Source organism: Benincasa hispida, chromosome 4, assembly GCF_009727055.1.
Source record: "Benincasa hispida cultivar B227 chromosome 4, ASM972705v1, whole genome shotgun sequence".
Lineage (NCBI taxonomy): Eukaryota > Viridiplantae > Streptophyta > Magnoliopsida > Cucurbitales > Cucurbitaceae > Benincasa > Benincasa hispida.
In genome coordinates this window covers 51,245,239-51,317,327 of record NC_052352.1, presented here as the reverse complement: position 1 = coordinate 51,317,327, position 72,089 = coordinate 51,245,239, and the positions used below count along the sequence as shown (strand labels likewise).

Sequence of the window (72,089 nt, the reverse complement as noted above, 5' to 3'; positions counted from 1 at the left end):
TATTAAATACCACAAATAATTGAGAGAATTAAAAACTATAGGTTATTGTATTTTATACAATATAAAAACTATAGGTTATTGTATTTTATACAATATAAAAACTATAGATTATTTGTTATATTTGATATAACATAAACTTATATATATAATATATGATAATGTATTTATTATATATATATATATATATATATATATATATAAATCAAATAATTTAATATATTATTTAATTTTTTAATTTAATATTGGGACCTCCCTCTTTATTTTCTCATTTTCAATTGTGGAAGAGAGAAGTGGGTGTGATTTTTCTTAAAAGAACTGTCCTACGCAAATCTTTCTTTCAAAATTTCCTCCTTTTTCCCAAAAGATTAACAGAGCCCACAACTCCTGTTAATTCTCAACCCTTATAGAGAATATAGGAGGCTCTCTTGTGATGGCATCAAAATTGGTTTGCTATAGTTCTTTGGGTGTTTGTTTATGAAGATTTTCTGACCATTTGGAGAGGAAATACATGAAAAATCGGTTCTTTAAGGGTATGTAATTTCTAGCCCTAATTATTTTCATTTGCATGCTGTAAAATTAGTTTGAATTGCATAATTTTTTCTCTGTAATTTTGTATTTTGTGAGAATTGGTAATTGGGAATGATCCGCGATTCCACAATAGACCTCACGGTTCCTTCAATATAAGAAAGATGTATTTGAATGAGACTTAAATATTAATAAATTGGATTCATAAAGACATATATGCATATAAATATGTGATATTTGTATGCTAACTAACTAATTAACTTTGTATCAAATTTGATTTAATATATAGTTATTTAATTTGTAATTTGTATGTTAATTAATTAAATAATAGTTAATTAATTAATAAGCTAAAAGAAGGAAAGTAGAAAAGCTCGGAGAAGTGGTTACCCTCTCTCCCTATAAATATGCTATCATAACCCTTTTTAAGGCAAAGGTTTGTTTTTATTAAAAATGACCTAGCCTCCACCCTTCCTCTCTAATCTCTCTTCTCCAAAAAGAATTTCTCTCTAAAAGGTCTTGGAGCTAACACTTCCAATCCCTTTTTTTATTCCAAGAAAATAACAAAATAACCTTAGAGGTGGTGTTCTTATTCTTTGAGAAGCTCGAGATTGTTCGTGCCTATTGGAGGGGAAATGTGAAAAAGGAAAAGAATCCACAAGGGTAATCACACGCTTCGAATTCCATTTAATCCTTTTTTTTTATTCCAAGAGAATAACAAGGTAGCCTTAGTGGTGGTGTTCTTATTCATTAAGAAGCTTGAGATTGTTCGTAACTTTTAGAGGGGAAAATGTGAAGAAAGAAAAGAATCTACAAGGGTGAGTTCATTTCTTCCCTTCTTCTTCATTAGAAGAATGCTTAGGTTCTTTTGTATATTTGATAGCAGAATGCAAGCATACGTATCAAAGTTATAAAATTCCAACTGGGGTATAGTCCTCAAGGATTGGGTTTGACGAATTTTTAGTTAGCTATTGTTAAACTCAAGCCTATTTTATTTGGACCCTCGAAAAGAGACGTTCCTTGTTGAAGCTTAATTAAACAGGAAAACAAGACTACCAATTCAGTGAGATGATGTTTCCAGTGTGTTATTTCGCTATAAAATTCGAATCAATTGTTTAGATCGAATGAGCCTAGAAGTCTATGATTAGGATATTCTTTTTCATGCTTAACCTATTCTAGCCTAATTACAACATATTGAATTTATTCCTCAATATTAAAACGATGCCGCATTATCGTTCCTTCATGTTTAGCTCTTATTATCCTCTAATCATTCTCATGCATTATCAAATAACAGTTTAATTGCTTAGCTTCAATGGAACCTCTCTTTCACAAGCAAAAACTTCAGCCCAAAATGTATTCGTTCAATGGCCAGTCAAACAAAAAGATTCATATGGAGAAATTAAAATTCAACCATCAGACAATCGATTCAAATCTCAAATAACTAACCAATTGAGTCTATACAACACCCTATAATTGATAGATTTAACTACTCATGTTCACAAAAAGTAAAGATCTAATACAAAAAATTGCCATAGAGAACAAGGAAAACAGATAGAAAGGTAACACGATCTCCCTTCACCATCGTTATGTCATGATCTCGATCTTTTGAACTTTCATTGTTGGGTTTCTGATTGATCTCAGTGATAGCTTCATTCTCTAAAGGGTATTTCTCAATTTAAGTCTTCAAATCTCACCAAATTCACCTCCCTTTCAAATGACAATAGAAGATATGTTTTATGAGCAGCAACTATAGCGTTGTAACGCCTTCCGCAACGTTGCGACACTTGTATAAGTAATAGCCACCTTCAGTTCATAGCGTCGCAACAATATCAACAGTGTTGTGACGCTACCCTGTATTTTTTTCCTCTCAGGTCTTCAGTGTTGCGGAGCAGTGTTGCAACGTTATGCACGACGCTACCTTTTTTTTCTTCCTTAATGATTTTCCTAACTTGCTCTTTCACTTCTCCTTGCTAGGATGGTCCTGAAGCCCTTATTTTTAGAAATTTGCACCAATTTTCGTCCAAATAAGCCTGGTTTTCCCTGATGTTTCAGTTTTCTTAAATTTAACTCAATCAACTACACTAAATCACATTGACTAGCAATAATAACTCTAAATTTTAAGGCAATTAAAGTACTTTTAAGGTGCTTTTCACCACCCTAAACTTAATTTTGCTAGTCCCAAGCAAAGGAAAAAGAAAGGAAAAGATAGCAAAGAAGAATATCATAGATACTGAATAAACAAGATCCTAAATATGCATGCCCCCACTCTAGCCTCATCAACTTCTCAATACATGCAACACCTATCCATAGAAAAATTCATACACATCCTAAACATTGATAGTTTCTAAAGCCAAAACTTTTTTATCCTCTGGTATGTTGTGACCTCTCCTTTAATTCAGAACTCATTAACTGACTTAAGATTTAATTAAGTTTCATCAGTTCTCCCCCTACTCTAGCTCATGCACCAATAATCAAGCATCGACACACTCAAGATAGTAATATATCTACCAAGGCGCCTACAATACACACTCTAAAAGGATCCGTAAACTTGCATCCTTTTACCTAGGGGACTAGCTTTCACACAATCACTATAGGGACTCATTCCTAGTCAATTCCCAAACATCCTAACTGATCATAGGAAAGACAACTCTTTTTACCCCCATTTATGCATACACATACAAGTTTTTTTTCCTCAATTTTTTTTTTTCAAAATGATGTTCTTCTAAGCTCATCCTTTTTTTCTGTGCACAAAATTTTTCAGGCAAATGCAATCTTTTTTTCCTTCCTCGGTATAATATTACTATTCATCATGCAAAGCACTCTCAAACCAATGAGGCCTTTCGAGGTGACAATCAAATTGACTTAAATTAACTCCTTTTTAAGGTAAAAGTTCTAAATTAAAGTGAAAACGTGCCCAATATAAGCAGAGGATCCAAAGAGGGATTTAGAACAAAGAGAACTCAAGTTATGAATATATTGTCTAGTTTTCATTTCAAAGCATGACACATATTAAGAGTGACTCATCAACTGTCATTTTTAGAACATGCAAACTAAAATCCCTATTTATTCAGCCTTCTTGTTCTTCCTTAACAAAATCAATTAATTTTCAAAAAAAAAAAATCAACTTCAAAATCAACAACTTAACATGCATAAATCATTCAACTTAAATTAACATGTATATAAGTTAAAAAGATAGCACAAGTACCAAGTACATAGTACAATCCCCACTTTCAAATTAAAATTATGCATTGTCCCCAATGCATGAAAAATAATACAAACTACATAATAGATGAGTGATACAAGCATGGACATAAGCAGGGATTCACAAATCTAAATGGTGGACTAGTATCTTGAAAGTACTTAGGAATCATCACAATTTAGGGAACCATAAAAGAAAACATGAGATAATTCTCCATCCTAAAAAAGCAGGAAAACTAAAAACACATGGGTTGCCTCCCAAGAAGCACTCAGTTTAACTCCTTCAGCTAGACAGGGCTCCCAAGTTAAACAGGATTCTAAGGGGGCTTCACTATTCCTTGCATTGAAGCACTTGGAATCAACAATTCTCGCCCTCATACATAAAAAAAATAGTCATATTACAATCGCCAGTAAATAAATAATTCGGTTTCTCCTTATCAATTAACTCAACATCACTTTTATAATCAAAAAAATTCATTGTACTTTCTTTGGAAAATATCTCAGGACTGACCATATTTTCCTTTGCATGTTTCTTATCAAAATTTGCTTCTAATTTTTCACGCCCTATTATAACATTAAATCACGATCCACTCCATCTATCTTACGACAAGAATTCTCAGGCTCAACAAATTTTAGAGACTAGAAGATGCTAAACTTTACCTCGTCATCATTTACTTCTAATGTGAGCTTACCTTCTTGAACATCTATCAAGACCCTACCTATGATAAAAAATGGTTGTCCCAAGATGGTTCGAACATCTGTGTCCTCCTCCATATCCAATAGAACAAAGTCCATTGGGAAAATGAGCTTATTAACTTTAACTAACACATCTGTTATTATACCTCGAGGGTAATTAAGAGAATGATCTGCTAGTTAAAGTGATATAGTTATCAGTTGCACCTCCCTTATAACCAATTTCCTGTACACAGATAATACATTAGATTTATTGGATCTCCTATATCACACAGAGCTTTACTTACCGTTACATTTTCAATGGTACAAGGGATCATGAAACTTCTAAGGTCCTTCAATTTTTTAGGTAGCTTCTTCTACAAAATGGCACTACACTCCTCTATCAAACTCACCATCTCAAATTTTTCAAATTTCTTCTCATTTGACAACATGTCCTTCATGAACTTCACATAATTAGGCATCTGTTCGAAAACATCAACAAACAAAATATTAATGTGAAATTTTTTTAAATTCTCTAAAAATTTAGAAAATTGCTCATTCAATTTCTTTTTCTTAAAGCATTGGGGATAAGAGATTTTATTAAGAATAGTAGGTGAAGGATCATAACTACTCCCTAAATTAAGTGATATAGGCACATCACCCTCTTTCCTACCAGTGTTTTTTCCAACTTTTTCTTTTCTTTCATCTATCTCAGGTTCTATAGTAACCTGGTCTTCTTCCTCATCTACCATTGGACTCACAACATTCTTCCCACTTCTCAAAATTATTGCTTTACATTCCTCCCTGGGGTTCTTCTCAGTACACTAGGGAAAATGTACTTTTGCAAAGTATTTATTCCAGTAGTTATCTAACTAAGCTCAACTTCTATACTCTGGATGGTCTTCCCGTGACTCGTCACAATGCTCTCCAAGAAATTTGTCCTACTCCTTGATTCCTTTATAAATTCCCCAAGTAGATCCTCCATAGATTGTTTCTTCTCAGCATGTGATTGAGAAGCAGAAAAACCTAGGGGGCCTGCAAAATATTTTTGGTATTAGCATACGAAAAGTTCTCATGATTACACACACCGGGATGATAATGGGTAGATTGATTCATCTTACAGGGAAACTATGAAAACTAATGTGATCCTTGAAATGGATTGGCTCTGTGCACAAAACTAGCATGCTTAGGGTCAAACATCTCCCATGATGGATTCGTACTACACATCGCCATCATCGCATTCAATGGTTGGTTTCCTGTAGACAAATGATTGATTACATTAGTTAAGGAAGCCAACTGTGTTTTTAACGAATTTACCTCATCAAGCTCATAAATCCTTTCCACTCTGGAAGTGGACCATTCTGTTGGCCAATTATAACTTGTTGCAGCCATATCCTCCAACCGTGATTAAGCAGCATCGGTAGTCTTAGAAAAGATTGAACCACCAACTACAGCGTCCAACATAGATTCTGTCATACTTGTTAAACCATTACAAAATAACTGGATTTGAAGCCAATCAGTGTATCCATGTTGGGGACACGTTCACAACAACTCCTTATATCTCTCCCAAGCCTCGAACAGTTGTTCATCATCTCTTTGCCTAAATGTGCCATTTTCAATTCTCAACCTGCTCGTTTTTTAAGGTGGAAAGAATTTGTTGAGGAAAGCTTGAGCCAATTCTTCCCAATTAGTTATGCTTCCTAGTGCAAGAGACTCCAACCGATTTTTTGCCTTATCTGCAAATAAAATGGGAATAATCTTTAATGAATAATGTCATTAGAGATCCAAATCTCTTAAAATCACAAATGTGTTTATGCAGATCCTCATTTGGTGCACCTCTGAATGCTTCATCTCACATCATTTTAATCAAACCACACTTTAATTCAAACTTGTTTGCATTAGTCAGAGTTTCAGCGATTTTAGGTTGTGACATAAGAACAATCAGCTGGAAATATTCCCTAATGGTCCTCGCATTAATTTGGTCTCCCATTGTTGCAAATTCAATCCCCAAATTCCTTCCCAAATCTTCTTAATATCCATTCGATTTCTAGATCCAAAGGCAAAATGTCAAATCGACAATTTTGTCGCATACACAAAATATTTCAAACAAAAAATGAAAATAAAATAAAATACAATCCAAATTAAGACTAGCTTCATTTTCACAATGTTAACGAGAAATCATATTGTCAATCCCTGCCAATGGCGCTAAAAACTTGACAGCACCCCGCAAACGTACATATCAAAGTTATAAAATTCCAACTAAGGAATCATCCTCGGGGATTGGGTTTGAGGAATTTTTAGTTAGATATCGTTAAACTCATGCCAATTTTATTTTGACATTCGAAAAGATAAGTTCGTTGGTGAAGCTTAATTAAACAGGAAAACAAGACTACCAATTCAATGAGATAATGTTTCTAGAGTTTTGCATCGTTATGAAATTCAAATAAGTTATTAACATATGGATCAATTATTTAGATGGAATGAGCCTAGAAGTCTATGATTAGGGTATTCTTTTTCAAACTCAACCTATTCTAGTATAATTACAACAAATTGAATTTCTTCCTCAATGTTACAACGATGTCACATTATCGTTCCTTCATTTTCAACCACTATTATCCTCTAATCATTCTCATGCATTATCAAATAACAACTTAATTGCTCATTTCCAACCAAACCTCTCTTTCTCAAGTAGAAAATTCAACCCAAAATATATTCTCTCAATAGCCAGTCAAACAAATAGATTCATGCAAAGAAATTAAAATTCAACCATTAGACAATCGATTCAAACATCAAATAACCAACCAATTGAATCCGTAATGAAGACAACACCTTAGAATTGAGAGATTTAGCTTCTCATGTTCACAAAAAGTAAAGATCTAACATCAAAATTTGCCATAGAGAACAAGGAAGAAAGATATAAAGGCACCACGATCTCCTTTGGTCGTCATTGTGCTAGGATCTCAATCTCTTAAACCTTCACAGGTTGAGTTTTGGATTCATCTAAGTGATAGCTTCGTTCTCTAGAGAGCTTATCTCAATTTAGATCTACAAATCTCACCAAATTTGCCTCTCTTTCAAATGATGGTAGAAGATATGTTTTATAAGCAACACCTATAGCGTCGCTACGCCCTCGCAGCATTGCGATGCTGGCATAAGTAATAGTCTCATTTAGTTTGTAGCATCGCGATGCTATCAGCAGCATTGCGATGCTGCCCTGTATTCTTTCTTTAGCTTTCGAGTTTTCAGCATCGGGGGGCAGCGTTGCAACGCTATATGCGATGCTGCCCTGCTTTTCTTCCTTAATGATTTGGCCAACTTGCTCTTTCACTTCTCCTTCTATTGGATGGTCCTGAAGCCTTTGTTTTTAGATATTTGTACCAATTTTCATCCAAATAATCCTGACTTTTCTTGATGATTCGGTTTTCTGAATTTGAACTCAATCAACCACATTAAATCAAATTAACTAGCAATACTAGCTCTAAATTTTAAGGCAACTAAAGTACTTTTCATATGCTTTTCAATGTTTATCCTTTGAATATTTCCATGAGTTCACTGCTTTTAGTTTCTCACAAAATCGTTTTTTAAAATTGTAAGGTGATCACATACTTCCTCTAGAATTGGATTCCTTTCACTTTTATGTTTTGAAGTTGTTCTTGAAGCAACTCATATATATTAAGTAGATTTTTTTTTCTCTCTTTTAGGGTTAACCCCTTTTTATATGAGAATTTATTTGTGCTGGAGCATTATTGAAAAAGAAAGCTATGTGAACCTTGTCATGAGGTTGTTGTCGTGAGTCACTAAGAATAGGCTAAAGAATGTTTAGTCAACTATATTTTTCAGTGAGTGAGTTTGAAACTTCTTTATATTTAAGGAGATCCTAAACTCATTTATATTGAGGAGGATCACATGGTTAGGGGAGCCTATATGAGTTTGTTTGAAAATATTCCAAACAAGAAGACTTTGAAGAAGCTTTATAGAGGAAGAGAGAGGATCTCAAACTTAGGAGGAGTCTAAGTTAAATACTAAGAAAGGGGTTGTACATAAGTCACTGTAAAAGGAGTTTAACAGATAAGTACTTTATTGTAATTGCTTGACTCTTATATTAGTAAAGTTTCTTTATTTCATTAGGCACACTACCCTCCATAATAAGTGATATTGCACCAACCAATCTTTGTGTCTATCTATCTCTGTTTATTATTCGATCTACATTCATATCATTCGTGTTAATACAACATTGTGTTTGACTTGTGTATATTCTATATTTGATTCAACTAATTTTCACTGGTAACAGTTGTTTCATTACTAAACAGCCTGTTAACTAGTCTAATAGAGATTTCAAATGTAATTAATGAAATTAGAAGGCTTGCGTGAGATTGAGGAGTGTCTCGTTCTCCTATTACCCAAGGTAAAGTATTTATGTTGCTTAGCATCTCACTTGTGAAACGTCTTCTAGTTTGAATTTGTTAGATATATTTAAATAATAATATGTTTAATTAAAGTATGGGCTATGTATGTGGATATAATTTATCACATTGGGTTATTTTATTAGATTGGGTCATATTATGTGATCTAATTAATTAAGGCCTTAGATTCCTAATTGAGTATGGACTTAATGGGTAGAAGCTCATTCCTAGTTAATTAGGGTTTAATGAGAAATCTAATTGAACTAGTATATAAAGAGACCTTAGGCTATGGTCCCCAATATACTGAAACAATAAGCATTCAATCTTTCTTGAATCCCACCTAGAGAAAGATCCCACTTAGATCATTCAGAATTTTAGTTGAGGAAAACAATAGCCATTTAGAACTATTATCAATTCGCAGTCAATTTGGAATCATTACCAATTTGTCAATAAAATCTAATACGTATATATTCTTGACAATTTGACATGAATGATTGTAGGGTTTATCTATTTAATATAGATATAAAGTAATTATGCTAACAAGTGGTATCAGAGCATGAATTTCATGTTGGATTGTTAATTTTATGCATTTTTCATTGGTATTGTTGATTAATTTTGGTTTCGGTAAAGAATTTAAAAAAGAAAATGGTCGGCTTACTATAGCAACGTTGTAAATCTCACCGGCGGTAGGTTGGAAATCTCTACAGTCATTTTTTTTCGTCGGCGATATGTGTTCTTGTACATGGATTATTAATGATGTGCTCGTGGTGGATTAAAGTGATTTATTTTGTTGATTATTTTGATTGAACGTAGTTTCCTAAAGTANAAAAAGAAAAAAAAAAGAAAAAGAAAAAGAAAAAGAAAAAGGAAACCTTAGTTCTATTATTGTCAAAATTGAGGATGTTCAGTTCAACATTCTTAACAAAAGTCCACCAATGTGATGAAATCCACTAGTAAAGGTTAAAGACCGATTGAAGGAGTTGGATCTTTTACCGCTACAAGTTTTGCCTATCAAGAATTTTGGTCAATGACCGACTGAAGTTGTCGTTGGACAAAGGTATCGGTCAATTACCGATTAAAGTCTTGTCGGCGGTTGTTAGTTTTAATTATCAATTCTTTTTTATTCTTTAATTCTTAACGGATGACTTTATGAATTCGATTTTAAATTTGATTAATAATAGAAAAGTTAATGTTGTCGCTGTTTTTTTTTTAACTGAAAAGTTATATTAATACTTTATTGATGAATATGAGTTTCTAAAACTCAATTGTGATTGATAATTTTGGACTTCAATGGTTTTTTTTAAGGTTTTAAGAAAACTAATTGAATTTCGTAAATTTATTTTTTAATAGTTTGATAATATTGAATTTGTCAACTATTTGGATTAATTGTTGATTGAATTTCTTGTCTGCGTTTCTAAGATTTCTTGATTAATAATTTGGTGAAATTCTTGAAAAAGTTTCTTAGTTCTTGATTGATAAGTTTGTGAATTAAAATCTACAATTTTATTGTTTTGGTGATATTGACATGTTTATATTGTTTTAATTATATTATGTGTATGCAATTATTAAGTGAATTTTGGTAAAGTCTATTTGGTGTTCTTCCTCCTTTATTTTTGTACAACAATATTATTATGTTATTATGTCTTATATTTTAAATTGAATTGGTCAAAAATAATATGTTACCAAAATAGCCTCTATTATCTAGATTGGTTTAATTATGAAATATAAGATGTGCATGTTCATTAATTTATGCAGATAATTATCGGCCTAAAGAAAGATAATTATTTGGCCAAATTGTGGGTATGCATGTGGCAATAAGTATGCAGCAATTATAAGGATTGCTCATGTGGAAAATAGTCGGTCCAAAGAAAGGCTATTTTTTTTTTTACAGAGTTTATTGTCAATACTTTGATTACTACGTTGAGAGTACCATTTACAGTTCATGTTTTGTCCAAAGGCTAAACATCAATGTTGTGCTAGGTATCTTGTTAAAGAGGCCCACCACATATCTGAAATTATTTTGTTATATTTTAATTATGAGCAAATGTTTTGTTGTTTATTGTTTCAATTGGTCTTACTCAAATATTTGGAAATCTGAGTTCAGTCCCTAAGTTGAATGGATCGAACTTCAAGATTTGAAAGGAAAGCCTAGAGATACTTCTCGGGTGTATGGATTTGGACCTTACATTGAGGACCGATAAACCTACTTTTACTAAAGAACAGTCGAATACGACTCATATAGAGAAGTGGGAATGGTCAAATCGCATGTGTCTGATGATCATTAGGCACTCCATTTTAGAGTCTTTTCGAGGCTCTATCACGGAAAGTGAAAATGCCAATAAGTTTCTAGCTCAAATTAAGAAATATTTTGCTAAAAATGAAAAAGGGGAAGCAAGTAGTGTTTTTACTTTCTGTAACTTCCATGAGGTATAAGGGCAATGGGAACATAAGGGAGTATATTATGGAATTTTCCAATCTCGTAGGTAAATTAAAGACATCTGATATCGAGATAAATTTAGGTGCCAACAGATGCTCAGACATCTTGGAACTAATACATACAGACATTTGTAGTCTATTTCCTATAGCTTCTTGGAATGAACAACAATATTTTATTACGTTCATAGACGACTATCCAAAATATGGGTAACAATCTTTGGACATTTTCAAATCTTTCAAAGCTGAAGTTGAACTTCAACTTGGAAAGAAAATTAAGGTTGTCAAATATGATTGTGGTGGTGAATACTACGATAAATATGATGGATCAGGTGAACAATGTCCAAGACCCTTTACCAAATACCTAGAGAAATATGGAATCATCCCACAATACACTATGTGGGGCAAACCCAGCAGAAATGGTGTGGTAGAAAGAGGAATTAGAACACTAAAGAATATGGTAAGAAGTATGATTAGCCATTCTTCTTTATCAAAATCTCTCTAGGGTGAGGCACTAAAGACTAAAGCATATATCCTCAATAGGGTACCTAGTAAAGCAATAGTTAAAACTCTTTACGAACCGTGGACACGAAAGAAGCGAGTATTAGGCATCTTCACATATGGGGTTGTCCAACTGAAGCTTGGCCTTATAGATCTAATGACAGAAAATTGGACTCAAGAACTATTAGCTGCTATTTTGTTGGGTATTCTGAGAACCTTCAGGGTTTCAAGTTTTATGATCCCACTTCTAGATCATTATTTGAGACAGGGAATGCTAGATTCCTTGAGGATGTTAAGTTTAGGGCGGGAAGATAACATAAGGAAAGTTGTTTTTGAAGAGGAATTAGTTTCTTTTCCTAATGTGGTTATAGATGATGTTCAAGCTCCAATTCCTGACATCACTATTAAACTAATGATAGATCAAGAAAACATTGAAGTCCCCATTGTTGAACCTAAGATTCAAACTAAACAACTTCAAGAAGTGTCACTGAGGAAATCTACTAGAAAGAAAAGAAGTGCAATTCCAGATGATTATATTGTATTTCTTCAAGAACATTAGGATGACTGAGCATAATGGAAGATGATCCAATCAACTTCCAACAAGCTCTACAAAGTTCTAACTCTCAAAAGTAGATAAATGCTATGGAAGTGGAAATAAAATCCATGAACGTGTGTGAACATGTTGAATTGCCATCAGGAGTGAAACTCATAGATTGTAAACAGATATTTAAAACCAAAAGGGATTCGCATGGAAACATTGAAGGATATAAGACTCGTCTTATTGCAAAGGGTTTTACTCAAAAGAAAGGCATTGACTACAAAGAGACCTTCTCTCTGGTTTCATCGAAAGACTCTTTAAGGGTAATCATGGAACTGATAGCTCATTTTGATTAAGAGTTATACCAAATGGATGTAAAAACTGCATTTCTCAATTGGGACATTGAGGAGACGAATATGGTGCAACAAGAAAACTTTGTGTCTGGTAATTCAAAGTCTATGGTATGCAAATTGAAGAAATCTATCTACGGTTTCAAACAAGCCTCTTGTCAGTGGTATCAAAAATTCCATAAAGTCATAACCTCCTATGGTTTTGAGGTGAATATAGTGGAAGATTGTGTATATCACAAGTTCAATGGGTGTAAATCAATCTTTCTGGTGTTATATGTTTATGACATACTCATAGCAAGTAATGGTGTAGGTTTATTGCATGACACTAAGAGATTTCTCAAAAGAAATTTTAAGATGAATGATCTTGCGGATGCTTATTTTGTACTAAGAATTGAAATACTACAAGATCGTTCTCAAGATATTTTGAGATTGTCACAAAAGTACTACATTGAAAAGATTTTGAGTAGATTTCGCATAAAAGATTGTGCACCAGGAGATACCCTGATCACTACAGTGATAAATTTCATTTAGGTCAATGCCTGAAGACCACACTCGAGACTAAGAAGATGTAGAAGGTTCCTTATGCATCGGTTGTTGGAAGTCTAATGTACGCTCAAGTGTGTATGCGTTCAGATATTGCGTTCATAGTTGGAGTGTTAGGCAGTATTTGAGCAACCCGGGGATGGATCATTGGAAAGCAGCCAAACGGGTTTTGTGGTATTTACAGAGAACCAAAGATTATATGCTCACTTATCAGAGATCAGAAGTTTTGGAGATCATTGGGTATTCTGATTTGGATTATGCAAGATACCAAGACACTTTGCGATCCACTTTAGGATATATCTTCATGTTGGCTAGAGGAGCTTCATCTTGGAAAAGTGTTAAACAAACACTTATGACTTCTTATATCATGGTTGCAGAGTTTATAGCATGTTATGAGGCAACCAATCATGGAATATGGTTGCGATATTTTATCACTAGGCTACGGATAATGGTTGGCATAGAAAGACCACTAAAATTATTTTGTGACAATAAGTCAGCAGTAATATATTTCAACAACAATAGAAGCAATACAAAGACAAAGCATGTAGATGTAAAGTTTCTGGTTGTTAAAGAAAGAGTTCAGAATGGTTAAATTTCAATAGAACATATAGAAACAAACTCTATGGTGGTAGATCCATTGACAAAAAGGTTTATCACCTAAAGTTTTTCATGAGCATGTTGTTCACATGGGTGTTAGTCACTATTCTGATTTCATGGTTTAGTGGGAGTTTGTTATTAAGGATGTTCTTTGACCTTAATTTGTTTATTTTCTATATGGAATAAAGTTTATGGTTTAAGTTTTATTATTTGAACTTGTTTATCATGCATGTGGTTTTGCAAATGCAGTTTAGCATAAAATTTTAAGAATGATCTCATTAAGGAATTTGGACCAATTGGAAACAGGCATGATCTAAATCACTTTGTATGTAGTTTCTATATTATCCATTCATACTTGATCTATGTCATTGAATGTATTGGAATTGGTGATGAAGGAAGGTTTAGTTACGAGGGTAGTGACAAAAGCCACCTTGATTCTGTGCTAATACCCAATGGACCAGATTGAACTAAAGGGGAATTCTATTATTGAAATAACCTTTTTATGTGAACTTAAGGTTTATGTGATCTAATTATATCAGGCACACAGACATAGCCCAAGTAGAAGATTGTTAGATATATTTAAATAATAATATGTTTAATTAAAGTATGGGCTATGTATGAGGATTAATAATTTATCACATTGTGTTAATTTATTAGATTGGACTATATTATGTGATCTAATGAATTAAGGCCCTAGATTGCTAATTGAGTGTAGACTTATTGGTAGAAGCTCATTCCTAGTTAATTAGGGTTTAATGAGAATCCTGATTGAACTAGTATATAAAACGACCTTAGGCTATGGTCCCCAACATACCAAAACAATAAGCAATCAATCTTTCTTTAATCCCATCTAGAGAAATATCCCACTTAGGGTATTCGGAGTTTTGGGTGCAGAAGACTAGCCATTTAGAACCATTATCAATTCAAAGTCAATTTGGAGTTATTATCAATTCGTCAATGGAACCTAGTATGTATATATTCTTTGACAATTTGGCATGAATGATCCTATGGTTTATCTATCCAATATAGATATAAAGTAATTATGCTAATGGAATTTGGTACGTATGTATAATTTTTCAACCCCTTTTTAATATATGTTTTAACGTTAAAAAAAAAAACAAAAAACAAAAAACTTGTGTCTTAAATATCTTTAAACTTGAAAAAGCATCTAGTAAAGTTATTAACTTTCAAATTTTTTGACTAAAAGATTTATGAACTCTTAGACTATCTTCTTTTCTTTTACTAAAAAAAAAAAAAAAACCTCCTAAAATATCTAATAAGTCTACAAATTGTCCATTTTATGTACTCGTCATTTGACATATGCAAGCGACCAAAAATTGTTTAGAATGCACTATATGGGGGGTCGACCTGCCTGCATGGGTGGGCCGTGGGGTACCCCTGTCGCCGAAAATTCTAAGTGTTAAATAATATATTAGATATCAGATTAAAAATTAAAAATGTCAAATTGATCAATGTTCAATTAATCAAAAATTTGAAATTTTAGAGGTTTATTGGGAATCGGGAACATAAAATTAAAAATTTTAAAATTTATCTTTCTTTCTTTATTTCTCCCTTTTTTTTTCACTTTAGAATCCAAATATACATAAAGCTATTGATTACTTTTTTAAAAAAAAAAATTCAACATCTAATATATTAAAACTTATAATTTAATTGAATAAAAATTTTATGTAAAATAATTGTGTATGATGACGTGATTTTTGTTTTTTTTAAAAAAAGCTATTAATTAATAGTAGCGTTTAATTTTGGGAATCACTGTGAAGTTTGCAATTAAGTAATCACCATGTGGTTGGTTGGACTTTTGTTACATTTTAATATTTTATATTATAGTCCAATTCATATTATAAAATATCTCATAAATATTCTAAATCATGTCACATTTATAATAAAATCTAATTCAAACTCGAAATTTTGTTACCTCAAAAAAGAAAGTTCGAAATTTGGTGTGACATAAAGAAGTTAGTATGACATTGGAAGCATTTATTCATGTTCTATTTGTTCACCAATAAATAATAATTAATTACTAACATGTATGTCAAATCTAAACACAATCTTAAATAAGACACTAATTATTATTTTAAAGATTGTGATTGAGATTTCGACCACCATCATCAAAATTATTGGAATTAGAAAATACATAGAAAAAAAAAATTGCCCACATATTCATATGATGTCTAGCTTCGTTTAGTTACATAGTAGCTTTGTGCATCAACTAATTGAATTGTTTAATTTTCTAATGTAATATAATTAATAATAATAACAACCAACATTTACATATAATTCAAATGGTTGGACATTAATGTCACTTTTTATAAATTATAAGTAGTAAAAAAAATCAATTCAAAAATTAAGGTCTCGTTTAATAATCATCTTGTTTTTTGTTTTTTGTTTTTAAAAATTAAACCTATTTTTCTTCAATTTCTTACCAAAGTTTCCATCTTTCTTGAGTAAAAGAGTTAAATTCTCAGTCTAAAAACAAAAACAAGTTTTTCAATTTTTTTTTGTTTAGTTTTCAAACATTAAAAAAAGATAATATAGATGTTTGTAAGCTTAGTTTTAAAAAACTATAAAAATTAAAAACCAAAAATTTAATAGTAACCAAACAAGGAAAAATNATATTCATGATTATTTAATTTTATAACTTTTTTTTTTAAGTGAGATGAGGGAATCTAATCTCTAACTTCAATTTTGATAACAAGCACTATGTCAATTAAACTATGTTCATCTTGACAAATTTAATTTATAACTTAATCTATTATTTTGTTTACCCATCAATATAATGACTCTTTCACTTCTAAATATCTAAAATAGTTTATGGTTAGGACTATTTTTAAATATAAAAAAATGAACCAAAATATTTACAAAATATAACAAAATTTTAGAACTATCAAATATAGATGCTGACTATTAGTGTCTCTCAGTGATATTGATAGACACTGATAGAAGTCTATCAGTGTCTGTCAATATCTATTATTGATAGATCTAAAATTTTACTACATCTTATAAATATGTTCAACAGTTTTACCATTTAAAATAATTTCTCTTACTGTTATCCAAAAAGTTTTATTCTAATTCTCCATACTCCACCCTTTATCAAAATAGTTTTATTATCCAAAAAAGTTTATTCTAATTCTTGAAACTCCAAACTTCATTCCCTTTCTCGATCCTTTTTTTTTCTAGGAAAGAAAACATATAAAAGTGAAAACATCTAATTTAAGAACATTTATCCAGCTAATGGTGATCAAATCAAGACCTTTTCTTCTTCATCTTGTTTTTCTTCTTTTTTTTTTTTTCCTTTTTCTTTTTTTATTTTTTATTTTTTTTAAGATGGAAGTTTATATTAAAAAGCAAAAGAAACTCAAATGGCTACAAATTATGACAATCTATTCGACAAATGAATATCAAACCAAATAATTGATATTGTACGAAAACCTTGATGAGCCAAAGTATAAGTTGTTTTATTCAACTCACGTGTGACATGAATGAAATAGACTTCTTAAAATTGGTCGTTTGAGAGATAATATTAGCTAAGAGAGTCGACACTGTTCACACGAGATTTCAAGAGAAATTTATTTCATGTAACTTAAACTTTGTATTTGTATTAATTTTATGGAAAGTGAGTACAATCTCTAATACACAGTATTTTGATGCTTTCAAAATAAACTATAAACTTTGAGCTAGTTGATCTTCTTGAATAATCAGCCTTTGGGCTTGTTGATCTTCTTGGGTGATTGGTCTTTGGGCTTGTTGATCTTCTTGGGTGATCGGCCTTTGGGATTGTTGATCTTATTGGGTAATCGGCCTTTAGGCTTGTTGATCTTCTTGGATGATCGGCCTTTGGGCTTGATGATCTTCTTAGATGATCGGTCTTTGGGCTTAATGATCTTCTTGGATGATCAACTTTTAGGTTTATTGATCTTCTTGGAGGATTGGTCTTTAAACTTATTGATTTTCTTGGATGATCGGCCTTTGGGCTTGTTGATCCTCTTGGAGGATTAATGTTCGCACAAGGCTTCCGGAGAAACTTGTTTCGTGGAGTTGAACTTAAGTTGGTGTTGATGTTGAAGTTGATTTGATGCGATGTGGTTCGATCTCTAGTACTGTGTATTAATTTGAGGAAGCGAAGCGCGTGATGATCGTGGAGTTGAAGTCTTGGAAGAATACTTGTATCTCCAAAGGACTTCAGTCTTTAAGGGTCTTCTATCTTCTAAGAGTGCAGCTTTAGGAGTCTTGAGAGAATGGTTGTATCTTCAAAAGACTTCAGTCTTCAAGCGTGGTTAGATTGCTTGCATCTTCAAAGGACTTCGGTCTTCAGAACTTTGATATGCCTTCTGATATTCAGAGCTTTAGTGCCTTCTGATCTTCAAAGCTTTGATATGTCTTCTGATCTTCAAAACTTTAGTGTTCTGATTTTCAAAGCTTTGGAGGAGTTATGTTCTTCAGATCCTTGGAGCTTCAGACTTTAGATCTTCAGAGAGTTTTTGCCTTCAATTCTTCCAACCTCCTCCCAAATGAAGAGATAATGTCTTTATTTATAGAGGTTTCTCATGGGCCTTACATGGGTTTGAGCCTAATTACTTTACTGTACCAAAATTGGGTTTGAGCTAAAATTGAGCTTGGACCCATTTGTTGTTGGGACGAAATACTAGGCTTGAGCTTAATCTTTAATTTAGCCCAAAATTTCACTACGGGTTTGAATTGAGTTGGCCCGAGCGACCGACCCAATCAAACTTATAATTTTTCCAATAGGCTTGGGTTTTCAATGATGATGTGGCGACTCGTGATTCGCCGAAATTTCTCCTTCAACAAATGCCCCTTTTCGAGATTTATGCACGTCTTACGGTGTGTGAATCTCGAAAAAATAATTTGGAATCAAAGTATGATTTTGACTCTTTTAATTTAATGCATTTTCATGATCAAAATATGAAAATTTAGCTCAAAATTTTGATTTGAAATTTTGTTTGTCTAACACACTTTCGCCAAGTAAACAAAAGATGAATTTTAGTCCTTGACTTTCTTGCTCCAAAGTAAACTTTAATTTGAACTAAAGTAGAATTTATATTCCACTTTAATTGCAAATTTAATTTAATATCCCAAATTCTAACAATCATTTTTTTTTAGATTTAGAATATACTTAATTCTTCATGTGAATTTGAAGTAGAATTTTTTATTTTGTCTTTCTCTTTCTTTCAACTTTGATTTGTTGAATACTTGGAGTGTGCCTATATTTTGATTTGAGACAACACTTAGATTATGCCAAGGTCTTGACATTGGGATGAAATATTTTGGTACCCAAATCTTGGCTTGAATTTGCAATAGAATTTGGGGTGAAATTGAATCTCAATTAATTTTGATTTGAAATAAAAATTTGGGATATGCCCAAATTTTAATAAGAGACCAATTGAGGCAGTTTTTTTTTCCACAATTTATTTTGATTGAACATAAAAACTCAAGGTTGAATAATTTGAATTTGAAATAAAATTTGGAATATGACCAAATTTCAATATGGGATAAATTTTAGATCTTTCCCTCAATTTGATTTGAAAATAGGGATGAGAAAACCTAAATTTGGATGAATTTGATATAAAATTGGAAAGATGCCCAAATTTGAGATTTTATCCACAATTTAATCTCAAAATTAAAAATTTGATTTTGAATAAAATTTGGAATATGACAAAATTTTAATTTGAGAGAAGTTTTAAATCTTACCACAATTTGATTTGGAACTAAGGATATGAACCTAAATGAAATTGAAATAAAATTTGGAATATGCGCAAATTTTAATTTTAACGAAATTGAAATCCAAATTTTGATTTGGATAGAATTATAATCTTAAACTAATTTTGACTTGAATCTTAGATAATCTAGGACTTTGAACTTGATATTTGGATAAATATGGATTCGAATCTTACTCCGACTTAAATTATTATTATTATTATTTTTTAGTGAAGTTGAATATGAGCCTTCAAACTTGCTGAAAATAAAACCACTTTCTTTTTGTTAAATTGGATAAATCCAAAAAAAAAAAAAAAAAATTTATTTAACCCAAAATTTGTTAGATCTCCTCAAATGCTATGTGTTTAGTCAATCTAAAATCTAAACTTCTTCTCCAAATTTGGCTTTTAAATCTTAACCACCTTTGATTATTTATCTATAAATTGAACTCAGAAACTTCATAGAATTCACATTGAGTGAATCACCTCCATTGCATCTCTAAAAACTTCTTCAAGACCTTTTTATTATTTCTTCAATTTTTTTTATGCTTCTTGTTTTGCTTCGCTAAGTCGATGGAAACAGAGCACTCTTTCATGATAGATCTTCTTTTTTTTTTTCTTTTTTTTTTACTCTCTCGTGACTAATCTTTTTTTTCTACTCTCTCGTGACCGATCTTCTCTTGTTTTTTTTTTTTTTTTTCTTTTCTAATTTTTTTAGCATGCTTTCAACCTTTCTTTTTCCTCACATTTTTTAAGGATTTTGTGGTTGATCATCTCCTTTGGAACCCATGAGCATTATGTTGCCTTGATTTGTGATCACCGACAACATCGGCTTTTGCTTCTATTAGATTATTTTTTACCGCCTGTTCCTCATGGTGTTAAGATAATGTGTGAGCGAGGAAGAGAACAGAGTCTTCTTTTTTTTTTCTTTTTTAGTTTCTTCCTTTTACGAAAACCTTTTTTCTTTTCTTGATCTTTCTTTCTTCTTCCTTGTTTTCCTTTACTTTCAACATTTTTTTCCTACAAATTCTTATACCACCATTCTTTGCAACGTCATTATTGTCTAGCTTCGTGGAGATCGAAGCCACCCGCTGCAGATGGTGATGGTGTGGATTCGTGTGGATTCGCTTAAAAAAAGGATAGGGCCTGACATGAGCTTAGTGACATACTAAAGAGAGATTTAGTGGGAAGTGAGAGAAATTTTAGGGGGCGGTGGATGTGTAGAAGAAAAGAAAGATTTAGGATTTTTTCTAATAAAGGTATGGTTTTATCTTTTAACCAAAATTTTTTGTATTATTTTTGTATTATTTTTCCTTCTTAATTTCCTTTCTTTTTTTTTTATTCAGAATTTTCTTTTTACACTTTTTTACCTTTTTTTTCTTGTTTTGCATTTTTTTAAAATTTTTTTTCATATTATTCTTATATTTTTTTACTAAATTCTTTTTTCATTTTTTTCTTCTTCTCTTTTTCTTTTTTTTTTCTTCTTTTCCTCTTTTCTTTCCTTTTTTTCACATTTTTTTTATTTTCTCTTTTCTTTTTCTTTTTTTTTTTTTTGTTTTGTTTCTTTTTCTTCTTCTTATTTTTTTCTTTTTAATTTTTTTTGTAGGCAATTCCTCGATACATGACCGTGGGATACCCTGGAACTATTTTATCGCTTCTCGTACTTGTGCATCCTGATCGTCATGGGAGGGGGCCTCGCAAAGGCTTACAACTCTCCCATTCGATCACACTAGGGAAAGTCTGCCTTGTAGCATCCTGATCGTCGAGGATTCAAATGTCTGCTTTACGTTGTTCGTGTATCCTGATCGTCACGAGAGGGGCCCCGCAAAGGCTTACAACTCTCCCATTCGGTCACCCTAGGGAGGATCCCGAAAAGGTCTACATTATTATGTTACTCCTTGATCAAAATTTGAAGATAAGGGACCAGAGTTGTCCTCGCATATGAGGTGGAGCCGGATGGACCAGAGTTGTCCTCGCATATGAGGTGGAGCTAGGCAAACCAAACTTCATCTCGCATATAAGGTGGAACCACACCAACATTTTTGGAGAGGAAGTGAAGTTACACCAATATTTTGGAGAAGAGGACAAGTTGTACCAATATTGTGGAGAGGAAACGAAACCGCACCATGACTTTGGAGATGAAGTGAAGTCACGTCATCAGTTTGGAGATGGAGTGAAGTCACGTCATCAGTTTGGAGATGGAGTGAAGTCGCGTCATCAGTTTGGAGATGGAGTGAAGTCGCGTCATCAGTTTGGAGATGAAGGGAAGTCGTAGGCTTTGGAGATGAAGGGAAGTCGTAGGCTTTGGAGATGAAGGGAAGTCGTAGGCTTTGGAGATGAAGGGAAGTCGTAGGCTTTGGAGATGTAAAGGGAAGTCGTAGGCTTTGGAGATGAAGGGAAGGTCGTAGGCTTTGGAGATGAGAGTGAGGGAAAAGGTCGTAAGGCTTTGGAGATGAAGGAAGTACGTAGGCTTTGGAGATGAAGGGAAGTCGTAGGCTTGTGGAGATGAAGGGAAGTCGTAGGCTTTGGAGATGAAGGGAAGTCGTAGGCTTTGGAGATGAAAAGGGAAGTCGTAGGCTTTGGAGATGAGGGAAGGTCGTAGGCTTTGGAGATGAAGGGAGTCGTAGCTTTGGAGATGAGGGAAGTCGTAGGCTTTGGAGATGAAGGGAAGTCGTAGGCTTTGGAGATGAAAGGGAAGTCGTAGGCTTTGGAGATGAAGGGAAGTCGAGGCTTGGAGTGGGAGGAGGTTGAGAGGGAAGTACGCTTGATAGGCTATTTGGAGATGAAGCGAATCCTTAATAAGCTAGAGCTTTGGAGATGAAAGCGAGACGACCAAGCTAGAACTTTGGAGATGAAGCGAACCAAGCTAGACTTTGGAGATGAAGCGAACCAAAGCTAGACTTTGGAGATGAAGCGAAACCAAGCTAGACTTTGGAGATGAAGCGAACCAACTTTGGAGATGAAGCGAACCAAGCTAGACTTTGGAGATGAAGCGAACCAAGCTAGACTTTGGAGATGAAGCGAACCAAGCTACGACTTTGGAGATGAAGCGAACCAAGCTAGACCTTTGGAGATGAGCGAACCAAGCTAGACTTTGGAGATGAAGCGAACCAAGCTAGACTTTGGAGATGAAACGAACCAAGCTAGATCTTTGGAGATGAAGCGAACCAAGCTAGACTTTGGAGATGAAGCGAACCAAGCTAGACCTTTGGAGATGAAGCGAACCAAGCTAGACTTTGGAGATGAAGCGAACCAAGCTAGACTTTGGAGATGAAGCGAACCAAGCTAGACTTTGGAGATGAAGCGAACCAAGCTGACTTTGGAGATGAAGCGAACAAGCTAGACTTTGGAGATAAAATGAAACTGCGCCATCAGTTCTGCCATTCTGGAGATGAAGCGAAGCCACGTCAGACTCTGGAGATGAAGCGAAACACGTCAGACTCTGGAGATGAAGCGAAGCCACGTCAGACTCTTGGAGATGAAGCGAAGCCACGTCGACTCTGGAGATGAAGCGAAGCCACGTCGACTCTGGAGATGAAGCGAAGCCACGTCAAGACTCTGGAGATGAAGCGAAGCCACGTCAGACTCGGAGATGAAGCGAAGCCACGTCAGGACTCTGGAGATGAAGCGAAGCCCGTTAGACCTTGAGATATGTGAGGCTACGTCATGATTTTGTAGACCGAGTCATTGAAGATGGAGCCAAGCATGCACAGGTTATTGACCATGAACTTTGAAGATGAGACTGAACCATGCACACCAACTTGAGCTTGAAGATGAGCTGAACCATGCACACCAACCTTGAGCTTGAAGATAGAGCGAAGCCATACATTACCGACCTTGAACTTGAAGATAGACCGAAGCCATACATACCGACCTTGAACTGTTGAAGATGAAAGTGGGGCATGCACGCCAATCTTGAACTTGAAGATGGAACAACTTCGATGGAGTCTCTGAACTTTTGGATGGAGAAGCATCGACGAGACCTTCACATTTGAGTTTGACAAAGCATCGACAAATCCTCCGCATTTGGTAGTTTGACGAAGTATCGGCAAATCCTCTGCACTTGAGCTTTGAAGTATCGGCAAATCCTCTGCACTTGAGCTTTGAAGTATCGGCAAATCTTCTGCACTTGAGCTTTGAAGAATCGTTGAATCCTCGCACTTGAGCTTTGAAGAATCGTTGAATCTCTGCACTTGAGCTTTTGAAGAATCGTTGAATCCTCTGCACTTGAGCTTTGAAGAATCGTTGAATCCTCCGCATTTAGGCTTGAAGCATTGGCGAATCCTTCGCACTTGAGTTTGAATGAAACATCGATGAATCTTCACATTGAGCTCGACTTCGTGACTTTGAGCGTGAAGATGGCATTGAAAAACCTCCAAACTTGAGCATGAAGATGAAGCATCGATGAAGCCTCTAAACTTGAAGATGGAAGAGCATGATGAAGCTCTAAACTTGAATATTAAAGAGCATCGATGAAGCCTTGAACTTGAAGATGGAGGAGCATCTAAGTTTGATTTAAAGAGGAAGCGAAGCACATTTCAAGTGTGTGCCTTTTATTTACTGTGCTGGCTCCTTACAAGGGATGAACATCATCAATTCATTGTGTTGCCCCCAATAGGGATGAACATCTTCAATCTGAAGTGTCATTCTTTAACGAGGATGATCAGCCTCAATCTTGTAGTGTCATACTTAGGTGGTTTGTGGTACATTTTCTGATGAACTAAACTTAAATTTCTTTAAGTTTCCTTCGTACTTTTAAAGAAAGGGATTAAATCATGAACGTAGTTCAAGTTTTTTTTTTTAACTGGACTGAACTTGAAGTTTCTTTCAAGCTTCCTGCATACCCTTCTTAATGGATCAAGTCATAATGTAGTTCAAAAAGAATGTTTTTTTTAACGTGGTGTGACTAAACTTAAATTTCTCTAAGTTTTCTACGTACCTTTATAATAACAGGGATCAAGTCGTAACATAGTTCATAAAGAATGTTTTTTTTTTGGGGGGGGAGGGGGGGCGTTCACATTTTAAGCTCATGCGGGCTAGGAGCATCATGCAGTTTAGGCTCTTGCGATGAGGAGCTTCTTCATTTAAACTTTAGAAGCTCTTATTTCATCATGATTTTGATTATCCTCTTCATTTATAGGATTCGTCAATATGATGAGTTTTGGCTTCACTATCAAGGAACCTTCTGTACTTATGTCAACAGAAAATTTTCTCTTCATGCGTGAAGGGACACGACTGTGAATCTTTTTGTCGTTGTTTTCTTCATGGAATGACGTTGGATTCAAGAATTTCATCCTTCCTTTACGTTTTCTTGAGATGATCAAAAGCAGATGCTGAAGATTGATCTTTCTTTGATGTGGATATACTTAGCCTTTTGAAGGCTGAAGTTCGAGCAGAAGTAGTCGTTGGACGTTGGTCTTCTTCTCCTACCGTGGCCATACACAATCTTTGAAAGACTGAAGATCGAGCACTTGAAGGCTTAGTACGATCAAAGACATAAGTTCTTTGCTTCATTTCTTCTGGGTCGTTGACTTCTTTAGCAGTCATATGATTGTTGTCGACTTCCACTATGCCGACAGTGTGACATGTAATAACTTATAATACTTTCTCTGGATGATTATTGAGAAAGCTTCTTGGGAGAAGTTCTGTCGAAGTTATCGACCGTCGAAATTTAGGGAAGTCCTTGTCTTCTTTCTTAACAATTTGAGGGGGTTTTTAATTACCTCCATTCAAGGGTTCCTTAAAAGAGTTTTGGAGAAAGACTAATGTGAAGGTGGGATAGGCTGATGGAAAAGGGGACTTTATGGAAGAGGGAGCAAGGTGACAATGCTCGGGTTGGGTGGATCTGTCCTTGACCAGTGGTTAGCATTGTCATGTAAGGTAACTTGGGATGTGGCAGAGATTAGAGGTAAGATTGGATTGGTGCTTTGAAATCATAGAGGTATGTGACACACTTATTACAATAGGCGGAAGGGTAGTTTAAGGACCTTTTGATGTGCTCTTTGTAAAGGTACAAACGATAGCAATTGGTCTTAATAGGGACAACAATAACCTTTCAACTATCTCCACAATGGTGTGATATTGTCAACTTTGGCATAAACCCTCATGCTTTACTTTTTATTTCACCCTAAAAGGTCCCAATAGAGATAATTATCCTTCCTTACATTGATAGTACAAAAAATGTGCTATTTTCCTCTTCTTAATTCTAGGTCGTTACTATGTTTAATTTGTTTATTAAATGATTTTATAGGTATCAAGCATCTTTTAGGTAGAATCAGTCGTTACGAGTTGTTTGGGGTTAATTTGAAGCAATTAGGAGCTAATTTGAGCAACTAGGCTTCAAAAGGATGTGAAATGACGAAAATGCCCCTGGTTGGAGCGTTGTGCAATGCTCAAAGGCAGTAGCCTTACATTTTCATAAAGACATGGCAACTTTGTAATGCTACATGTAACGTTGTAATGCTCTGAATTTTGACGAAGGTAAGTGTGAGGCCTCACAATGTTGCAACGTTGCATTGTAGCGACTGCTATATAAAACGTTTCTTCTTTGTTTAAAGCAGAAGATCATCAAATAATTGACCTCCCAATCGGCTTCTATGCTGATTTCTTATCTTCTCACCTCTCAACTTGTATTTTTCTCCATTTCTCTCCACATCTCAAGTAATTAGTGAAGACATTGTCGGGTTCTTCTTTTCTTCATCACCATAGGAAGGTATGACCTAGCTATCTAGTTTAGGGATTTGGAATAATGTAATTTTTGGGAGTTTGTTTGAATATAATTTCTTTATTCTTGTCTATGGGTTTCAATCTTAACTTTGTGTTTATAAATTACATGATTTTATTATTGATTGACAACCAACAATTTGTTGTGTAATTTGAATGCTTAGAGATAACTTGTAATATCTGACATATAATTATAGGTTAATCTCAAAGGAAGGAATAGGTTAGTTAGGCTTGCAATTCATTGTCTATAATAAATAGTAGTTTGTTCATTCAACCTAAAGAGAAACCACATTGAATGTTTGATAAGATGGTGGAAAATAGACATTCATCCTAACGTAAGCCCTAAAACTTAATGTGGTTGGTTAATCATGTTTAATATGGATTCATTTGAGCAATTAGGTAATTAGGACCGTTGGTTAGATGTCCAATCAATTGATCTAGGCATAGTTAAGAACCTAAAATTGCATTTAAATAACTCGATGAACAAGATTGCATTGGTCCATTCCATTTTCCTACGCTAGAATGTCTTAGTTAATTGTATTTCTATCTTTTAGTTTTTGTTGCATTTTATTGCTTTTTATGCATTTCCTATTCCAATCCATACCCAACCCCCAAATTTTACCATTTTAACTAAAAATGAGCTTCGAATGAACTAATCTTCCATGCTTCCCTGAGGTTCAACCCCGGTCTTGTCACTTGTACTACTAGTAAGTATAAGTAGTTTGTTCGGTGAATTAGTATTATTTGATTGGCAGTCTTTTGGGATCAACACCAAAAAGATCTTCCATTAAATTGGCACCGTTGCCGGGGAAGTCGATTAGTTCTTCTTAGTTAGTTTTAAGTTAAAGTTTTTTTTTGCTTTCATTTGTTTTCTTACTTGTTTTAGTTGAGCATGACAAGATTTCTGAATCAATCTTGGATGTCCGAAAGTCAAGTTGCAGATCTTGAAAATGAGGTAAGTGGCCTTGATTATCCCATTGTCGAGTTGACTGCATTAGTTGGCCACGTGATGGAGTGGAGTTCGTAGCAAGCAGAGGTAACAAGCTCGAGGTTGCAGTGAAGTCCAGTACCACATGGTCATTTCGACAAGAGGTATTATGATCACTTTGTTGGGATTGGTATCCTAATTCTCCCGAAGTCTCATAGTTTTTAAATTGTACACATTGTTATGAATAAATTAAGAGTTATTTTATTTGGCATTTACTCATATCCAATAAATAGAGCTCTATGGTTATTGTACGTAAACTTAAGCATGTATATGAGATATACAAGTGGATCATGCCGTAAGTGATAACCTAAAAAGGTATGTAATATAAAGATTAAGAAGAGATACCTAATCCTGGTGACACTACAGATACGACCCACTTTGTAGAGGTTTACGAGTGTTGTGAACTACTACAGATGGTAGATCTTGACCATTCATGTGGAGACATGTGAACGGGGGTGTCCTATACAAAGAGTTTGTATATGACCAGACCACGAGATGACTAGTCTCTTTATATAACATCGTTGATACTTGAGACTTACATCTCACCTAAATGACCATAGGTGACATGACTTTAATTCTGAGTGTTTTGAGAACTTCTACTTTTGAGGGCGGTTCTTTGATTAGTATGGGTAAGAGTAACCAGATTGCCAACTCAACAAGCCTATCTTTTTTTTATTTGTCTAATTTGGGAGTTGGGAACTCAGTTATACAAGATGGAATTCACTCCTTCCCCGAAGCAGGGGTAAGTAGATAGATTGCTCTTTTAAGGGCTAATTTCGGGTCTTGAACATAGTGGCCACAGCTTCTCTTTGAAAGAGAGAACTCAGCTATAGTAGGACTATGACTTATGTTCATTAGAAGGATCAGTGGTACATAAGGAGTTAGATGTAACTATAGGGACATAACAGTTAGTGGCCCAACTGTACTTACGAGTGATCTGTGAAGGGTTATCGCATTGTTCATTGGTTGATATGGACACAAAATATATCTCTCGTGAAGAGAGTGCAGCTGTCGATCTTTTGTGAAGTGCCCGATAGTTAACAGATGGTGGATCCCGTGACTAAAGAGTTTAATCAGTTATTCACGTACCGTTGGAGCTTCAAGCTACAGGTCCATAAGGTCTCCTTGGTAGCTCAATGGATTCAAGTTGAGAATTAGTTCTTGGGGTTGATTTGAAATGTTCAAATTGATAAGAGGAAATTCGATTATATATGATATAATCGGTGTGATGTATTAGATACATCAAGTGGAGGATTAATGTAAATATGATTTACATTAAGAACCATAAAATAGAAAAAGAACTATAGTTTATATGTTTTATTAGATGAAATATTAAAACTATAAGTTATAAATATAATATGGTAAGCTGGTTATCATATATATTTATAATAATATTAATTATTGGATAATTATATCTTTTTCTCTAATAACCAGTTGAGTGGGAGGTTATTAGTGGTTTTATGGTAACCATGAGATAAAAGGAAAAATCTTTTTCTAAATTTAGAAGAGTTGCTATTCTCGAAAAAAAAACTCACGGATTGCTGTCAAGTGAATTGGTTTCACTAAACGATAGCTGAAAGAGAGACTAAACGATCGTGGAGTGACACTATACAATAGTTTACTCAGTTGGTCGTAACAAAACGATCGCAAGGCATTTGCTATACGATAGGTTACTTTCTTCTACACGTTTGAGCATTCGTCTATACGATAGACTCTTCTCATCTTCCACTTGCTCAATCGTCTACACGATTGTTATTCCTTCAATCTCTTCCTCTAACCAAGTCCATACAGAGCTCACAGTTCTTGATTCTCACACGGAGAATACCAAGGTAGCCATTGTGATGGTGTCCTCACTCAACTCGACTGAGTTCGAGGTTTTGGAGGTCATTCGTTATGTCTTCGTGTTGTTCGTGTGGTGGTTGAAGTTGATCGTGCTGTATAGCGGTCGTTATGTTCGAGCGTTCGTGTGTTGCTATCTTGGAGACTGACGAGCATGCGTTATCGAGAGAGTTTGAAGAATGAGTCTACAAAGGTATGAAACTTTATCCCTTGATCTTATTTGTAAAGCATGCTGTAATTTTGTATTGTGCATGACTTGTAAGTTTTCGTTTCTTGACTGTAATTGTGTATGTTCAATATCGAATGGAATTTGGAACAATCTTCCGCTGCTCATGGAAATCCTCATGTCTGATTTCCTTTAATTGGTATCAGAGCCAGGTTGTTCTGATGTTCCAAATTTCACTTCTGTTTTGAACTTCTTTTATAGTCGTGGTGGGTTTTCTACATTTGCGTTTAAATGTTAACGGATGGTGGATCAACCTCTTTTGTGGAGCGCCCAACAGTTAACAGATGGTGGATCCCATGACTAAAGAGTTTAGTCAGTTATTCACGTACCGTTAGAGCTTGAAGCTACAGGTCCATAAGGTCCCTTTGGTAGCTCAATGAATTCAAGTTGAGAATCAGTTCTTGGAGTTGATTTGAAATGTTCAAATTGACAAGAGAAAATTCGATTATTTATGAAATAATTGGTGTGATGTATGAGATACATCAAATGGAGGATTAATGTAAATATGATTTACATTAAGTACCATAAAATAGGAAAAGAACTATAGTTTATATGTTTTATTAGATGAAATATTAAAACTATAGGTTATAAATATAATATGGTAAGTTAGTTATCATATATATTTATAATAATATTAATTATTGGATAATTATATCTTTTTCTCTAATAATCAATTGAGTGGGAGATTATTGGTGGTTTTATGGTAACCGTGAGATAAAAGAAAAAATGTTTTCCTAAATTTAGAAGAGTTGTTATTCTCGGAAAAAAAACTCATGGATTGTTGTCAAGTGAATTGTTTCACTAAACGATAGGTGAAAGAGAGACTAAACGAACGTGGAGTGATATTATATGATAGTTCACTCAGCTGGTCGTAGCTAAACGATTGCAAGGCATTTGTTATACGATAGGCTGCCTTTTTCTACAAGATTGAGCATTCGTCTATACGATAGACTCTTCTCATCTCCCACTTGCTCAATCGTCTACACGATTGTTATTCCTCCGGTCTCTTCCTCTAACCAAGTCCATACAAAGCCCACACTTCTGGATTCTCACACCGAGAATACCAAGGTAGCCATTGTGGTGGTGTCCTCACTCAACTCGACTGAGTTCGAGGTTTTGGAGGTCGTTCGTTGTGTGTTCGTATTGTTCGTGTGGTGGTTGCTGTTGATCGTGTTGTGTTCGAGCATTCGTATGTTGCTGTCTTGGAGACTGAACAAGCGTTTGTGATCGAGGGAGTTTGAAGAATGAGTCTTCAAAGGTATGATACTTTATCCCTTGATCTTATTTGTAAAGCATTTTGCAATTTCATATTGTGCATGACCTGTAAGTCTTCGTTTCTTGACTGTAATTGTGTATGTTTAATATCGAATGAATTTGGAACGATCATTTCGCTGCTAATGGAAATCCTCGTGTCTGATTTCCTTCACACTTGGGCTACGAGTCTCATCATGCTAAATGAGAGGAGTCATTTGACCATGGATATTCTAGATGGTAGCAGAACTTGGACAGCCAAGATTTTACAGCACCACACCAATCAACTCATGCTCAGTCTTCAGGGTCAAGTAAGTCTTTAGAGGCTTTGGTTTTGGAGCTTGCTGAATGCACTTTTGAGCTTCATCAGAACAATCTTCATGGGTAGTAGGAGTTCGAGCACTTCCAATAGGAGCGTCTTTATCCCGAGGCAGAGACTAGAACTGACTTACAAAGTCTAGACCTTGTTGTTCAGCTTGCAACTTCAGTTGGGAGGCCGGACGAGCTGTTGTCAAACCATTCCCTTGACTTCCCAGAGGCTTAGAGGCACGAGGCAGTCCACATCGAGGCGTTGGAGGAGGAGGAACCACTTCTTAGAGATTCATGCCCAGGTATGACTTTGGAGTTCTTAATTTCTGAACTTGCTAATAGCTCTCTTCAGTTCGGCAGGACATTCAAGCTCAGCTGCAAGGCATGACCGACCATGTTGCCCAGCTGACAGAGGTCATGAAGAGATTGGAGAGTGTACCAGAGCAGTCCATTATCTATACCTCAGAGGCCAACTTTCTTGTCTAGTACTACTTGTACAGCGATGATGAGGACATCAGGCCATGCTTCCCAGTTTGTAAGGTTAAGGAGGATCCCCAGCCTAAACCCAACGACATCAAGGTGATAGAATTAGAGGTTGAAAAACCTCACCCTATTCTAACTCCTTGCATTTTGTACATATTCGAGTTGTGTTCCTCTAGGTCTAATGAGTCTATTGCATTTTTTCTTCTTTAGACTCTTTAGAGTCATTTGAGTATTTTGATTCTTTTTTTTTTTTTTTTAGCTTTTTTTGTCATATCTTAAAAATAATTAAATTTGACTTGTCTAGTTTTCTTCAAAAGATGAAGAGCCTTATAGTCTTATCGGACAATTTTGACCCATCCAAGAAGTGACCAGGGAAATACGAGAATTTCTTTATGCCTTGACAGGGGACAGGTCACGTCGAGCAACCGACGTTAAAAATTAAATTTTTTACTCATTTCCTTTATTGCTTTCCTATTTTAGCTTGTTCTTTTTCTTTTGTAGGTTCTCTTTCTTTGCCCTAAAAGAATAAGAAGATCAATTTAAGCACAACCCTCATATAACTATCCCATGTGTAAAAATGTCATCAGAGGAGGTTTTTTGTTTCCTTGACTCTTTTATTTTCTTGGGCTTAGATTAAAGATACATTGGGGATAATGTATCATTCTAAGTTGGGGTCGGGTATGTTGTGATAGCTTGGGGTCCTTGAGTGTTGTGCTCAGATAATATTTGTGTGCTTGAATTGCTTGCTCGCTCTCTTGGTTAGTTTATTAAGATGAGTAGTTGATGACGGACCCTCTTTATGATTAGGTTTGTATGAAACTATGTTTAAAGAGCATGATCATGATTTTTAACCTGTTTAAAAAAAATTTATTATCTCTCATACATCTTTAAGTCCTTTGTCCAACGAAATTAGGTCTTGCATGCGAAGAATTGTATTATGTGGCTTGTACATTTGTTGTCACCTTGAAAGGCCTAGGTGATAAGTGTTAAGTGATTGAAAGCTCAACCTTATAATGCATACCTAAGTTTTTTTTGCCAAACTCTTGTTGAATTGTAAAAGCCAAGTATAGAGTAAATAAAAAGAAAGTTTGTAAAAGGCAAAGCATGTTGTAAAGTAAAAGCAAGTTTGTATGTCATTTTTTAAGGGGATTACTCCTCTTTCTTGGGGTTATGATTAACCTTGGGCGATTATGACACCCATAGTTTCCCTTTGTGTTAACGTGCCACGAGGAATGCGTAAGCTTCGACATCTCGAGGATGATCAAGAATTAAGTTCGAGGTATTTGATAGCACCACTATTTTCTTCTTCTTCATTCTAGGTCGTTACTATGTTTAATGTGTTTATTTAATGATTTTATAGGTATCGAGCAAACTTTGAGGTGGAATCAATTGTTATAAGTTGTTTGGGGTTAATTTGGAGTAATTAGGAAGAAATTCCCTCACACTCGTAGCACTATAAAAGGCATCTAGGAAGAACAGATACCTTATTCAAACCTATAAGTATAGGAAGAGAACTTGTTTATAATTAATTTGAGAAACCAGACTTCAAAAGGATGTAAAATGATGAAAATGCCCCTAATCGGAGCGTTGTGATGCTCAAAAGGAGCATTGCACAACACTCAGAGGTAATAGCCTTAATTTTCGCAAAGACAAGGCAGCGTTGCAACCCTACATGTAGCATTGCAACATTTCAAGTTTTGACGGAGGTGCACGTGAGGCCTCGCAAAATTGCAACGCTGCGTTGCAGCATTGCGACATTGCGGCTGCTATATAACATATTTCTTTTTCGTTATAGGGCAGAAGATCATCAAATAGTCGACCTCCCAACCAACTCCTATGCCGATTTTCTCCTCTTCTCACCACTCTACTTGTATTTTTCTGCATTTTTCTTCCAATCTCATGTAATTAGTGAAGACATTGTTGGGTCCTTCTCTTCTTCATCTCCATGGGAAGATAAGACCTAACTCTCTAGTTTAGGGATTTAGAATAATGTAATTTTTGGGAGTTTTTTTTAATGTAATTTCTTTATTCTTGTCTATGGGTTTCAATCTGAACTTTGTGTTTATGAATTACATAAATTTATTATTGATTGACATGCAATAATTTGTTGTGTAATTTGAATACTTAGAGATAGCTTGTAATATGTGACATATAATTATAGGTAATCTCAAAGGAAGCAATAGATTAGTTAGGCTTGCAATTCATTGTCTATAAGGAATAGTAGTTTGTCCTATCAACCTAGAGAAACCACATTGAATATTTGATTAGATGGTGGAAATTAGACATTCATCCTAGGTGTAAGCCCTAGAACTTAATACGGTTGGTTAATCATGTTTATTATGGATTCATTTGAGCATGTTTAAATTAACTAATTAGGATCGTTGGTTGGATGTCCAATCAATTTGGCTAGGCATAGTCAAGAACCTAAAATTGCATTTAAATAACTCGATGAACAAGATTACATTGGTCCATTCGATTTTTCTAAGCTAGAATGTCTTAGTTAATTGCATTTCTATCTTTTATTTTTCATTGCATTTTATGCATTTCCTATTCCAATCCACACCAAACCCTCCATTTTACAACCTTAACTAAAAATGAGTTTCGAATGAACTAATCTTTCGTTCTTCCCTGATGCTCAACCCCATATTTACCGCTTGTACTACCAGTTAGTATAAGGAGTTTGTTCGGTGAATTATAAGTATTATTTAATTGGCAGTCTTTTGGGAGCAATATCAAAAAGATCTTCCTTCATACATGCCCATTATCTTCCCCTTATTTAACCAATGTGGAATTTTAGTCGCATTCCTAACAAGTTTATGAGAGGTAATTGCAGTTGTGCGTTTGCCTTTAGTGGTGGAGTCAGACAATATATTAATAGTGTGTTTATTGATAGGAGAGAAAGGCATGTTAACCCCAATAAAATATGTGGTGGAAGATATTATGTACATGGAGCACTAATGAGAGATCCAATTTCGTCACGTTCGACGATTTCATAGATCTAGTAACAAATGATATAACTCGTTGGGTTATGAATAGAGTTGATTCTCATTGTTTGTTGGATGCTTTCCCTAATTGGTTGTGTCATTTGGTCGAGATAGATTTCACCTCATCATCTATCTAATTGTTTGATGTTTCATTTTCTTTAAAAAAAATATGATGGCATGAAATTAGGAGTATGAACAATGAAGTAAATGGAATCTTTTACCATAAAAAAATCGTTTAATTACAAATAAAAAATTTAGTCTTTGAACATTAAAAAAGTATTTAATTGGTCTTTAAACTTTCTTTTATGTTTTACTAAAGAAAAATCAATAATGAGTCTAATAGATCTTTTAATTTTAAAAACTACGCAAGCCTTGTTTGACAATTATTTTGTTTTTTGTTTTTGGTTTTTACATCTTGTCAGAAAATACAAAGATATTTATTTGGTAAAGAATACAAGTATAAATGAAAAGATGCATCTTTAATCAAAAGACACAACCCTATTTGAAGAGATGTGATTATTTGAATGATCACAAATAGTTTATAAAAATATGATTCTTTTGTTTGTTTTAAAAATACATGAACATGGAGAATTGTTTCTTCAATTCTTTTCTCTTTTCTATACAATTACTTATATGATATAGTATTGGTTGAATCATGTGGTTGAAGTATTGCATTTACGAGTTAGTAATATGTCATATCCTAAAAGGAAATTATTCATATCATCTTAAATATCATAATATATAAAGAAAAAAAAATCCTACGTCATTCTTTCTAATATATATTGTCATGATAAACAAATGTTGAAAGTGGTACTAAAGATTTCAAATAAAAAAAAGTATTAAAAAAGGTAAATAACTTAGGCCACATTGAATCACCTATAAGCATAATCAATCATTGGCAAATGAAAAATTAGGTCCAATAAATTATATTTGTCGATATTTACCAATATTCTACAATCACAATGAATACTGAACCTGATAACAAAATTTGTAATTTGATTGCAAAGGAGAAAGTGATCAACTCGATTACTTTTGATAATTATATGAGTTGTAATTTGATTCCAGTGTGTCCTCACATATTATCAATTACCAATATTGATTGTATTTAAAATTAGTTTTAGTATTAGTATCAGCATCGATATCTGTATCTGTATCAGTATAAATATTAATAATCAGTATCATTAATCAACATTGCCAATTTTTATCAATAATTAGTATCCTTAATCTATATAAATAATCTATATCAATATCCATATTCTTAACATTTTTTTCCCTTTTATTCCCTGATCTCTACATTCATATTCACATCAATAATTTATGTTAATATCGATATTGATATCCAAAATTATTTCTTTCTTTCTTTTTATTCGTTATTTTTGTTATGCCATATTTATAAGAATGATGATCGAGTTAGAGTCTTTATATTTATGTGTGATTTTTTGCCTTTTTGACACATTTTTGGTCCTTTTTTCGACACGTTTGTATGAAAAAGTCTTTTTCTTTTTTTCTCATGTGCATGACTTTTAGATTAGTTTGTCACAAAAATGTAATTTTAAAATAAATTCAATAGTGTAATCCTATTAAATCAAATGTTGTAGATTTTGTTTAAATTTTTTTAAAAAAATATATTGATATCAAGGTTATTTTTTTTTTTTATTGAAAATTGAATTAGATAGGTGGGATTTAAGATACTTACTATTTTATTTTATTAAAATTGTACATTTTTAATTCTAATCTAAGTATTCATTTTTAAAAATAATAAATTTCAATCAGATAATAAATTTCAATAAGTTAAAAATGAATGGTCGAAAAGATATTAAAAAAACGCTATATTTACCAAATATTAAACAAATAACAAAAGAATGAAGCTTGATCGAAGAATAGAAAGAGAAAGACAAGGTAGTGTAGAAAAGCAGTTGAGGTATTTGAAATACTAAAACACGATTGTTGGGCTAGTTTGGTAACTTTTTCTGAATCTTAAGGATAGTATAGTAATTACACCAATTCTATTTCATTACAAGCATCCATATAAACGGCCCCGATAGAAATCAAACTACGATTGCAAGTTGCTTATATAAACAAGAAAAAGTAATTTAAATGTGTGGGAAATTGAGACCCATTACAATTGATACCCAAATGAAAATCCATTACAATTAAGGCGATGTTTACATCAATTAAAAAGTAATCCATTAATGAGATGTGGGGTCCACCTTAAAACTTGTAATCAAATCGTGTAATCTGATTGAGAAATAAAAAGTGTTCAGTCTGATTGCAATTGAAAATTACGTGGGACCCACACTACTTTTACCGTTAAAGTTATTGTTATCGTTACAGATATTGTTACTGTGACAGTATGAAAATCATGTTACTTTTACGGTTACTATTATTATTATCGTTATCGTAACCGTTACCTAGTAAAATGTGACAATTCATAATTTTAAGTAAATCCATTAAAAGTAATCCAATTGCATTTATGGTTCAGACGTATTATATTTCATCCATCAATCAAATCTCATTTAGATTACATATTGCAGTTTGGTACAATATGACTTGTACCTTTATATTGTAAGTCAAAGAATATTATATATATATATTAATTTATAATTTTTTGAAAGAGATAAGCGATGTACCAACTCTGTCTCTTATACACATCTAGATGTGTATAAGAGACAGAGATTACATATTGCAGTTTGGTACAATATGACTTGTACCTTTATATTGTAAGTCAAAGAATATTATATATATATATTAATTTATAATTTTTTGAAAGAGATAAGCGATGTACCAACTGTCCCTTTAATGGCCACTCATTTGATTCGGGTATGACTTGAAACCCGATGACCCGAAGCAATAAAAAGTTGACACGTGTTCAAAAGCAAATGACCAAAAGTGGGCCCAACCGCAGTGGATTGAAACTTCAGAAAAAGGATAAGACCTTTAAAAAGGGGTCAACTTTCTCACACCACGAAATAACTTCTCAATTTCCTTAAAATAAATAATAATAATAATAATAATAATATTAATAATAATAATAAAGCAAAAACGAGAATAAAAATGAAAAGAAAAAGAAAAAGAAAAAGTACAAGTACAATTCATTCCCTTTGGTCCCCATTTAAAAGCCTCCATTTTAGAACGGATTATAATAAATTGATATTCAATAACATTTCCTAATTTTTCTTTTTCTTGCTTATAAGATTTTTTACTAAATTATAAAATACATTTTTGAACTTTCTTCTATAAACTTAATAACATATTTGATGGGTTATGAAAACTTTTATTTTATATATATGTCAAAGTTTTCTTGACATATTTAAAAATTTTAAAAATGAACTACCGCTTAAGATATATATATTTTTTTTTAATAAAAAATTGAATCTTATATTTAATAAATAGACTATTAAAAATATGATAATTAAACTCAAATTATTTTCAAAGAACTTGCAGATATAACAAAAGTTAGACTTTACTTTCAAAGTTTATCATGATAGACCATATTATTAGATAGAGTTTATCATTAATAAATTTTGCTATATTTATAATTCTTTTAATATGTTGTTATATACTTAATTAATTTTCTAAAAATGCTACCATATATAATTATCACTTTATATTAGATATTAAATTTTTTTAGTATAATCTTAGAGTGAAAATTGAACCACAAACCTTGCTTGAATATGAATGTTGCTAGAATAAAGTTGGTAGATACAAAAGGCATAAACTTGAAAGTTAATTCATGTTTATCCTTTCTTATTTTTATTATATATTGGTATTAAAGAGAAAGAGAAAGAGAAAGAGAAGAAGGAAAGGCGTCCGTTGTTTCTCCGTTAGAGGAAGTTCGAGCACCCACCGGCTGCTGTAGTTTTATATTTCTTCTCATTATCTTCGTTGCTTCTCCAACCAAATCCCATCTCTTATTGAATTTCGTCTGAATTTGAAGCTGTTGCCGGTCGGCGGCACTCTCACTTTCTGCTGCAACTTCCGACAACCCCCGGTTTCTGTTGCAGTCCTCCATCAATCGGCCGGAATCTATCTGGGTTAATTCCTTTTTTTCTTTTTTTTATTTCTTCTGATTTTAAATCCTGCTAAAACAAGATTTCAAATTCTGTATTTTGAATTCATTCTAAAACATTGGAAATGCTGATTTGAAATCCTTCCAATCCAGGGGTTCCAAGCACAGGGTAAGAGATTTTTCGCACCAATGGCTTTTAGAAGCGTCTCGTTCCCATCTACAGCTCCCATTTCTCATGTTCAGTAAGCTCCCATTTTTCTATCTGGGTTTCTCTCTAATTCTTTAATTCTTTAATTCTTTGTTTTTTGTCTTTGATTTATCTAGGGTTAACTTCATTTATCCTTTTTTGTTCTAGTATGATCTGTTCGATTTCGCTTCTTGCGTATGGTTAAATTTTTTGAAGAATGATCCACTTATAATGTGTGTGTGTGTGTGTTTTTTACGTAACTTTTATGATTTAGAAGGATGGATCATGTTTGATGATGAAACTTCTCTGTTTATTTGTTTGAATCTTACTTCAAAGACTCCTATGATCATCCGAGGTCCTTCTTTACTTCACTGCTTGAGGATCTACAATTTTCAGACGTCCATAAGGAGACTTATACATGCCACCTTCCATTTTACTCCAGTTGTTTTGGTGGAATGAGGGCAGACCATCATGAATGACAGAGGAGTTATTCTATTGACAAAAAATAATTATGTTATGCATTGAATCTCTTGGTCCCATTTGAATTAACAATTGTTATCTGTGCATAACAGGTTTATGCTTTCTCTTAGAGTTCAATGTTCCAGTTCGGCATTAAAAAATTATCGTCATTCTACAATAAACTGCAACTAGCTATTAAGTTTTACTTACGAAGTTTGAGAACATTGATTGAAAGTTATTCCTTGCCCCTCCCCTCTGGCTCTTTTAGGCGTGGCTTTAGAGTTGGTACCTTCTGTTTCTTGTTGGCATTTTTTAAAAAAGTAAATGAAGTATGTTTGATGTGTTCTATGAGTTTCCTCACCCGCTAATGTCTTTTTTGTTGTTCTCTAAATATCTTTGCCTATTTTTTGTTTTATGCAGAAGATTCAAAGACTTGCAGTCTTTTGGTGTACTCAACTACTTTAAACCATACACATCAACTGGCCTTGTTTCCGAGTTACCCTCAAACTGCAAAGCTAGTAAACTATTTTTGGGCACCAGGGGTTCAGTCCAAACGAGAGCTACAGTGATTTCTGGAGAAGGAGGAGTTCTGTCTTCTTCCAATGGAAATGCTGTAGTTGCAAAGGATATCATCCTTTCCAATCAGTCAGATTCAGCTTCTATCAGTAAGAGTTTTCCCATTGATGAAGATGAATATGATTTTGATCGTCCAACGGAAGGTTTTGCTTCTGTTGCAGATGCCATTGAAGATATTCGCCAGGGAAAGGTTGTTCATTATTAGATTTTCTCTTTCTTCAAATTTTTGGCACGTCATTTGACATGAGAGCATTTATTTGTCTACCTTGATTTTCACTTATTCATCTTAGTAACAAGGATATTGATGTTTCAGATGGTGCTTGTAGTTGATGATGAAGATAGAGAAAACGAGGGAGATTTGATAATGGCAGCACAAGCTGCAACTCCGGAGGCCATGGCATTCATTGTAAAGCATGGAACAGGTATTGTTTGTGTGGCCATGAAAGGTGAAGACCTGGAGAGGTTACAGATTCCACTTATGGTGGACGAAAAGGAGAACGAGGAGAAACTTTGTACTGCTTTTACGGTGACAGTGGTATGAATTCTTCACTTGGCATTTTGGATTATCGTTCAATTTAATAAATGTAATCGGCAATCCCTGTAAGATTATTCATAATTACAGTTTTGTGGACACTTTTTTCTGCTTAATATTTTTCAATCAATTTATCCCTGTAGCATGGTAATTTCGGATATATATAATGCAATTTTTGACAATTGTTTCTTCAGGATGCAAGAGAAGGTACAACCACTGGAGTCTCAGCTAGTGATAGGGCAGCAACAGTATTGGCACTTGCATCAAGAAATTCAAAACCTTATGATTTTAAACGGCCAGGCCATATATTTCCCCTCAAGTACAGGGAAGGTGGTGTTTTGAAGAGAGCTGGACATACTGAAGCATCTGTCGATCTTGCGGTGCTTGCTGGATTAGACCCAGTTGGAATCCTTTGTGAGGTAGTTGATGAAGACGGTTCCATGGCTAGGTTACCAAAACTTCGTGAATTTGCCAAACAGGAAAACTTGAAAATCATTTCTATTGCGGATTTAGTCAGGTAAATTGATGTCCGTTGCTAAAGTTTTGATTGTGTTAGCTCTTCATACATTTAGACCCTGTTTGGTAACGATTTGGTTTTTGAGTTTTTATTTTTGAAAATTAAGCCTATGGACACTACTTCCACCTTCAATTTTCTTCCTTTGTTATCTACTTACAACCTATGGTTTAAAAAACCAAGCCAAGTTTTGGAAATTATAAAAAATAGCTTTTAAAAATTTGCTTCTGCTTTTGGAATTTGACTAAGAATTTAACCATTGTACTTAAGAAAGATGTAAATCATTGTAAGAAATAGGGAGGAAATAGGCTTCATTTTTAGAACAAAAAATGAAATGGTTGTCAAATGGGGCTTTAGTTTTTCACCTATATCTTGAAATACTCTTCATATGAAAACAAGTTTCTTGCTTGGATAATGACTACAACTTCATTTCAGCATACAACATAAGAATCATTGTTATATTCTTATTTATATATTTCATTTCTCGTTCCCATGTTTTAGTTCTAATAAATGAAGGTATTGGTAGGTATAGGAGGAAGAGAGATAGATTGGTTGAAAGTGCCGGAGATGCTGCTCGCATGCCGACTAAATGGGGACCATTTCAGGCATATTGCTACAGATCTATTTTGGATGGTATTGAGCATATTGCAATGGTTAAGGTAAGTAACTAACTACTTTTGTTTCATAGTGCAAAGCTTTGTAAAAGCATTTGCTATTACTGGTGCAGCTATTTAAACGCTTTTGATAGTGTTACATTATGACCCTGCCCCAATTTGAAGAAGTTATTTTATTCAAGTTTCTCTCGAGATGGTCTTCCTTTTAGTTCCTAAATTCAGCCGAGTACCGAGCACGAGTTTGTGTGGATGCATGGTGTGCTCTTAGATGAAATTTCAATGAGATCAAGACTTCAGCATAAATTTACGGACTACTTGCATTTTGCAGGGTGATATTGGTGATGGACAAGATATTCTAGTGAGGGTACACTCGGAATGCCTCACCGGAGATATTTTTGGATCAGCTAGATGCGACTGCGGAAACCAGCTTGCGCTAGCTATGCAGATGATTGAGGCAGAAGGCAGGGGTGTCTTGGTTTATCTCCGTGGACATGAAGGACGGGGCATAGGTTTGGGCCACAAACTTCGTGCATATAACTTGCAAGATGCTGGGCGGGACACTGTCGAAGCCAATGAGGATCTGGGATTGCCTGTGGATTCTCGCGAATATGGCATTGGTGCACAGGTACATATAGATTTACCCTGAACGACAAAGGGTTCAATTGGATTACACATGCACATTATTATTTTTTTAACACAATCTATTCTCTCTTTGTTGCTGGCAGATTCTAAGGGATCTTGGGGTGAGAACAATGAAGCTAATGACAAACAACCCAACAAAGTACAAAGGCCTAAAGGGATATGGCTTAGAAGTTTCAGGTAGAGTTCCCCTGATAACCCCAATTACAAAGGACAACAAGAGATACCTAGAGACAAAGCGCGCCAAAATGGGGCACGTCTACAACTTGGATTTTGGAGTTAGATTTAGAAATCGGATTGACGAGCATGAAACATCGAACGGTAGTGTTGCCTCAAGCGATGTGATGGCTTGAGCTAGCAATGTCGAATAATAAAGTGGAACAGTTGATAATCAAAGGTGTTGAAATGAAATGACACTGCTGCAGCTGCTGGCTGACCCATAAGAAAAAAGCCTAACTTGTACTGAAACCCATAACATTGGGTATTATAGTTATTATTGATTCGGTTTAATTTGTTAGGTTTATTGTTTGATTGTAATTCACAATGGAGATGAAGTTTCAAACATTAGCACAATTATGTGGAATGAATTTACAGTGCTATACTCTTAAGAAAGCACGGATGTGGGATGCGACATAATACACATGCATTGAGGACACAATTTTTTTTAATAATGCTAAAGTTTATAAAAACTTATTATTAATATGTAATAGTTTTGAAACTTATGATTGAATCTTGTAGTTTTTAAACAATGTAGGCCGCTCCGTCTTATTTAACAATTTTTTTCTCCAATTTTAGTTTGTTAGATGATATGTGAGTGATGTGATTTAATTTTGGCATATTTTATGGGTAATTTCTGGTTGTGGGTCGTAGTTGGAGCCATTAATGTCAGAAGTTGGAGGAAGAAGGTCCATAAAAGGGGTTTGTCGGTTGCCATGGATTTGGCCACCACGCCGGATGAGCGTTGCCGTGGTATTACGGGTCAGTGTTGGAGTTTGGTTCGTCGTCCGTCGCTGGTCGCCATGAAGCCATCTAGGGTTTGTTTGGGACACGGCTTAGGATTCATGAACTCTCCATCCCTAGGGTTTAAATAACAAGCTTCTTTCAAGTTAGTAGTAGGCATGACATATCGAAAAATTGAGTCAATCGACCAAATCGATTTCAGTTAGTGGGTAGAAAAGTTGGTAGCAGACTAATCTGACCATTTTTTTTTCTAAATATATACTTTTACTTTAGGTAAATTTTTTTTTTTTTAGTCTCTAAGTTTAACGTTTAGTTTTCATTTGGTCCATGAATTTTAAAATATTAGACTTTTAGTCTTTACTATTTGAGTTTAATTTCAATTTAGTTCATAGGTTTCAAAATGTCACAATTTTATTGTTGAGTTTCGAGTTTTGTTTCAATTTAGTCATTAGGTTTCAAAATTCAAACTTTTAACCTCGATTTTACAAAGTATCCACTTCAATATTTGACGTTAACTTATTTAATTAGTGAAATAAAAAATCAACACTTAAACTATTTATGTTTTTTTTTTTTTGAAATATTATGTTAGATTTGATGGATTGGAGAAAAAAATTATGCTTTGGTCAAAATTTCCGGTAAGAAAAGTAAGTCAAATAAGTGCTGAAGGCCAATCCATGAGGAATATTAAGAAAATGGCATTTAGGCCAACTTTATTTTTAGACCACTAAACCAATCCATAATGATTATTATTTCGTGAATTGATGCAAATAATATTCATAACATCATCTTCCACATCGTGAATTTTTTAAAATTTCTTTTCAATGATAATCAACCGAAAAAAAAAACCTATTATATTTATAAAAATGTTATACTTTTAATAATTGCTCAATTATATTTTTACGTGAAGAAAACTAAAATTCAAGACTAAATTCATAAAAACATTAAGCATTGGATACAACTTTAAAAAAAAGTAGATTAATTATTAGAAGTGTGCAACAACTTTAAGGACCAAACTATGTATTTAAATCTAATCCATAATGTAAGTTAACCATAGGCTAGGAAATTGTTAACTATAAACAAGAATGAAGACCATTTTTTTAACAATAAGAATCTTTTTTTTTTCCCCAAGTGTGCAATGAAATGAAAATTGTCATAAAGATACCTATAACTGCAAATAGGTGATTTTAGGAACATTACTTTTGTTCAATTGTCTAAACTTACTTTCGTTCTATTGATGATTAGACTTTTCTATGAGATTCATAAATTTCTAGGAAAATATCAATTTGTAATCCTAAACTTTTGGGGTTGTATCAATTTAAACTCTAAACTATCAATTATATCAATTTAAATCCTTGAAATTTTGTAAGTGTATCAATTTACACTTTCCATTACGTTTTATTTTAAAAACCTCATGTACCACATATAATTAAACCTCTCAAATTTCCTTTGTGAATCGTTCATGCATTTACTTTAATCGTCCATTTTGTAAAACCGACATTTAAGGAAGTCTATACACATTTTGGAAATGAATGCATGAATGATTTTCAAAGATAATTGTCATGAAAAGTCTAAGTTTTGATTGACTTATGAAAGTCTAAGAATTGAATTGACTAAGTTTGTTTTTTTTTTTTGAACAATAGTTTAATTGACTCAAATCATAATTTTCATAAGATATTAGTCAAACAAAATCTGAAAGAAGGTATAAAATGATATATTTACAAAATTTCAGAGTTTACATTGATACAATTATTCGTTTATGATTTAAGTTTATACAACCCTAAAATTTAGAGATAGAAATTGATATTTACTCAGTTTTTCATATACATTCAAAGTCGAGTTATCTTTTCTCAAAAAGAAAGTAGATTTTATCATCATTTCATATTGCCCTTTTTCAACTAAAAATCTAACCAAAGTTTGAAGAGAAAGAGAGGGGTCGAATTATCATTGCCCAATGACCTTTTAATGTGTGAAATTTAGACAAAAGTTGATGAAAGTGAAGTTGGAATATATTTGTGGATATCATAAATATTTGTGCATGCATTTTTAGGAAATTCAACCTTAGAAAAAGTTGCAACTCTTCCTTTTTTTTTTCCCTTCTTTTCCACATCATCTCATAGTAGATGAATAGAGAAAACTGAATACTAATCAATGACTTCAAGAAACTTTCAAAGGCACGGAAAAAACAACTTATAAATTTGAAGGATTTGGAGATCTTAAATTATCGAATCGTAACCGTGTCAAAAATAAATATAATATATACAAGAGAAATTACTCTTATAAACAATTTATGTATAAGTTCATTATTGTTAATTGAGCTAATTTCATATTGTCTTCTATAACACTTTGCAGATTTTATTAAAATAGATTAAAGATTTGCATCGAATAGAATAATAAACAGATACTCGAGTTGTGGTACATCAGTTCGTTGCATGGATAACATAACTCGGGAAACATCAATAACTTCTCAACTTATGTATCATTAAGCTTATTAAGATATATTTTAGATTAAGAGGTTAGAAGTTCGAATATTCTCTCATCCTTTTTATTTTAGGCTTTAGTCTTAGTTTATTAATTCAAGTGCCACAATCTGATTATACAACACATGTTTATAAGATACTTTGGATTGTCATTATTGATTGAGAAATTTAAATATATTAAAGGTTTGGCATGATTTAAAAAAATGTTTTTCAAAAGTTCATTTTCATTTAAACACTTTTGATTAAAAATAAAAATGCTCCTAACATAAAAGCACAAATGTATTTAACGACTCTTTTTCAAAAGTGTTTTTATATGCAAGTTTTTTTTATGTGTTATATACTATAAGGGTTTTTATTAATGTCAAACTATTATAAAGAACAACTATGAAATACTGTAAACTAATAATTGAAAATAATGGTCGTTGAAGTTGGTCATATAGGTGGTTGTCGAAGCTGGTAGTTGTCGACGACGGTCATTGAAAGTGATGGTTGAAGGGTGTCCGATGACAGTCGTTAGAAGTTGTGGCTGGAGGTTGGCCAGTTGCAGTCACCAGAGTTGGTGGCCGGAGATTGGTTGCGGTGGTCGTTGGAAGTGGTGGCAAGAGTTGGCTGCCAATGATGGTCGCTGGATTGGTTGTCGGTGGTAGTTATTGGAGGTGGCCAGCAGAGGGTAATGGTAATCATGACAACATAGTGGAAGTGAGAAATTAGGGAGAAATTAACTATTAAACACTCAAAATTCATTTTTCTAAAAGTTGGTTTTAAGTGTTTATCCTAAACCAAATTATTTATAAACACATTTTTTTCAAAGTCTATTTTGAGTGATTACCAAACACTTGAATGTTTTCCAAAATGATTTATTTTTTAAATTAAACATTTGAAACGGTATTCCAAAATGATTTATTTTTTAAATTAAACACTTGAATATGTATTCCTCAGACCTCGAAAATGATGAAATAATATATATTTGTTTTTTGAACCTCAGACCTCGAGATCGATAGTACAAACACTATGTCAGTTGAACTACACTCTTGTTGGCAAATAATATATATTTGAAAAGCGAAGAATATCCATGCTTCTTAGAACTAACATTAAATATTAGATTTAAATATATCATTTTGTCACTAATGTTCAATTCATTTTTTTTTTTAGTTTATCTTCAATATTTTTTGAGTTCCCAATCTTATTCTTTAAGATCAAATCCAGTATAGTTCAACTAGTGTAATGTTTATACTATCAACGCTATAAGTTCAATTTCTCCACCCCATATATTGTCAAAACAATTTTTTTTTTAAAAAAAATCTTAATCTTTAAAGTAAAAATGGATATTTTTCTCAAAATATATTAATACTTGCACGTTTTTTTAAAAAAATATTTAAATACAAATTAATTTATATTATATATATTAAAAATAGATGTAAAATGCTTAGTGTCCTAAAAAGAGGTGTCTTATCCCCTACTCCATGTGTCCAATGTTAAAGCTTCCTTAGTGTCCAAATATTGCTACCTCTTAGTTACCAATTTGCCTATAAATAGTGGTATTTGGTGTGTCGTGGATACACAGATTAGAGAGAAAATTAAAAGAAATGATTGGAGAATGAGAATTTTTAGAGAATTTTGGACTTCCATAAATTTCTATATTTACCTATTTCCATAATTTTCTTTATTTTATTTATTTATTCTAAATTTTATTATTTAGTTATTTTATTTTATTAGTTTATATATTTTATTATTATATTATATTTTCTCTATATCTGTGTTTTTGTTGTGTTTTTCAATTTTACAACACTTATCAGCACGACACTCTAATCGTTTCCCTCCTGAAGGTAGATCCTAATGGTAGGTTGCTGTTCCTTTTTATTATAATAAGTAAATTAATGTTATTTTGCATATTTTATATATATTAAATTTCTAATATAAATATAATGTTTTGTGATATTGTTATCCTGACAAATCTTACAAAATTAGAATTTACAGAATTTGATATTAATAGTAATAATAATTTGTCTTGAGTGTTTGATGCCGAAATATACTTGGATATCATAAAGATATGATCATCAGAAAAACAATTATTCCTCTTAAAGCTTATTATAAATGGATGTATTAGAGCTCTAAGATTTTAAATCAATATGTTAGAGAAGACGTTTTTCTACATTTTGTATTTTTCTACATTTCGTGTCTCGGATATGCTCATGTAATAGCGATATCAAGAGAAATGTTTTAAAAAGTATTATGAACTCATCAATGAGTTATTGATTAAAAAAAAATATCATGAATCTCAGCCAAGTAGAGTAACAACATTTTTTGAAATAAATTGTGAAGTTTAATAATCATGGTCATGGTCGAGGTTATGAACACGGTAGAGGAAGAAATTGTAAGAGTATATCAGCATGCAACGAAAACAACAATGATTAATAAGCATTTTAATTCATTAATTTTGGCCGTAAAAAAAATATGTTCATACAATAATAAGAGGGTTTCAAGTAAGCTTGAATGAAGGGAATTTGGAGAAGAAATACACTACTGCACCCACTTGAAGAACACCTTCTTCAAATCGAATTTTCAGCAAAAACTCAACTGATGTATGCTCGATTTCCACTTCAATCTTCTATATTTATTGTAGGACTATCATGCAATGGAGAAGCCTGCATGAGGTGCAACTCATGCTTGGAGAATTGAAGCAAAAGTCAAGTGTGTTTAGTGTGAGCTACTTGAAGGTGTTAATGGAAAAATCTGTATTTCCATTTTGTGTTTTTCCAATCTTTTTGTGTTTTACAATTAATTTTGTTTTATAAATTGATTTCCACTTTAGTTTTCAAAATTAACTTTATTAATTTTACAAAATTAATTTCAACAAATTAATTTTCTAATAAAATTAATAATAATTAATTAAACAATTTAATTAATTCAAATTAATTTAATATCAAATATTAAATTAATTTTACACAAATTCCACCTTCATGAATATTTAAATCAAATTTAAATATTAATTAATTCTCCAATTCTGTTTAATTCCAAAATTAAACGTGTAATTACATATCATATAATTACTAATTCTCTTAATTCTAATTTGAACGTTTCAAATTAACTTATCACGCTACTCTAAAGCTAATCAATTTACGAGCTAGTGGAGGGGCCTCGTAGACCTATAGACCATGGGCTCTAACGATCCGAAATTAATTGGTTAAACTCTTTACATCAAATTAACCTTCATTCGTTAACTAATGGGTCACTCCATTAAAGCCTATAGTTGCACTCCCCTCACTGTAGATATATTATGTCCACTCGATATAACCATGATTAGTAAGTTAACCCTTCACAGGTTGTTCTTAATAACGGCTGGGTTAAATGTTTGTTTTGCTCCCGAGATTACCTATTGTTCCTTAAGTCACATTGATCCTCAAATTAACAATTGGTTTGTGATTAAATCAACAAACCGAGCCCCTCTCAGGGCCAATGAGAAGGTGGGGCCCGTTGTTCAAGACCTGGAAATAGCACTTAAGGAAACAACCACTCCACTATCCCTAAAAGCGGGTAGGAGTGAAGTCCATCTTGCACCCTATGTGCCCAGCTATCTACCTTGTCTTACCCTTGAAATGGAGGTTTATTGAGCCATCGCTGTTGAGCCAACTCTCACTTACACAAATCTAAGGATAATCCCGAATAAACAGGAGTTCACAGATAGCTCAAGATTAAAGTCAAGTTAATTAGGTCATCGCTTTGAAATAGTCAATCTTAAACAGTAAACATTGTTATAAAGTAAGAGTGACTAATTTCGTTGTCCGATCTTGTACAAACTCATTACACAGGATGCCCCCACTCCTCATATCATAACATGTACGAATTAGAATCACATCGTCTGTAGCACTTTACAACTCTTTATAACAACTACAGAATGAGCCGCATCCAATAGTGTTACCAGAATAAGGCACCCAACCTTATTCATATACTATAGATCATTTTGACTATTTACTTGAACTTGATCCACTTTTATATCTCCACATAAAGTTTAAGTACTCATTTAATAGTCATGGATCTTTGTAGCTTATTGGATTTATTTCTAGAACGAAATAAGCAATACATATTCGTGAAGATGATGCAACATCGGGCTTTTAAAGAATGTTCCTCTCTTCTCAGCGGTAGGAACATGTACTTTCGGTTCCAGACCTTTAGCTCTCATCATTGTCTGGAAAGCCTGTAGCTCATTCAGAAGAGTAGTCAAGTTGTATTCAATTTTATTCATAAGCGCGTTCGTGCAGAACTGCAGAAAACTCTTCGAAAGAGATTCTAGAATAAAACCAACCTTACTTCTCTCATCCATCACAACATCGTTTACTTCTGCCAGATTAAAGTGGACCATCATGTCCAGGACATGTTAACGAATAGAGGCCCCCTTTTTCATGCGGCAGTTGTAAACGTACTTAATAGCATCATGCCTAAGGGAGAAGGACGGTGGTCCAGACATCCCTCATAAAGATTGCATAATCTCTTTGGCAGTACCTATATCCTCATGTTTCTTCGCCAAGACATTAGATATGCTGACAAGGATAAAAGCACGATCTTTATCATTCGTCTTGATCCATATATTGTATGCATCCCAAAAAGTTTGATTTGCATTAGAGCTTGGAATGGGAGGACAATCATCTGTTAAGACAAACCGTAAATCGTCTATCACTAGTATAGTATTCAGATTTGATTTCCAAGTTGAATTATTATCTCCAATCAGTTTGTTAGACGCCAACAATTGTACTAGTGAACTTGTCATTCTGAAAAATATAAACAAATTTTATAAGATAATTGCTTTTAAACCCAATCAAGTTTTAGCAAAGTAATAATATACCCAAGATTATTTTTGCAACGATACTATAGCAAGACATTCTTGGCTAAATACTATCTCCAGAATAACTCATATTCTAATAGTCATTTAGCTACTATTTTTTGTCGGTACTAACTCTTTAGTAATTCTGTAAGTGTAACCCTCTGTTTTTAGACCTCAGAAGTCCGATAACAATGATGCTCCTGAAGTTGGAAAGTCAAAATTGAAACCAACTTTTGAAATCCTATTCATTTCTAGAGTTTGAGTTGTTCCGAATCCTATGTTAAAACCCTCCGAGGGGATAGCCATCATTAAACAACTAACGAGGCGGACTTAAAGACGACAAGCAGATGCAACATAGGAATCTCACAGTTCAAACCAACAAAAAAGACCATAGGATATGTTGACACATATCCTTCACCCACTTACTATGAACTACATCCCCCATTCGCTTTGGTCTTGACCACGTGACAAACACTTTTCGAATGGGGCAGTCAAAGTATAATCGACACGAAGTGCTACATGGATCTCATGGTGGGAATTATGTAGGGACGTGAGAATTGAAATCAATATATCGTATATTTGATTTTCCATTGAACAGCTTCCCCTTATTCACCATGATCAATTCACGTAAACACTTTTCGAATAGAGCATTCGACTTATAATCGATACGAAGTCCCGCATGAACCTTTCGGTGTGAACATCTTGAGAACATGAAAATTTTAAAATTGAAACATCACAATTGATTTTAAAGTGGATAACCTCCCCCATTCATCAAAATCTCAATTCATGTAAACACTTTTCGAATAGAGCAGTCGAGGTATAATCAACACAAACTGCCACATGAATTTCGATCGTGAACTCTTAGAGATGTAAGAGCTAATAATAATCATATCATATATGTTCATTAATCTCCCACTGAAATGTTCTAACATATCATATACGTTATTTGATTTTCACTGAAGTGTTCTAATAGCATATCATATATGTTATTAAACTCCCACTGAAGTGTTCTAATGATTAAACAGGGTATATGTTTCTTAGATTTGTTCAGGCTAATTAAACAACCTAAGTCTAGGTGTTTATCCAAATATAATGTTTATATTTGGATTTAACCTATGATGTCTAGGTGTTAAACCAATTTTAAAACCTTACATCGCTCACGTATTTCTCATAAAATCGGTTAACAACGCTTAATAAGTCGGCTATAATCCCCAGTTAGGAGGTGTTCCGTAGACCGTCAACTTAAATATCTCCAGCCTTCGACAGGATTATATATCGATTGAGTTTGTAACCCAAGTTTTACAAGTTTAACGACCTATTTTAACTATTAAAATGAACGGTTAGCCTACGTGAGCATGCAACTGTTCTTTGTTATGGATTTTAAATGTCTATCCCAATTTTATAACAGCTTACAAAATTTTAGACATGCTAAACATCCACAACATATATCAAAGGCATTCAATATTTAATATAACATTTATATTAAATAAAAGAAACCCTAAACATGCATACTATATATTATAACATTTTATAACATACTTTCAATGTATGTAACATGCTTCCTATGGTAGGATTTTAAATCTACATGGCACACTATATGCACATACAAGATTTATTTAATTATAACATACATCATATTCATAAATAGTTAAACACATACTAATATGGTTTTAGTTTTGGCATTTTCAAGCAAACAAAGGCCTAACTCTTACAAAAACAGTAAGAAAAAGCTCAAAACTGCTTCCGGATCGCTTGAACCGCTCCAAACTGGATCCAAACAGCTTGAACCGGATGTGAACCACTTGAACCAGACCAATCATAACACTTTTGAAGGTGAACCAAGTCAAGTTTGAAGAAAACCGGTCAAACTGGTCAATCCTCAGTCAACGGGTCAAACTCGTCAAAATCGATTCAAGAATCTTGCTGCTGGTTGAAATCTCACTCAAACTCGATCTCTCGCTGAAAATCGGTTCAAGATCTCACTAGCTCCATTGAATCTTACTGGTTTTGAAGGAAATCTCATCAAACCATCAAAATCCCACTCCTTTGCTCAAAATCTCGCTCGAAATTTGAATGAAAATCTCGCTCTCGCTGGAATTATGAGCAGCATTGCGACGCTCAAGGGCAACGTTGCAACCCTACCTAGACAGAAGCTCACGTTCTGGGAATCTGTAGCTCGGCCTTATTCACTTCTTTCTTCAATTATAACTTAATTTCAACTCTAATGACTCCAAATAAATTACAAACTCTTGAGCACACATATAAGTTCATCGAACAAGAGCCAATTACAAATTTGAACTAGGAATCAAAGAGAATTTAAATGCCAAAACTCAAAAAATCATATCAGTGCACCATTTTCATATATCTCATGAAAAAACACCCACTACACCAAAATTAAACCAAATTGAATGCTTAAATGATGTACTGATACCAATTGTAAGAGTATATCAACATGAAGTGGAAGCAACAAAGATCAATAAGTATTTTAATTCATTAATTTTGGTTGTAAATAAAGCATGCTCATATAATAATAAGAGGGTTTCAAGTAATAGTTTTGTTGATCATCTTGAAACTCGAATTCAGCTGCAAATCTTCTCCAAATCTCGTTGTGAACAACCTCAAGAACTTCTCTACTATTTTTTTGGAGCTTTAAATTGAGTTATGGGACTCAAAATTAGCTTGAATGAAGGGAATTTGGAGAAGAAACACACTGCTGCACCCACTTGAAGAACACCTTCTTCAAATCGAATTTTCAGCAAAAACTCAACTGATGTATGCTCGATTTCCACTTCAATCTTCTATATTTATTGTAGGACTATCATGCAATGGAGAAGCCTGCATGAGGTGTAGCTTATGCTTGGAGAATTGAAGCAAAAGTCAAGTGAGTTTAGTGTGAGCTAATTGAAGGTGTTAATGGAAAAATTCATATTTCCATTTTGTGTTTTTCCAATCTTTTTGTGTTTTACAATTAATTTTGTTTTATAAATTGATTTCCACTTTAGTTTTCAAAATTAAAAACTTTATTAATTTTACCAAATTAATTTTAAAAATTAATTTTCTAATAAAATTAATAATAATTTAATTAAACAATTTAATAATTCAAATTAATTTAATATCAAATATTAATTAATTTTACAAAAATTTCACCTTCATGAATATTTAAATTATATTTAAATATTAATTAATTCTCCAATTTCGTTTAATTCCAAATATTAATTCAAGTAAGCACTACAAGGATTAGTTGATTGACACTTCAATTAACCCTATCAAAATAGTCTAGGTGTTATTTTATGGATTAATCCACTCAAAATCCAATTTTGGGATAAATTCACTTTGACAATTTAAAACCCTTTTTCAATTCTCTGTTTTTTTTATTTTAAAATAAAATTTAATTTAAAACTAAATTAAATCTAACAGAAGAATGTGAATTTCTAAAATTGAATTTCTTCTTTTAAAAGTGAAATTAATTTAATTAATTAAATTATAATAATTTAATACCAAATATTAAATTAATAAAACACTAAATTTAAACATGAATCATATTCATGTAATCAATATTTAAATCATTATTTACATATATTTAACTCTAAAAATACGTTTAATTTTAATAAATTTAAACGTTAATTATATCGAATATAATTATCCAAACCCTAAAAATGAATTTGAACATTTCAAATTCAAACCCTAGAAATTGAATTTGAACATTTAAAATTCACTCAATATTTTAATGTAACGTTTAATATTGTACAAGCTAGTACAGGGACCTTATGGACCAACAGATCATGAGCTCCAACGATTTGAAATTAATCGGTTAAACACTTTAATCTGGATTAATCAATATTCATTAACTATCGAGACATACCACTATAGCTCAATAGTTGCACTCTCCTCACTGTAGATATGTTTCTATCCAATTGATTTAAGCCTGATAAGTAAGTTGATTCTTCATAGGTTGTTCGTATTTATAGATAGGTCAAAATTACCGTTTTACCCCTATAAATACATCTTGCTCCTTAAGTCACCACTGATCCTCTATTGAACAATTGGTTTACAGTCCAACTAATAAACCATGTCCCCCTCTATCATGAGAGGGCGGGACCCTCTGTTCAAGACCAAGAATTTGTACATAAAAGAACAACCTACCTGCTAATCCTAAATTGGGTAGAAGTGAATTTCATCTTGTAGGTTTATGTCCCCAGCTATCTATCCAGTTTTATCCCCAAAATGGGAGGCATATTAAGCAGTGCTGTTGAACTACTCTCACCTATACAGATCAAAGGATAATCTCGAATAAAAAATAGTTCATAGTTAGCTCAGGATTAAGATCGAGTTACTCTAAGTCATCAATTTGAAATAGTCGATTTTAACAGTAAACGATCATTATAAAAAAAAGTGATTATTTTGTGGTTCGATCTTACGCAAACATATTTTTCATAGGATGTCCTCACTCGCATATCTTCGTATGAACGATTTTGGAATCTCATCGTTTGTATTAGTATACAAAGTGGGCCACATCATAGTGTCCTTAGGATGAGGTACCCAATCTCATCCATATACCTATAGACCTTTTAGACTATATACTATAACTTGATCCTCTTTTATGTCTCTACATAAAGTTGAAGTATTCATACTACATCCATGGGTTCGTTTATTAAATTTTATACCATCTGTTAGAGAAAAAAGAACGAATGGATCTTGTAGGATTCCCGAGAAATTCTTCGATTTCTTCCGAAAGCGGATGATTATTCATCTGCTTCTCACGTTCATGCAATTTCAATAATACTTTTATTCAAAAATAGTATATGTTTCATATATTACGAATTGTGAGTTTTAGGACATTCTCAACAATCTCCCACTTGAACTTCCAGTGCGTTACAAATATATACGAATATATAATGTTGAGAAAAAGAGAGAAAAATATAATAAACTAGGGCATCTATATACCCTTGACATTCTCCCACTTGCCCTAGATTTATGAAGTTCGTAGTCGCAGTCCTACCAAGTGACTCTCGAACACTTTAGCTGGGAGGGCCTTCATAAATGCATCATCAAGATTATCCTTAGAGGCTATTTTCATGACTAATACGTCTCCTTTGAGTCATACTCCTTCTTTAGTTGCTTCACATGTAACTACATATTCAGCTTCCATCGTGAAATCAGCAATACAACTCTATTTTATGCTTTTACAACTATAGCTCCTCCATATAGAGTCAATATTGATCCTGAAGTAGATTTCCTAGAATCTACATCAGTCTTAAAATAAGAATCAGTGTATCCCATAAGGATCAAATCCTTAGGACCATACATGAGCATATAGTCCATCGTTCTCCGAAGATACTTGAGGATGTTCTTAACAATGGTCCAATGGCTATGTCCAAGGTTGGACTGAAACTTGCTGACTATATCTTGACAATATGTTGTTAATATAAGATGCATGAGATAGCGCTAGTGTTCTGTTCTTGCGATTCCGAACAATTTAGATTCCAAGAACATCTTGTTGACTATTTTCTTGTAAACACAAGGTTCATCAACATTCTGTTAAAAGTCATAAGATTTGGTCACAGTGTCAAATCTTATATTCTATGATCGAGATGTTTGTTTTAATCCATAAATGGATTTATTAAGCATGCAAACCTTTTGCTCCTGACCCTGTTCAATAAACCCTTCTGGTTGAGACATATAAATACTTTCGTCAAGATGACCATTCAAAAAGGTTGTCTTGACATCCATTTGCCAGATTTCATAATCATTGAAAGAAGCAATTGATAAAAGTATTCTAATAGATTTAAACATGGCAATAAGAGAGAAGGTTTCTTCATAGTCTACCCCCTCTCTTTGGGTAAAACCTTTTACCACGAGTCCGTCTTTGTAGGTTTGTACCTTACCAGTTTGGTCTCTTTTTTCTTGTAGATCCACTTGCAACCAAAAGATTTTACCCTAGCTAGTTGATCTACAAGTTCCCAGAAGAATAGAAGTATATGGACTTTTCTAGGTCCATAGCTTTCATCCATTGATCTCTATCTATATCTTCAATTGTCTATTTAAAGGTTAATGGATCCGCTAAGCCATCATCAGGTATGATGACTTAAGCTTCTGTAAAACCCATACAATGGTTAGGCTGTTGAACATTCCTTCCACTGTTGGGATTGGTGTCCTAGTTCTCATGGAGTCTCGTAGTTTGTAATATGTACACATTGTTATGAATAAAATAAGAGTTATTTTATTTGACATTTACTCATATCCAATAAACAAAGCTCCATGGTTATTGTATGAAAACTTAAGCATGTATATCAGATATACAAATGGATCATGCCTTAAGTGGTAACCTACATAGGTCTGTAGTATAAGGATTAAGGAGAGATACTGATCCCGGCAACACTACAGATACGGCCTGCTTTGTAAAGGTTTGCAAGTGTTATGAACTACTACAGATGGTAGATCTTGACCATTCACGTGGAGACATGTGAGTGAGGGTGTCCTATACAAAGAGTTTGTATAAGACCAGACCATGAGATGACCAGTCTCTATATTAACGTCGTTGATACTTGAGACTTACATCTCAATTAAACAACCATAGGTGACATGACTTCAATCCTGAGTGTTTTGAGAAATCCTGCCTTTGAGGGCAGTCCTTTGATTAGTATGGGTGAGAGTGGCCATATTGCCTTCAACATGCCTACCTTTTCTGGGATTTGTCTGATTTGGGAGCTGGAAACTCAATTACACAAGATGGAATTCACTCCTTCCCCGAAGCAGGGGTAAGTAGATAGATTGCTCCCTTAAGGGCAGATTCCGGGTCTTGAACATAGTGGTCACAGTTTTTCTTTGGAAGAGAGGACTCAGTATGTTCACTAGAGGGATCAATGGTACTTAAGAAGTAGACGTGACTACAGGGGCATAACGGTTATTGGCTCAGTTGTACTTACTTGCTATCTATGAAGAGTTATCACATTGTTGATTGGTTGATATGGACACATAATATATCTGTGGTAAGGAAAGTTTAGATGTCGGTCTTCAGTGGAGTGTTCGATAGTTAACGGATGGTTGATCCTGTAACTAAAGAGTTTAGTCAGTTATTCATGTATTGTTGGAACTTCAAGCTACAAGTCCATAAGGTCCCCTTGGTAGCTCAATGAATTCAAGTTGAGAATCAATTCTTGGTGTTGATTTCAAATGTTCAAATTTGACAAGATGTAATTCGATTATATATGATATGATCGGTGTGATGTATGAGATACATCAAGTGGAGGATTAATCTAAATGAGATTTACATTAAGTACCATGAAATAGAAAAAAGAACTATGGATTACATGTTTCATGAGATGAAATATTAAAACTATAGGTTATAAATATAATATGGTAAGTTGGTTATCATATATATTTATAATAATATTAATTATTGGATAATTATATTTTTTTTTCTCTAATAACCAATTGAGTGGGAGGTTATTAGTGGTTCCATAGTAACTGTGAGATAAAAGGAAAAATGTTTTCCTAATTTTAGTAGTTGTTGAAAGAGTTTCTATTTTCGGAAAGAAAATTCATGGTTTTGCTTTCAAGTGAACATGATTCACTAAACGATAGCTGGAGAGAGACTAAACGATCATGGAGTGACACTACACGATAGTTCACTCAGCTGGCCATTAGCTAAACGATCGTGCAGCATTTGTTGTACGATCACGGAGCTTTTTCTAAACGATTGGGTATCGTCTATATGATAGACTTCTGTCATCTCCCAGTTGCTCAATCATTTACACGATTGTTATTCCTTCCGTCTCTTCCTCTAACCAAGTCCAAATAGAACTCACACTTCTGGATTTTCACACCGAGAATACCAAGGTAGCCATTATGGTGGTGTCGTACTCACCTCGACTGAGGTCGAGGTTTTTGGAGGCCATTCATTGTGCTCGTGGTTGTTATTGATCGTGTCGCGTTGCGGTCACTGTGTTCAAGCGTTCGTGTGTTGTAGTCTTAGAGATTGTTCAAGCATTCGTGATCGAGGGAGTTTGAAGATGAGTCTTCAAAGGTATGTTAATCTTTCCCTTAATCTTATTAAAAGCATGTTGTAATTTCGTATTATGCATAGCCTGTAAGTTTCCGTTTCTTGATTGTAATTGTGTATGTTCAAATACAGATGATATTTGGAACGATCATTCCGCTGCTCATGGAAATCCTCATGTCTGATTTCCTTCACCCACTACGTCGAGGCATTCTCAACCCATGAGAAGAATGTGATAGATCAACAACTTTTGTTGAAGGACCAGCTTGATCAACAACTTTTGTTGATTTATTTGTAGATTCTTTGAACATCTCATCTAATACTAGTTTACTGCAAGGTTGATGATTTCTTATGTGATCTTCCTCTAAGAATGTAGAATTTGTCGCTTTAAATACTTTATCTTCTTAAGGATCATAAAATAGACCACCTTTGATTTCTTTAGGGTATCCTACAAATAGGCATATTTTTTAACTTCATTCCAATTTCTTAGGGTTTTGTAGCAACACGTGTGTCGAGCATCCCTAAATTCTAAAGTGGCGTAAACTACTTTTATGTCCTCTCCCTAACTCATACAGTGATTCTGAAACAATTTTTAAGGGAATCATGTTCAGTATATGTATAGCAGCTTGTACTGTATACCAAAAAAATGACTGAAGTAACTGAGCATAACTCATCATTGAACGAACCATGTCTAACAAGGTTCAATTTCTCCTTTCTGTTATACCATTCTATTATTGTGTACCAGGTGCTGTGAGTTGTGATTAAATTTCATGTTCTAAATAGTTATGAAATTGTAAATCCATATACTCACCACCCCGATCTGATCAAAGTGTTTTAATCCTTTTACCTAATAGGTTCTCAACCTCAGTCTTATACTCTATGAACTTTTCAAGAGTCTCAGCTTTATGATGCATTAGGTAAACATAGCCATATCTAGAATAATCATCATTAAAACTAACATAATATTAAGATCCTTCCCGAACTTTAATATTCATCAGATCACAAAGATCTAAATGTATAAGTTCTAAAGGTTCTTTGGCTCTAAGTCTTTTTCCTAAAAAAGATCTTTTAGTCATTTTTTCCTCAAGACATGATTCACATGGAAGTAAAAATTTGTCTTTAAACTGATTTAGATGACCATTCTTTACCAATTTCTATCTCCTATTGAGATTTATGCGACCAAGTCTTAAGTGCCAAAGATAGGCATTAGGAGAAATCTTTCTTTTCTTATTTTGAGTTTTTGCTGTTTTAAACATCTCTATATTTAAAATCGTTTTTCTCTCAGTTGGTTTTAACACATACAAGTTATTTTCAAGTTTAGTTGTACACATTTGAACACTTTTTGAACTAATGAACACTTCATTTACATCAAAAGTGACTTTATACATATGTTCCAGTAAACAAGATATAAGATTAAGTTCCTCTTCATTTTAGGTACAACATATACATTTTCTAGTAAAATATAAGAATCTCCAAAACATAACTTGATGTCTCCCATGGCTTCTGCTGAATAACTTCACTTGTTCCCACCTTGAAAGTCATTTCATTTTTTGATAGCTGCTTCAAGGCACTAGTTTCCTGAATGAAAGTGCAAATATGATTAACAACGCCTGAATCTAGTATCCAGGTTAAGTGAGATCTTTTCACTAAACACGTTTCTATTACAAGTAAATCAAATTTACCTGATTTTCCTTCTCAGCTTTCTTCTCTCAAATATACTTAGAGAAACTGTGTTACCAATGCCCGCGGACATTACAGTGCAAACAGTTTTCTTTTGCAACTTTCATCTTTAAGGTTTGATTTCTCCTTTCTCTTCCAGGAACTAGTTTCCTGAATGAAAGTGCAAATATGATTAGTGGTGCTTGAATCTAGTATCCATATTAAGTGAGAACTTTCCACTAAACATGTTTCTATTATAAGTAAATCAAATTTACCTTCATTGGGCTTATCAACTTTCTTCTCCACAAGATACTTAGGGCAATTACGTTTCCAATGCCTATTGACGTTACAATGGGAACATTTTCCTTTTGTAACTTTTTTCTTGCTCTTAGTAGTAGGAGTTTGTTTCTTCCCTTTTCCCTTTTTCTTCATCTGGATACTCATATCCTTTGAAGATTCAGACTTCTTTTCAGAGGGTTTTTAACTAGATGATAAACCCTTTTGAAATTTCCTTTGGGAAACAATATTTGCTTCCCCTTCTTTATTCTTCATTAAGGATTGATAAGTCTGGAGTTCATTAAGGAGAGTTATTAAGTTGTAATGAATCTTATTCATTACAGCATTTATACGAAAGGTTAGAAAACTCTTTAGAAGAGATTCCATTATCATACTAACTTGACTCCTCTCGTCTATGACAGCACCATTTGCTTCCCCGCTATTTTAAAGTGGACCATAATATCTAGGACATGTTCTCTAACAAAGGTTCCCTTCTTCATACTCGAATTGTTGTTGGGGTTGATGCCCTAAATCTCGCAGGGTCTTATAGTTTGTAATTGTAATGTACAAACATTTTATTTATGTAATAAAATATGTGATGTTTTATTTCAAAATTAGTTGCATTAATCACAAACCAATAAACTAACATCTAGGGTTATCTTGTAGCTTAAACATTTATGTAGAGACATACAGATGGATCATGTTTAAGTGATAACCTAAATGGTTTGTGGTAGATGGATAAGACTGGATACCGTACCCTGGTGACGCTACGAGTATGGCCTACTTTATAGGTATTATAGTTTTTATAAAGTGCTACAAATGATCTGATCCTAATTATTCATGTTGAGACATGTGAATGGGGATATTCTATACAAAGGAGTTTGTATAAGAGGAAACCACGAAATGTTTAGTCTCATTATATAAAATCATTCATAATAGAAACTTACACTTCACCAGGATGACCATAGGTAACATGATCTGAATCCTGAGTGAGTTGTGAACTCCTGTCTATGAGGGCGTTCCTTTTATTTGTATGGGTGAGAGTGGCCAAATCGCCGACTCAACAAGCCTACCATTTTGAGGATTCGTCTGATTGGGGAGCTAGGAACACAGCTACACAAGAAGAACTTCACTCCTTCCCCAATGTTGAGGCAAGTAGATAAATTGTTCCCTAAGCGCTGATTTTGGGGCTCGAACAATGTGGCACCACATCCTTTCCTAGCCCAAGACGGGTTTTATCATAGTTGGACTATGATTTATTGTTCATTAGAGGGATTAGGGGTACTTAATGCGTTCAATGTAACTATAGGGGTAAAATGGTAATTTTGGCACAGTTGTACTTACGAGCAATTTGTGTAGGGACATCATACTATTGATTGGTTATATCCAATGGACACATAAATATATCTGTAGTGCGAAGATTGCAGCTGTCGGTCTTTAGTGGAGTGCCCGGTAGTTAACGAATGGTGAATAATTTAACTAAAGAGTTTAATTAATTATTCACCCGTTGGAACTTCAAGCTATAGGTCTGTGAGGTCCCTTCAGTAGCTCAACGGGATTAAATGAGAATCAATTTTTGGATTAATTTGAATTGTTCATATTAATTGAGGGAATTAATTATGCGTGATATAATTAATTAAACTTTAATTATATGTGATATAATTACTATAATGTATTTGATACATTATAATATTAAGTATGTATGAGAGGAAATAGATATTTGAATATGATTCAAATACTAGTTTTATGAATTGGATTCATATAATTAAATTTAATGTAAATGTGATTTATATTAAATGTCATTAGTGAGTGAAAAGAAACTATATGTTATATTTTATATGATATAATATTAAAACTTTAGGTTATATGTTATATTTGATATAACATATAGTTTAATATATATGCTATATGATAAGTTAGTTATCATATTAATATATATTAAATTAAATTAGATGAATTAATTATATTAATTTAAAATAATTAAGGGAGGGAGTTACCCCTTCTTTTCTCTCCACTTTAACGTGAGTGGGATAGGTGGTTTTTGCAGTAGTTTTCTTCTTCCTGTAAAAATTCTCATAGAAGAGTTATGTGATTTAGACATCCTAGAAAAACTTCTTTCCTCCTTCCTCTCATTTTTTCTCCCTTCCTTCTCAATCCAAATTCACTAGAGCCCATATCTTCTGGGTTCTCTACCTAAGAATACCGGGTCTACAATTGGTGGTGTCCCAATTGGCCTTTTTGGCTGCCGCTCCTGATTTGCACAGAGAAGAGATTTTACATGAAGAAGGTCTTCAAAGGTAAGAGTTTTTGATACTCTAATTCTTTCTTTTGTATGCATGCTGTATTTTTTAAATTAAATGCATGATCTATTTTTTTCTCTGTAAAATTGTGTTCTATAAAATTTTAGGAATTGGGACGATCCGTTGCTTCCACTCAAGGACCCTTCATTGGGATCCTTCAATTGCAAACGTATTTTATAGCATCATGTCGTGCTGATAAGGACGGCTGTCCAAACATCCCTTGTAACAACTCTAGGATCTCTCTAGCAGTGACATTTTAGTAAGCACATCAAATATGCTTGCTAAAATGTAGGCCCTGTCTTTTTTGTTAGCCCTGACCCATCTATTGTAGGCATCCCAAAAATTTCAGGTTGAATTAGGATTTGGAAGAGGACGACGTTTCTCCATTAAAACAAATCTCGGGTCATCAACTACTAGTATCGTGTTTATGTTTGACTTCCAATTTGAATAACCCTCTTTATTGAACTTATCAAAAGCTAAGAGTTGTATAATTGAGTTTAGCATGTTGAAACATAAACATGCTTATTCTTGACTAAGCATCAATTCTATGAGAAAATTGCATCTAAATCCAATTTTAGTAAAAGTAATAAAGTACCCAAACATCTTTATTTATTTGTAACGATACTTTAGTGAGCTAGAATAGATGCTACCGAGGGGCAGTGACTCTTTCACTAAAGTAAGACATTCTTGACTAAATACTATATCCAGTATAACTCTTATTCCTATAGTCATTTAGTTACCATTTTTTGTCAAGAACTTACTAACACTTAGTAACTCTTGTAAATGTGACCCTCCATTTTTATATTTCATAAAACGGTATGAATATGCCCCCAAAGTGGAAGACAATGTTCAAGCCGAAACAAAGAACCCTATTTATTTATGAAGTTTTAGTTATTCCGAATCTTATGTTACAGCCCTTCGAGGGGATCGTCGTGAAAACGACTAGCTAGTGTCTTCTAAAAAAACCAGCAAGCACAACATAAAAATCTCACGGTTCAAACTAATGGAAGAGATCATAGGATATGCTAACGCATTTTCTGCAACCACTTACTATGAACTACTTCCCCTATTCACCTTGTTATTGACCCATGCAAACACTTTCCGAATGGAGCAATCACAGTAAAAGCGATATAAAGCCGAGCATGGATCTCATGGTGTGAACTCTAGACGTGAGAGCTAAAAATAATATAGCATATATATTATTAGTTTCCCACTAAAGTATTCTAATTGTTTTGGTATCTCTTGTACTTAGGTATATTTCGGCTAATAAACATCCTAAGTCTATGTGGTTTATCCAAGTATAACATTTATATTGGGATTTAACCTACGATATCTATGTGATAAAACCATTTTATTACCTCATACCGCTCACCCATGCTCATAAAATCGGTTAACAATGCTTAATATTTCGACTAAAATCCTCAAATAGCAGGTTTTACGTAAACCGTCAACTTAAGTACCTCCAACATTAGACAAGATTATAGACCGATTGATTTTGTAACCATGTTTATAAGATAATGACATATTTGAACTATTAAAAAAAATTTAATATTAAACCTAAGTGAGTATGCATCTTATTTTTATTATAGATTTTAAATGTCTAATTCATTTTATAACTCTTATAAAACTATAGACATGCTATAACATACACTTAAGCATTCCATACTTTAGTATAACAATTATATTAAACTTATGAAACCATAAACATGCATACTACATTTATTATAACTAATTTATAACATGTATTAATGCATGAAACATGCTTTAGTATGGTGAGATTTTAAATCTACATGGCATATAATATGCCCATACATGTTTAGTTTAAATATAACATACATCACATGCGTAAAATATATAAACAACACTTCTATGGACCAACTTTGGCATCTTAAGCAAGCAATTAAGCTAACTATTAAAAATTAAACACAAAAATAGCTTAAAACAGCCTTTGGACTGCCTGACCCAACCCAAAGCGGACAAAAAAAGGTTGAACCGGACCTTAGACAACTGAACCGGTCGAACCGGCCTGATCCCACAAACTGGTCTACAGGCACGCACATTTCTAGACTGGGATGAGCAGAGTTGTAATGCTCCATCCCAGCGTTGCAACATCTCAGGTTTCAAGAAGAACAACGTTACAATGCTATATGGGCAGCATCACAACACAACTTTGCAAGGACTATTTTTTCAAAATTTCTTACTGATCTTGCTTCCTTGAATCTTCAATTACAACCTAGTTTCAACTCTATTGACTTGAATAAAATTACACACCTTTAATCACACATTAAGAGTCATGAAACAAGAGTCAATTACAACTTTAACAACATAATGAAAGAGGAATCTAATGCCAAAGCTGGAAAAATCCATATCAGTCACCACAATAGGCATGTTTTGAAATTCACCCACCAAACTCAAAATAACATTAATTAAGTGCTTAAATCATTCTCTGATACCAATTGATAGAGTAAACATGTATAAAACGGAAGCTAACAGAATCATTAAGCACTCTAATTATACTTAATTTTAGTGATAACATGTTAAAACAAAAAGTTTCAATAAAAAAGGTTTCAGCTTGAATACCTTTGTAGATTTCTACTTGGTCTTTGCTATATCCTCGAAATTGATCTTTAACTTCTTTAGTAGACCACCAAGAGTATCTTCTCTACTATTCTCAGCCTTTGATTGAGTGGTGGAACTTTGAATTGAGAAGGAATTGGGAGTGGATTGGAGATGGTTTGAAAGAAAAATCTTTTTCCATAATTTCTCAAAATTCTGATTGCATGCCCCCAAATTTTGGAAATTTGAAGTATTTATTCATTTAACTCATGCAAGCACTACAAGGATCAGCTGATTGACATTTCATTAGCACTATCCAAGTGGGCTAGGTATTATTTTATGGATTAATCCACTCAAAATCCAATTTTGGGATAAATTCACTTTGACAATTTAAAACCCTTTTTAAATTCTCATTTTTTTTCATTTTAAAATCAGATTTAATTTTAAACTTAACTAAATCTAATTTAAATTGAATTTCTAAAATTGAATTTCTAAAATTGAATTTCTTCTTTTAAAAATGAAATTAATTTAATTAATTAAATAATAATAATTTAATATCAAATATTAAATTAATAAAACACCTAATTTAAACATGAATCTTATTCATATAATCAATATTGAAATCATTATTTAAATAAATTTAACTCTCAAATAAGTTTAATTTCAATAAATTTAAATGTTAATTATATCGAATATAATTATCCAAACCCTAAAAATGAATTTGAACATTTCAAATCCAAACCCTAAAAATTGAATTTGAACATTTCAAATCTACTCAATATTTTAATCCAATGTTTAATATTTTATGAGTTAGTATAGGGACCTTATTGACCTACAAATCATGAGCTCCAACGATTTGAGGTTAATCGGTTAAACACTTTAATCTGAATTAATCAATATTCATTAACTATCAAGGCATACCACTATAGCTCGATAGTTGCACTCATCTTACTGTAGATATGTCTCTGTCTACTTAATTTAACCATGATCAGTAAGTCAATCTTTCACAGGTTGTTTGTATTTACAACTAAGTCAAAATTACTGTTTTTCCCCTATAAATACCTCTTACTTCTTAAGTCACTACCGATCCTCTATTGAACAATTGATTTATAATCCAACTAATAAACAATGTCCCTCTATATCATGAGAGGGCGGGGCCCTTTGCTCAAGACCAGGAATCAGTACTTAAGAGAACAACCTATCTACTAATCATAAATTGGGTAGAAGTGAATTACATCTTGTATGGCTATGTCCCCAGCTATCTATCCAGTTTTATCCCCAAAATGGGAGGCTTATTGAGCAGTGTTGTTGAACTACTCTCACCTATACAGATCAAAGGATAATCCCGAATAAATAAGAGTTTATATTTAGCTCAGGATTAAGATCGAGTTACTCTAGGTCGATTTGAAATAGTCGATTTTAACAGTAAACGATCGTTATTAAGTTAAGAGTACAATTTCCTGATTATATAATTAGGACTATTCATCTTGATAATGCTAATAAATTTGTTCCAAACTTTTGATAATTATTGTATGTCAATTGAATATTTCTTGAACATTCTGTAACTCATGTTCATACAAAAAAATGGCTTAGCATAATTATTTATAAAACATTTGCAAACAATTGTTAGATCATTGATTATGAGAGCTAAGCTTCCTACATCTGTATGAGGACGTGCTATTTTGCATGTTGCATCATTTGTACGCATTAGGCAGTAGCTTATCATACATACTAGCCGTTGCCATTAGGTTTTAGCCATGAGCCAAATATTTCCCATTTGAGAGTTGTTGGATGTGCATTATCTATTCTAGTTGCTCCACCACAGCATACTAAGATGGGTCCTCAAAGGAGATTCAGGATATATGTTGGATTTGATTCTCCATCAATTGTTAAATATCTTGAACCCCTGATGGGTGACGTATTTACTACACGATTTGTCGATTGTCATTTTAATGAGACAAATTTTTCAATATTAGGGGAGGAATTGAGAAGTTGGAAAAAGAAATTACATAGAATGCATTGTTATTGTCTCATTTAGATCTTCGTACAGACCAATGTGAACTTGAAGTTCAGAAAATAGTTCATCTACAAAATATAGCAAACCAATTACCAAATGCATTTATAGATTCTAAGAAAATAATTAAATCACATATACTAGCTCCAAATGTTCCATCGAAAATTGATATCCTAGTAGAACAACTTGTCACTAATGAGTCTAGAACATGCTAGAATTGTGGTAGATCGTTAGGTTCTAAAGATAAAAATCCTCAAAAAAGAAAAATAGTTAATACTAAAAAAAGACCTAGTTGGGGATATAAATACCCATGAAAAAATCTTGACATGGCTGGTAAGGAATGTGAAATACCTAAAGATAATAATGAGATTTCAATAAACTATGTCATGATAGGGAAAAAAGATGAAACCAAACTAATGTAGTCATTGACAACATTTTTGCGTATAATATTGCTCTTGATATTATATCAAAAAATGAGGGTCCTGAACCAAAATCAGTTGAAGGCTGTCGACATAGAAAAGATTGACTTTAATGGAAAGAAGCAATTGAGGCGAAATTAAACTCACTTTCAAAAATAGGTAGTCTCCAGTGGACCAATAGTCTGAACACTAGAAGGTTTTTGGACCAGTAGTCTGAACACTAGAAGGTGTCAAACCTGTGGGATATAAATAGGTATTTATGAGAAAAGAAAATAAAAATAATGAGGTCGTAAGATCTAAAGAAAGATTAGTTGCACAAGGTTTTTCATAAAGACGTGGTATTAATTATGAGGAGACGTATTCTCCAGTGGTGGATGTAATTGTACTTTTGATTTTTAAGGACTGACTGTGTGTGAAAGTCTGGACATGCATCTTATGGATGTTGTCACGACATATTTATATGGATCTCTTGATAATGATATTTATAAGAAAATTTCAAAAAGATTTAAGATACCTGAAACATATAAATTAAATTCCTGGAAATCATATTCAATAAAGTTATAGAGATCACTATATGTATTGAAACAATCTAGACGAATGTGATACAATTGCTTGAGTGAATATTTGTTTAAAGAAGGATATCAAAACAATCTAATATGTATGTGTGGTTTATAAAGAAATCACAATCAGACTTTGCTATCATAACTGTATACGTTGATGACTTAAATATAATTGAAACTCTTAAAGAGCTTTCAAAGGCAATCGAATATCTTAAAAAATAATTTGAGATAAAACATCTGAAAAAAAATAAAATTTTGTCTTGGCTTACAAATTGAGCATTTAGCATATTGGATATTCGTACATTAGTCAACTTATATAGGAAAATTTTTGAAAAGGTCATTCCAATGGAAGTTTGTTTGCTGGATGTAAAGAAATATACATTTTGATCTTGAGATGATAATGAAGAACTCTTTGGTGCTGAAGTACTATATCTTAGTGCAATTAGTGCACATATGTATCTTGCTACTAATACAAGGCTAGATATTGCATTTTCAATCAATTTATTGGCTAGATACAATTCTTGTCCAACAAAAAGACATTGAAATAGAATTAAGCATATACTCCGTTATCTTCGCTGAACGATCTATATGAGTTTGTTTTATTTAAATAAATCAAAATTTGATCTAGTTGGTTATGCAGATGCTGGATATATTTATTTGATCTATACAAAACTAGACCTCAAATAGGTTATCTGTTCACACGTGAAGGAACTGTTATATCATGGAGATCGGTAAAATAGACCACGACTACTTCCTAAAATCATGCTAAATTTCTTTAAATTCACGAGGGATATTTTATATATAATGGGCATATAAGGGAAGTATTATATATATTAAAAATAGATGTTCATTGCTTAGTGTCCTAAAAAGAGGTGTATTTTTCCCCTATTCCATGTGTCTAATGTTAAAGCATCCGTAGTGTCCAAATATTGCCACCTCCTAGTTGTCAATTTATTTATAAATAATGACATTTGGTGTATTGTAGATACACATATCGGAGAGAAAATTAAAAGAAATGATTGGAGAATGAGATTTTTAGAGAATTTTGAATTTCCATAAATTTGCATATTTACCTATTTTCATAATTTTCTTTATTTTATTTATTTACTCCAAATTTTATTTATTTTATTTATTTGTTTATATATTTTATTATTATATTATATTTCTTCCATATCTATATTTCCATTGTGTTCCTCAATGTCACACCAATTTATAGTAGAAAATCAAATATTATTTTGTCAATTTAAATGTAGTCCAACTTGCCAAAGCATTACCTGTTCAACTAAAATATATATAGATATATAATCAAATTTAATTAATCTTTTCATGGATATATAATAATTTAAGACTCATGAAGAAATCTTCACTAACTTTGATAGATCTTCATTCCTCATTTATAATCACTTTATTTATAGATTTTCTTTTTTCCATTCAAAACACACATCCCATCCAATAAAAAAAATCCACCACTTATTATTCTTCTCAATTAAATTTAGTTGTGTACACCATTCTAATGAATTTTATATTGTCAATTTGTACATAGCTAATTAAAGTATTAATAACTTTTTTGAGAGAATTAAAGTATTAGTAACTTTAAATCTTTCCCACTTAAAAAAAAAAACTTTAAATCTCACTCGGAAACGGTATTATTATATATTTATAGAAATTAATTATTTTTAATAAAAATAATTCCATAGAAAATTTTGATTTTTTTCTTTAATTAAGGTGATTAGATTATGATTTGAGAGAGAAATATTGGTCCAATAATGGCAGCTGCCACTGTTTAGGCACATGCACATTGCCCCATTATGTAATTTAAGATGAGTTTTTCCATTAAACAACATCAACTTTAGCCTAATTATGATCATTGTTAATTATTATTTCTTAATCCCATTTGTCACAAAAATAAGGATTAATTATATTCTTAATCCAGGCAGAACCGCTACTATATGTATTAATTAAATTAGGGAATGTGTACAAATATGTGCAATAATAGTGTGGCAGACACATGCATAGAATAAAGAAAAATTAAAATAAATAAATAAAACGTTTTAAATGACTAACAATTTATGAACAAACTCTCTTACGTTTTAATCATCTCTCTAATCTTAGTTTCGATTCATATCTCGAAATTAATACTTTGATGCATACAATTTTAGCATAGCTCAACTTATAACGGACATCTATCTTTGATTAAAAAAAAAAACAATAGAGTTTTCAAATCTCCTACTTCTAATATCGTTTGTTTAGACAATATCCATCATATGGCTGAACTTAATGAATAGATAGATATTGATGTGTTAACGAGTAATACTGAAATGTTGATATAATATAAGTTCCATTTGTTAACAATTTCATTTTTAATTAGTTTTATGTTTTTGAATTATATGCTTGTTTACTAACTGTTTTTTTTTAGTACGGCTTCAAAATTTTGAATTCTTTAGTTTAAATAAAAAATAAATAAATTATTTTGAAAACTAAAAAAGAAAATATAGTTTTTGTATTTCAAATTTAAAATAAGAATAAAATGTACGGTAAAAAATAGATGAAAGAAAAATAAGTTTTAATAACTAAAAATTAAAAATCAAATAATTATCAAAGAAAATGTTTGAGTGATAATTTAGGCATGATGGGTGGCACAAAAGAGTAGACTTATACCCAATAAAAATTTGAGTTAATGACTATCATTCTTTCTCATAGGACCGGGTTGAGCTGTTTAAAATAAAAAGATTATAAGTGAATTAAAAGATTTGAATATAATATATGTAAGATAGAGGAATCTAACATGTAATAACACAAGTTGCACACAATGTTATAAATATTATAAAAGGTAAGAAGGAAAATCGAGAAAGTAAATAAAAAATAAAGACGGAAAAGTTAGTAACCCAGTTTGATGCAATATTATCAATGTTCGGGGACAGACTTCACTAATAAAGAGTTAAGTAATTACAATGAAGTATTTATCCATTATAGATCTTCTATAGTGACGTCGGGACGTCGACTGCTACCTATGAAGGAAAACATTAAAAATGGTGAGCTTAAAATGCCCAGTGATTAACTTCTTTTAAATAAACCATACTTTCATAACTTATGATATAAACATGTTTAGAATAAACCATTTACATTCACATTCCAGGATTGGGAAATAAAAGTTAGAAATATAAAAACAACAGCATGGAAAACCCTGGATGAAAGCTCATCAACATTTCCTGTCAAATTTCTCTACTCCTTTCTCTGAACATGCGGGAGAGTCCTTTTTCTCAATCCCTAATAACCTTAGTTGAGAGAGAGCCCTTTTGCTCAATCTCATCAACGACAATAACATAGATCTTACATACACGTAGAACTAAGTAGGATCCTGCTTACCTTACAATACATTCAGTAGCAAGGATCGTCATATAGCTGGGTACCTTATCATACCTTCGGTACCAATAATCAGAAGTAAGTTTTACATATCAAGCATACATGTTAACATCATAAAACAATATACTTATCATGCTTAAGGGAATCAGTAAATAGCTTACTCTAATATTAAATATGGCATAAAACTTAATTGGAACGCAAGGAAGTTACTAGTAAATCTGTCTTCAAATCATCAACATACGTTTATAATCGACTCTCATTACTTAAAATATGCGTTGGAACATCAAGATAAAAGTAACTATGCATTGAAAATTCATAAGTAAAACATTTAGAAAATATTTTGAAAACTAATCATTCACTATCTTTGGGTTACTTCCTTAAAGGATTGTAAGCCTCAATGTGTCTGCACTATAAAAGCCTTTGATTAATGTCATAGCTTCCTCTTGAGCGTAACTTACTATTAAAGCTATCATATGCTAAGCTTCAAATCTAGTTTAATGCATCACCTTAGTCCATTTCTACTCAACACATTCACAGTACATTGGTACTTGACGCATTACCATATTTAACCAAATTTTTACTTGCAACTAGCTAGCATGTGGCAGCTCGCACAAGATACTTCAAGGCGTTAGAACGTGTTGGCTTTGCCTATGCGATGGATACTTGCCAACACTTAGCGTCTGTTGGTCAGTTGCTTGCTTATGCATGGGTTGCAAGTGCCTGCTTGTTCTTCCAACCAAAAAATCCAGATTTCATTTTTAGCTTGAATACCTTAAATTCCAGATATAATCTCATGAAATTTCCTTCTAAGAACTTATCCTTAAACGTCTTAATTAGCTTACCTTAAAATCCCAGCCTTTGATTA

At 33.0% G+C, this 72,089-nt stretch overlaps 1 protein-coding gene across 1 annotated transcript; it reads left to right on the top strand.

Moving 5' to 3' along the window:
* Window positions 1-38,084: 38,084 nt before the first annotated feature.
* LOC120075666 (bifunctional riboflavin biosynthesis protein RIBA 1, chloroplastic-like) lies at window positions 38,085-42,437 on the top strand. Its single transcript, XM_039029261.1, has 9 exons — window positions 38,085-38,147; window positions 38,230-38,326; window positions 38,455-38,543; window positions 39,368-39,713; window positions 39,837-40,058; window positions 40,250-40,572; window positions 41,096-41,228; window positions 41,512-41,808; window positions 41,909-42,437. The coding sequence occupies exons 3-9, from the start codon at window positions 38,491-38,493 to the stop codon at window positions 42,173-42,175; spliced, it is 1,641 nt and encodes a 546-aa protein (XP_038885189.1). The 5' UTR covers window positions 38,085-38,147; window positions 38,230-38,326; window positions 38,455-38,490; the 3' UTR covers window positions 42,176-42,437.
* Window positions 42,438-72,089: the final 29,652 nt, after the last annotated feature.

Coding starts and splice junctions, on each gene's coding strand:
- LOC120075666 (XM_039029261.1), top strand. CDS start 38,491: ATGGCTTTTAGAAGCGTCTCGTTCCCATCTACAGCTCCCATTTCTCAT. Junction 38,544..39,367: donor GCTCCCATTTCTCATGTTCA/GTAAGCTCCCAT, acceptor TGTTTTATGCAG/AAGATTCAAAGACTTGCAGT. Junction 41,809..41,908: donor AATATGGCATTGGTGCACAG/GTACATATAGAT, acceptor TGTTGCTGGCAG/ATTCTAAGGGATCTTGGGGT.